Source organism: Haemaphysalis longicornis, unplaced genomic scaffold (genome assembly GCF_048455015.1).
Source record: "Haemaphysalis longicornis isolate Haplotype H1 unplaced genomic scaffold, Haemaphysalis longicornis Haplotype H1 scaffold_7, whole genome shotgun sequence".
In the NCBI taxonomy this organism is placed as follows: Eukaryota; Metazoa; Arthropoda; class Arachnida; order Ixodida; family Ixodidae; genus Haemaphysalis; species Haemaphysalis longicornis.
Window position 1 is genome coordinate 96,963,177 of NW_027526422.1, and position 60,948 is coordinate 97,024,124.

The 60,948-nt window shown below is 48.0% G+C and overlaps 1 protein-coding gene across 1 annotated transcript; it reads right to left on the minus strand.

Moving 5' to 3' along the window:
- Positions 1–31,255: 31,255 nt before the first annotated feature.
- LOC144144657 (uncharacterized) lies at positions 31,256–50,962 on the minus strand. The gene is made up of 6 exons (XM_077676185.1): positions 50,789–50,962; positions 44,781–44,887; positions 41,221–41,283; positions 35,959–36,018; positions 33,440–33,496; positions 31,256–31,511 (listed from the first exon to the last, which is right to left on the minus strand). The coding sequence occupies exons 1-6, from the start codon at positions 50,877–50,879 to the stop codon at positions 31,410–31,412; spliced, it is 480 nt and encodes a 159-aa protein (XP_077532311.1). The 5' UTR covers positions 50,880–50,962; the 3' UTR covers positions 31,256–31,409.
- Between the last annotated feature and the right edge of the window lie 9,986 nt (positions 50,963–60,948).

Genomic DNA, 60,948 nt, shown 5'->3' on the forward strand with positions numbered 1-60,948 from the left:
CTATCTTGCCTTGGTATTACATGCCCTGCCCACGTCCATTTCTTCTACTTAATTTCTACTAATATGTCCTTAACACGCGTTTGTTCCCTGGACCACTCCGCTCTCTTCTTGTCCCATAATGTTACACCTATCATCTTCCGTTGCATTGCTCGCTGAGTCGTCCTCAATTCAAGTTGAACGCTCTTAGTACCCCTCCAAGTTTCTGCCCCGTAGGTGAGTTCCGGTAAGATGCAGCTTTCATACACTTTCTTCTTCAGGGACAATGGTAGGCTGCCAATGGTAGGCTAATTATACTTAGCCCCATCTAACGTAGCGCGCCGCTCCTACACGGCAAATGTTTCGCACGCTGCCTCCCATTGCCGCCGGTTGCGATAGGCAGGTTGCTATCTATAAAGCCGGTCGGGCAATAGAGGTAGCCGTCTGATTGACAACGAAAAGGGGTTGTGGCGTGCTTGCGAGAGCAGCCTATCAGACGACAGTTGCACTCGCGGGATAGTTCTGTGCATGCTAACTACTCTCGCTTGTTTCGGCCCTTTCGAACGGGATAAGGCGCTTGTGCATGCTAACTACTCTCGCTTGTTTCGGCCCTTTCGAACGGGATAAGGCGCTGACCCCCCCTCTTCCCCCCTCCCCCCCCCCCCAACCCCTCCGTCAACGCTCCTGCGATATATTAAAAACAAACTGCTCGCATGGCAACGCAGTGAAACATCCCCCTCGCGAGGGGCACGATCAAATGCCGAGCATTTCCGGGGGCGCACGACGTTAAGTAGTTTGCGTTACGTTAATGTTGTTGCACTTGTGGCAACTGCTGACGAGAGAGCGCTCGTCAGCAGTAATTTGAATGAGTCAACGATATAAGGCGCGTTCGCAGCGTCCCATTCTGTGTCGGCTTTGTGGCGCAGTGGGCAGAGCACTATGTACATTGCGTTCCTCCCGCAGGGTCGAGGGATCCAAACCTGGCGCCGAATAGTATTTTCTTTTATATAGTATAGGGGGAGGGGTGCGGACAACGACGGTGCGGACTACGACGGGACAACGCGGGGGACATCGTGAGTTACTGAAATGCTCTGCATTTAAAATCACTGGCTGTTCAAAGCTGGAAAGAACAACCGGCGGCACACTGAATTACAATTGCGCGGCAAAACTAATAGTCAGGAGTCACTGAAGAAACCTTTCGTCCTTCAGTCAGTTCACCTATTCACTCCTTTTCCTGACGGCGACAATGGCCTTCACAGCTTCGGTGATCTTCCCAGGAACTGATCGAAATCAGTACTGAGGCTATGTATTTCACCTGAAGGATGCGCTTGCATGTTAATTGTATTTAACCAGATTTTATCCTATATGCCTCAAGAAACCACAAATCACGCGTTAGGCGGCGTTGCTATAGCTCATATGCTTGTGTAACACAAACTATACTTGAGAACAACGATTCGCTAACATTCGTGTGCAGTGAGCCTAATGAAATTGCAAATCGATTGTCTTGAGGTCGAACCACAGGAAGTTACGACGTTCAATTGAATTTTCCTGCAAACAAATTAACTTTCATATCCAATGTCATAGTTATGAAGAAATTAAGTACCAGACAACCTTTCTTGTAATGATATCCTTGTTCGTAGTTTGAATGTGTGCAAGCTGTTGAGTTCTAAGTCTTATTTGTCTATCCTTCTGGAAGTTGCTGTAGGGAACGCTCGTTACGGTGCGGTATTAGGTTTGAATGCAAGAATTTTATGGCTTCTAGTGCCGGTTTCTCTCGCCTAGAAGCTATCCGGCTGGCGCTCTAGTCTATCACAAAGCGCATGTGACAGACACTGTTCCCTACCAGTGGCACTGATGCCGCGCCCAAACTATCATCTCAAAGAAACCTCGAACACGTTTGAGGCAACACACAGGAACACGACTGATGGGGGCATTGTTCTTTCACTTAATTACAGAAAGTGGGTTGCTTGCTCACCATCACCGTCATTGCTATCACCACCACCATCGCCGTTGTCATCATCATCATCATCATTAGCCCATGCAAGTCTACTACTGAGGACGGTGGTTTCTCCCATAGACCACCCGCTCCAGTCCTGCGCTGCCCTAGTCCATTCTTTGCCACCGAATTGTCTTCATTCATTTCTTCACCTAACTAACTCAGTTCCGCTATTTCTAGTACCGTCCCTCGCCAGCCAATCTGTTATTTTGACGATCCACCTGTTGTCATGATTCCTCACTATATGTTCAGCCAAAGTTCATTTTCTTCCAATTTCAACTCCAACCGGAGTTTGTTTCCTGATCGAGGCCGCTAGTTTTCTGAACGTTTGTATCAAAAACAGATTAAAAACAGTTTAACAACGCTACATTTAAGTTAAAAAAACTGCATCGACAACATGCGAGGTGACTGCAGCAAACAACACGGGTGCAGTCACGTGCAATAGGGAAGAGTAGCACACGGGACGGGGCCCACCTAAAAAAATAAAAAATAAAACGTCTGCCAGCAACTACACCATAGAGCGTTACAGTTGTCATTTGTTTAAGATACGCTAAACACGTATGCACGTACATGTGTGTTTAGCGCTTGCGCGTAATTACGCACGCACACATGCACACACACAAGCGCCCCCGTGGCAACGCACGCACTACCCGCGCGGATTTCACCAAACCAAATAAGGCTTCGAATTCAAAACCAACCCTCGGGATGAATCAGCTATAATATTAATCCTCATTTCTTGAAAAATATTTAGCCCCTACAAATCCACTGTATTTTGCAGTGCCAGTGTACATAGTTTTACAACTTACCCTTGTCAAAAAGTTGATGTTGACTTTGTAAAGCTGAAGCAAGTCGAACACGCAGTCCAGTAAAACTTTTGCTGTCGGAGGGAGCACTCTCATCATCGTCGACACAGCTGCGAGGGGATATGAACCCGTTCATGAGTCAAATGAAAAGGCTTGTCAACAAGCTTAATGAAAAAATAATCACAAACACTATGGCTGTGCAAACCAAGGTGTGTGGTGCGCGAACACCATACATTCATGCTTATAAAGCGTACACCAATACCCCACAGCAAGCAGGTTATACTCTGTGGGTACATAATTGTTTCAGAGACTTCAAGGTACGCCCACGCGACGCCATATTCAGTTATAAGATAGGTACGAGCCCACCACTTCCACTGTGGTGCAAAACGTTCATTCGGCGCGTGGATATGCCGCTCCCCGCCTCTAAACCGACCGAAGAAATATCAATACCTGTTATTTACTAAAGGTAAATGCGCAATTGAGCGGGGGAGAGAGAGAGAAAAAACTTTATTGTACAAGGCAGTTAAGAGGGCGGGGTGGCCGGTGGCTTGAGCCTGGCGGCGACAGCGGTGGCTCGGTTCACCAGGGAGATTTGGATCCCCGGATCCGAGCTACCCAGCGCCCCCTCCCACTGCTCGTCACACGCTATGGAGGGGAAGGGATCATTAGGACATGCCCACATGGAGTGCGACACGGTGGCCAGAGCACCGCACGAAGGGCAGTTGGGGGAGGGAAATAGTGAAGGGTGAATATGGTGCAGCACTGCACGACATGGAAGAGTGTCGGTCTGCAAGAGCCGCCACGTGCGTTCCTGGGAGTTATTAAGACTGACATGAGCGGGCGGAAACGCGCGGCGGGAGAGACGGTAGTGTAAGACCAAGTCGTGATAGCTGAGGAGGCTATCTCGAGCCGATCTGGCACCGTGGGAGGGGACAAGGCTGGGGCCCGCTCGGATAGTGAGTTCTCGAACAGTAGCGTGGGCCGCCTCGTTACCCCCCACACCGGTGTGGGCTGGGGTCCAGATCAGTTCTATGGGGGTGGTGGGTGGATTTTTGGAGAGAATTTGGAGGGCCTGCGGGGTTATTAGACCCCGGCCGAAATTTTGGACGGCCGTCTTCGAATCAGAGATTACGATTGCGGGGGCTGGCCGTTGAGTTAAGGCTAGTGCAATTGCCGTCTCTTCCGCCGTCGCGGGACAGGTGGTACGGATGGAGAGGGAGGTGACAGGGGGGGCATTTGGTCGGTCGACTACTGCCACTGCGTATGCGGCGTGGTGTCGATAATCCGCCGCGTCGACATAAAGTATGCCTGGATTTATTGGGAAGCGCCGGCACAGCTGTCGTGCTCTATGCTCCCTGCGACCCTTGTGATGAATGGGGTGCATATTGCGCGGTATGGGGCGGACTATGAGACACGCGTGCGTATCACGCGGAATGGGGAGTCTCTTATCAGTAATTAGAGGGGCGTGCAGCTTCAGACGATCTAGTATGTGCCTTCCGGTGGAGGTGGCCGAAAGCCTCCGCAGTTGATTAATATGATGTGCTTCCACGAGTTCCTCCGCGGTATTATAAACCCCCAGACGTTCGAGTCGAGCAGTGGATGCGTGCATGGGCACTTGTAACGCCGCCTTATAAGCTTTTCTAATGAGGCAATCAATTTTCTGCAGTTCGGTTTTTGTTACATTAAGATAAGGGAGTGAGTAGGTGATGCGGCTTATCACGAAAGCTTGTACCAGCTGGAGTCTTTCTGTCTCCTTAAGTCCTTTGTTACGGGTGGTTATTCGTCGAATTAGGCCGATAGTTTGGTTTACATGCGATGTAATTTGCGATATAAATTGAGTGTTTGATCTGTTACGCTGTATGAAAAGACCAAGAATTTTAACACTTTCTACTGTTGGAACGGTGTTGGTCCCAATCTGAATTTTTATGTCCGGTGGGGCTTTCGATTTACGCTTCGCGGGTAGAAGAAGGAGCTGAGATTTCTGAGGTGAACAGCTGAGTCCTGCCGCACCCGCCTCCTCGACAACCACCTGTGCACCTGCTTGTAGGGCTTCTTCTATGAGGGCATCGCTACCACTCGGTGCCCAGAGTGTAATGTCATCCGCGTACAGGCTAAAGTGAAGGTGCGGGATTCTTTCCAACCTCTTGGGGATGTTGAGGAGGGCGAGATTAAACAAAAGCGGAGACAGTACGGCGCCCTGCGGAGTGCCAACTGAGGGGAGTTCAACAACGTTTGATGTGACGTCTCCGACCTGAATAATTGCAGTGCGAGACGTGAGGAAGTCCCTGACGTAGTTGTAAGTACGTTCTCCAGGGGAGGCTGTTGCCAGCCCTTGCAAGATTGCCTTGTGTGATACCCGGTCAAATGCCTTCGTGAGGTCTAGGGCAAGTACAGCGGCCGTGTCCATTTTTGACGGAGGGGTAATTACTTCCCGGGATAGTTGAAGAAGAATATCCTGAGTGGACAATCCTGATCTAAAGCCAATCATGGAGTGAGGAAGAAAATTAGTAGAGTTGAGATAATTCGTAAGGCGAACATGGATAATGTGCTCTAGAACTTTTCCAATGCATGAAGTGAGGGAGATGGGCCGAAGATGTTCAATATTGAGCGGCTTCCCCGGTTTAGGTATCAGTGCAATTTTTGCGTGCTTCCAGGACTGGGGTAGAACGCCGAGTTTCCAAAAATGGTTATAGTATTTTGTAAGGGTTGAAATAGATTGGTCGTCTAGATTACGGAGCATCTTATTTGTGATGCCGTCTGGTCCTGGGGCCGACCCTGGGCGAATGTGGAGGAGGGCGGCTCGTACCTCCGCCAGCGGCGTTGTATGCTTTTGAATGCTTCCCACATGTGCTGTAGCCGGGAATCTACTACACCCGAAGGAATTTCTGGGTCTAAGCGAGTGCTTACAAGCCGGGCATCGGAGATGATTCTGTCTACCCAGTCCTGGAAGTTGTCGGTGCTAACTTCTTGCGAGGTGTTATCAGCACGGACGTTGCGGAATTCATTCCAATTAGTGAAATAGGTTTGTCTGGTTCGCGGCGGAATGGTAACGTCAAGGAAGATATCCGTTTGAATAATTAAGTGATCGCTGCCCAGTGATGAATCAGTGCAGGTCCAATGGCAGCGCTTGATTTTGTGAGTGAGAGTGAGGTCTGGGGAGGAGTCTTTTTGTACGCTATTGCCAATTCTGGTGGGGATCGAGGAATCTGACTCAATAACAAGCCTGTGTGCTTGTATTTGTTCCCATAGCAGGCGACCCTTCTTTGTACAATGAGAGTATCCCCAAGCAGTATGAGGGGCATTGAAGTCCCCGGCTATGATCAGCATGTGATTCTGGGCTGCCTGCTTAGCGAGAGAAAATAAGTGACCAAATTTGTGCCCAGTATCTTTGGGGCTGCTGTATACGTTAAGTATATATATCTTAAGTGCATCTCGTTTAGGGGGAAATAAGACGACAAGATCATGTGCGATATCAACGCTATCGAATTGAGATCTTTGAGCTGGCACATTTCGTTGAACCAAGACCGCCGTTTTTGGATTGGTTATACATTGGAACGCCTTGTAACCCGGAAGCTTAACTGCAGTGCCTGTTTCCTGTAAGACAATAACTACAGGGGGTAACTTCGTAGACTGAATGAGCATCTGCAGATTGGGGCGTTTCCTGCGGTACCCTCTGCAATTCCACTGCCAGACTCGGAGCATCTCCTTATTGTTGCTCATACGTGGTGTCATAAGGGGGCTGGTTCACCGCAGGAGGGGCCGTGGGAGCGTTAATACGGGCAAAAATTTCTCTCATGAAATTGTGCAGTTCTGTTCGTAGTTCTTCAATGTTGGCCTGAACAACGGAGAGATTGCCTTGCAGAGCTTGATAAAAGTTGGAGTATTCTGCCTTTTGCTCCAGGAGCGCCTGCTTACATGAGTCTTCTATAGCGGTAAGGTGCTTGCCCACCAATTCCTCTCTGTCCGACAAGGCGGGAGCGGACTGGGAGTCGTCTGAAACTGCCTTACGCTTGGGGGGTGGGGGATTGGGAGAGGGAGAAGGAGCTTCTTCCATGTGAGCAGTAATTCTCTGTTTCAGAGATTGGTTTTCCTGCCTGAGTGCTGCGTTCTCCTGGCGAAGGAGAGTCATTTCCGCCCTAATGGCGTTAAGCTCTTTAAGGATGTCATGGGAGGGAGGGAGGGGCGGGAGCGGGTGTGACGAGCCAGGGTGGGAGGCGCTAGGGTAGCTCACCTGTTTTCCGTAGTTCAGTTCGGGTTTTGACAAGGTGACCCGGCGGCGGGGCGAGAAGGAGTTGGCACCAGTTGTTTTGGGTCCCGCGTCGTTGGCCTGGCTGGTGGGATTATCCTTTGGTTTGTCTTGCGATCGCGGGAATTCGGCGTCCTTTTCAGGGGTCCTGTTGATGTTGTGGCCTTCAGTCACGATCTGGGCAAATGTTGGTTGTCGTCTGCGCGGTTGGAATCGTTTAGGGCAATCCGCAGTCCCAGTGACATGAGGGCCCTCACAGACGATGCACCTGGGAGAACAGAGGTGGGCTTCAGCAGGGTTCACTGTGCCGCAGCTGGAGCAGCGGGAACGAGCTTGAGCGTTCGAATTCGGGCACACATCTGGTCTGTGTCCGGCCTGCCAACATGCTGTGCAGGCCTCTGTCTTCCTCCGAAACGGCTTGCAGCGATAGGTAGTCGCCCTGTAGCGGATCCAATAGGGCACGTGCATGCCGTCGAAGAGAATTTGGACCATATTGGAAGAGTTCAACCTTTTGGCGTCCAGTATTTTAAGATCCGGGTTGTAGTTGCAAATGCTGTTCATGATCTGCTCTGGAGTATCGTCCTCGGGAATATTGAAGATTACACCGACAACGGTGTTGGCTGGTGCCGAGACGTGAGCTGCAATTTCATACTGCTGTCCACGGAGCGTGAGGGAGTTGATGTTGGCGTACATTTTCGCTCGTTCCTCTGATGGGGTGCTGATGATGACGTAGTTGGCGACCTGGTTAATTCTTATCTGGTCATCTCGGTTAGGGGCTAATCCAGCTTGAGCCTGGATGACGTCAGCTAGCGTTGCTTGTGCGACAGACGTTAACGCTAATCCGCCTCGTGGGCGTAAGATGATTTTGACGTCGGAGGCTGGCAGTGGGGAAGCAGGTGGCTGGCGCTTCGGAGGGCGCCGGCGGCCTTGTTGTGCTGCGTGCATTGGACCTGGAGTATTCATCATGCTTGTGGAGGCTTGTTCCGCGGCGTGCAAGACTTGTTGGCGGTGCCGGATGGTGGCCCAGCCAGGCTTCTGAAACTCAGCGGGGTCCATCTCTTCACCTTCGACGACGTTTTCCATGCTGGGGAATTGAGCGGCGTCGCTGCGCCGCAGCAGGTAGAGTGGAACGCCGCCGCTGCGGCTCAAGCGAGCTAGATGGAATCGCGAGGCCGAAGTAGGCCTAGCGCGGTCGGCGGCGTGGTCGCACTTTCAGATGGTTGTAACTGTCCGGTGGGCACTCCGATGTCCAAGATATTGGGTCCCAGGAATCCGTGTGACACAGCGATCCTCGTGGTACCAATCTTGAGAGCGGGGGTGTCAATATACCAAAGAAACGAGGGACTAAAGACGGAGCCGGTGTGAAGGGCATCCGCCGAGGACAGCTCGTGCGCACGAGCTCTTGAGCGGGGGAAACATTTTGCAATAAAAAAGTACTGGTTTTGGAAAAATTATTAGCATCGCTTGGGCTCAGACCTGGGGTGTTTGTATTAAAACCCACGACTCTACCCGCAAACTAATCAGGAAAAATAGCGCCTCTTTTTGGGAATTCTATAAAAGAATAAATGGAGTTTTCCAAGCCAAGTAGTACATGGCGCTAGGTGTACGCAGGAAATACCGGGCTTGTACTCACCAGAGAATTAAGTCTCGCACACGCAACATTCCGTTCCCATGCAGGCCCGACATTTCCTGCATACTTCTAGCGCCGTTGACTAATCCAACTTAAAACAGTCGCGCCATTCGTTTCCCCGCAGTGGAGCCCCGGTAATCGTTGGAATCGGTGTGTGAGGTGTACAGTCCACACAGAACACAAATGAGCTTGAATGGGAGTTTTTTTGGGTGAAAAAAAAAAAAACTGCCACCTCCCCTCGCGGGAACCCTTGTGTAGATGCGACGCATAGGCGGAGCGGCGAAGGGACCGCGTTTAATAGCGCGCATAACGTTGAGGGGACTGCGTAAGCCGGTCCCAGTCGATGACGACGTTGGCGTACTTGTAAAGCGGCGTGGACTCTAGGTGTTTGAGCCAAGCGTGGATGTTGCTTCGCCGGATAACGGCACACCGGTTATATGCGCAGCGCGCCCGAAGGAGAGGAAACCGCGGAAGAGAGTACTGCACATGCGCCGGCCCCAGCGCGTCTGCCGCGGCTATGACGCAACACAATCCACTTTATTCCAATCCAATCCAATCCAATCCAAATCCAATCCAACCCAACCCAAGCCAAGCCAAGCCAAGCCAAGCCAATCGAATCCAATCCAATGCCCCTCGCGAGAGAGTGTTCGCTATCGGAGAGGAGAGGGGGTGAGCGGCGGAGAGCGCAGCTGGCGCGGCGAGGAGAATGGGGGAGGGGTGGACAACGCCGACAACAACGACGACGACGCCGGAGGGACAAGGCAAGTGAATCAGATGCTCTGCATCTAATACGCGTTTGAAACTCTCACGGCAGGAGGCTTACACCCACGTTCGGTAGTATGATGGCGGAAAAACTACCAGTTCATTCCGGTGGCCAGGAGCCGTCGTAAGTAGGCGCATTTACCACGATTGTACCTCCCCCTAAAACGTACTATTTGGCTGTGAATACTACGTTTGTCATGAGAGTATAAAAACTCCCACGCCTCCTCGTTCTCCTCCTCTTCCTTCACCCCTCTCTCCTCTACGCCTCCTAACAAAATGGGTGCCAGTTCGCGTGGTGTGTCGTGTGAGCTCTAGCGTCGTCGAAATTTTTTGTCAATGCGAACTTGAGGCTACGAGGTGCTTTCGCCAACCGACGCTCATTATGAACATTGTGGAAGCGGGATCCGGACAGTTTATCGAACGCCGTTTTACGTTTGATCGAACGCCGTTTTATCGAAGGCGTTTTATCGAACGCCGTTATTCCGAACGCCGTTTTATCGACGGACGTTTTATCGAACCCGTTTTATCGAAAGTGTTTTTTTTTCGGCCTTTTCTTGTAACAAAATTTGCAGTACGTTTTTTTTAGTTTCCTCCCCGCTGTGTAATTTGCAAATCTTGTCTCCGAAGCGAACCTGTCTAACATAATTTGTAGTCTTTGCACTAGTTGTCTTTTATTTCCAGCGAGCTTTCTTTTTGTTTTTGTGATGCGCGAAATTTGTCTCCACATTTTTTTTGTTCTCTTAATTGCGCAGGTGGTACTGCCATAACGAATCCCCTTGTGTCTTTAGGCCCCACCTGACCTGAAGCATATCACAGCATTGTGGCGTATAGGCTAGAATGCCTCGAACGATATCGTACTTCTTTGTATACACCGCTTCCGTGTCGACACACAATCTAATTATTTCGCCCCGTATGTTCTATTTCAGTAAGGCACTTCTTGGAGCTTGTGAGCCTAATGTCAAAAACCTCACTGGAACGCCAGCAAAAGTCTTTCCCGAATTGTGCCTTCCTAATTCTTAATGGGCACTGAGTTCAGTTGCTAAGTGGTTAACAAGCCTTGCCCTACTGTTCTCGATGCCTTGTTTAGAACAAACTAGAAAAAAGTTAGTTACAAAATTTGTCACCATTTTACAGGTTGGTTTGTTTTCACCTTTCCCCGCCCCGTTGCACCCCATTATGTCTGGGGTTTTTAGCCCATTCTCTTTTACCTTTTTATCATAAGGCATAAAAAAACATTAAGATCAAAATAGTAAACACCAAAAAGAGAGAAATCGTGAAGGTCTACTCAACAGAGTGCCATCACCCGATTACCTGGAAATAAAAAAGTAAAATTGAAAAAATTGACAACGAGTAAACAAAATCTAATATGCCTCGTGCGATTAGCTGAACGAAGCACACAAAAACCAACAAAATGCCCTGTTTGGTCCGGCGTGTTCCTCCAAGGCCACCAACGAAACCTAAGGTTGGTGAATGGAAGGAGGGGCGTAAGAGTGCCGACACATAAGAAAGAAATTATACGAAACCCTGTATTTTTTGTTGCTAGAGCATGATCAGCAGATGCTATGACGACCTGTCCTACTTGACGAGTTCGCCTATGACGAGTTGGCCGTGACGAGTTCTCTTAGACTCTACCACCTCTATTGGGGCCCCACTTAATTTCACTGTCGCAACCCCCCATCCTCCCCCTGTTCCATTTATATAGCAGTTATCTTTCCGAAGTTCTTGGCACGATATTTCTCCTTATACAAACAATGTGACCACATGGTGCGAGTAGCAGTCATGCGCAAACCACGTGAAAAATTGGGGAAGGACAATACTGGATCACGTAATGATTAACCATTACGCAGGGCATTTGGCAACACCAATTTAAATACACCGATACTGTACATTTAAAGAACATTGCGCACGGGGTTGCTATAATAGTTACTACTATAGTTGTCAATTCTGTAATATAAACAAGGGGAACATACATGCGCTTGAGTGCAATCAAGGAAGACACTAAAATTAAAAAAATTGAATAAAACAAAGGTGATCAAAAACACAGGAAAGAAACGTCAACATATATAGGCAAATTTTTATATGCAATGCACCGCACAGACAGTGCAGAATGAAACTAACTGCAGGTTAGGTTAACGCGATGGCCAGTTAAACAAACGAAACACCGAAAATTGCAATCAAAGCCGCAAAACCTAACCGTCTATAAAACGGACGTAGGTGCTTCGATAAAACGGCATTCGATAAAATGGCGTTCGATAAAACGGGCATTTTTTCGATAAAACGGCGTTCGATAAACTGTCTGGGAACCTGTGGAAACAGCCTGGAAAAATGTGTGACGTACTGCAACGTCTCCTCCGAGTGAACGACCTTCCCGCTGACGGAGCGCGCCAGCGAACTAGCGCGAGGCCTAAATGTAGTGGCCGCCGACGGAGGGTGGCTCGTCGTTGAAAACAATGTGAATCCGCCTCTACGAGCCGGTTCAAAGTAAGCATTGCACGTTTTTTTTTATGGTAACAAAGATTTTGGGTGACTTGTGACCCCTCCATTGTCAAATTAAACTGAGCGTTTCCCGCGTCACTTTACCGGCGATTCTCCGCCGGTCAAATCGAGCGTAGTGCGTGAGAGAAGGCGCCATGCCCGGAACGTCATTGGGGAGGCTGAAGGGTGTGACAGCAATGCCAAAGTCACCAGTCTCGGCTTTTTTCTGGGCGCGGGTCCCGAGCAGAATGAAAAGTTTCCGAACATTGAACAGCGATGAAAAAGTAAGCTAGCAATGGCCAAGTGATTTTGTTACGCTGTACGCGTGGCTTCCTGCGATACATTTGTGGTGCACGCTGGGCTCTCTTGCACATCTCACACTCTGTACGCGTGGCTCATCATTTGCGGGATAAGCTGAGGTTGGCCGAGCGAGCGCCGCAGAGCCGATTTTCTTGTGAAGTAGGAGCAGTGGACGACCGCAGTGGGCACCTGCCGGCCACATTGGCCTCACTGGGCTGGACGAGGGCACTGACCTTCACTAGTAGAGATCAGTGGACGCGCGGCGCCGTGGGGGGGAGGGAGGACGACGAAAGGAGCTCTCTATGCGCTAGGCGGGTGCAAACTGCACCAGCAGGTGCCATTTGCAGGAGCATTCTGTAGGGTTGGCGGACGTCGGTTTTGTTTGGCAGTGCAGGGAACCATTTCATTTAGCGGACGCGTCACAACGACGAGAACCTTTTCGCAAACTTAGTGTGAAGGGGGGGGGGGGGGTAAAACCGTTAACATAACATTACACAAAGGGAAAAGAGGGCGATGGAAAAGCATTTTCAGAAGTTGATCGCTACAAGGGTTGTATTCCGTTTCGGACAACACGTCTTCTTGATCTCCGTGATCTTGACCACCTGGCCAGTGGATGGGTCTGGGATTAAAGTGCAAATTTGCATTCAGACACTGTAGAACTTCGAGCACATAGAGATGGATGCCGCGTCATTACTCTTTCTTTTTTTGTTATCGACTGTAGAACACGCCCTTGGAAGTGTTGAAGTAGGTTTAAGGAACTCTGTTATTTCTGTAATGCCGGTACTTCCGTGGCTTCGTGGGAAACATGCTAAGAGGCGGCGGCGAAGTCAGTGTTTGTGGAGCAAGTGCAAGCGAACAGCGCAACTATGAATGCCTGGTGGGCTTCACTGATTGCAAATAGCTGACTTTTTTTTCGTTAAGAGACCTGTAGCAGTTAAAGTTCTTAGCAAGATACCTTGTATTCCCGATGTACGTGTCTTATTGATTGAGCGTTTTAATATTGTGGGGTATTTGTGTGTTTAAAAGCATGCTTTTAAGTGTGCAATGCTATGCAATTAATTCTCTGTTAGAAGAAACCAGACCTTTCACGTTTTGCTATTGAACTGTTCAAAAAAAAAAAAAAACTAGTAATTACGCTCAAAGTGGTTACTCAACGCTCCTAAAATAAAATAAATATGACCTATGAGCCTTATAACAGCTCCAAAATACAGTCGCAAATTCCACCACAGCTATTCAATAAAGCACCTCAAAACAGCAAAAATACTCCGCATGCTGTTTAACAGCACTCCCGACACGCGTCCCCGAAAACTCCTAGTGGGAGAAAATAATATACCCCCAATGCTCACCTTCAAAACTCCCACTTTAGTGGCAGTAAAACCTTACTAACATATACTACTATACAAACTGCAGAAATACTGGGAGTATGGCAATATTCCCATTGGAAGGAGTATTGGATACTCCACTTGGGATTGATATATGCAACAGTCTATTTACTCCCATTTCGGCTTATTTGTGTTCTGTGTGTAGGAAGCGTGTTTGTCCGGGTCTGCCTTAGTACGCCGGATTCCCAGCGCGTGAGAAGTTTTTGCGGCGTTGGGTGCTTCTGTCTGTTTTGACGGGCTGTCCGGAGGAGATCTATGGTGTCAACTGGTTTTTCATGTCCGGGTTCCTCCCTATGTTCCTTTGAATGTGACAGCGCATGCTCACGTGCCCGTTGGTTTAACGCTCGGGCGAGTGAGTGCGCGCTCTCTTTCCTGGCATGCCTTCTCGCCCAGGTACCCAGATGCCCTTCTAGCACTTCTGACGTGCAGCGCGGACCTTGTTAAGTAGGTTGCGGAATTTCTGTGTATTCGGTTGCAAAGAAGTTGTCGGCATGCGGCCTCTGTGTCGGTGTAGAACCTGCACTGTGAGATGCATGGGTAATTTTTGCATACCAATTGCAGAAGTAGCCTGTAAAGACGTAGCAAGTGCGCTTCGACTAAATGTCCTTTTTTGTTGGGGATGCAAACAAGGTGACGTCCGTGACGCCGGTTCACGTTAAGTCTACCGTTACGAGCTATAACGTCCTCCATTGCACCCGAAGTTGGTTGTACAAGAAGATTGGCGTCGCTTGGATAGTTGTTAGGCATCAGCGCTAATGTCTCTACCTGATGTCAAGCGCAAATATATAATCCCAACAAGGGCGACCTGCAAAATCTGTCAGCCATAGCACCCGAACCAACGTAAAAGAAAGGTGGTGTGGTGATTATGATGTTTATGACTATCATTGCGCTTTCATTCGTCGACAGCTTGGTAGACAGCTTACGAAGCAGTCTAATTAGACGTCGAAAGGAACAAGAATAGGAACACTACAGCGGTAACCAAAGTAGAACAAGTCGTCGTAGCAGACGTGTTAAGAAACCAATGCCGCTGGTTTCGTAACGACATTTTAGCTTTATTAACATAAACATTACGTTGATTTAAAGACTAAACAAAAGCATCTTCCTCGCAAGTAAATTACACGAGATATTTCAAATAACAAGTTAGTTTGTCACAAAATTAATGCGCGAAAATGCGGCGCTGGCGTCACTTTTCAGTTCAGACATCATTGTTGCTGACTTTGATGCTGTCTCTGCGAAGCCGTCCTTGTTTCTGGATTCGTTCGACTTTGAACGAGACCTAAAGGGGCTATGCAGACAAAATACAAGTTTGTTTTATTCTAAAGATTTTCTGTTTTAAAGTGCCCCCAGTGCTTGTGCGGAAGCAAAAAATTTACGCTAAAATTTTGATTCTCCTGCCAAATCGTGTGTTTTCGTGACGTCTGCAATGGCATTACGAGAACCGCTCTGCAGCCGATTGCGGAACCTTGTGTACTATTAGTCAACCTAGATGGTGCCAGCATACCGCGGCGGCCGTTTTCTGTCTTTGCTTTGTCTTTGACCATATTTGTACCTGGCTTGTTTTTGATAAGGTAAAAATAATCGCTTCGTGAAACATAGCCTTCGATCGACAAATATGGTCACGTAAGGCGCAGGATTCCGTTCTGGTGTGGTTGCAAGTCCGCCACTTCCTGTACGCATTCGGCGCCACCTTCTGGTTCACTTGAAACACTCATTCTATTGTTTTACGCGACTGCTTTGAGAACCTATTGTGCGCCCTCAGTAGCCTAATGAGTAGATTCTCGGGTTTTGGCGCAAAAAGCGTCGTTTCCAGCCCAGCAAATCAAATTTTCTCTCCGGAGCAGTCATTTATATTTTTGCTGTAAAATGCTCTCTGTTGGCTCCTCACCGCTTTTCTTTGGGTAAAAAATGATGGTTTGGTATCTTAGGGTATTTTTACGGGCGCAGCGTAGCATATCAACATGGTTAATTAACGTCCTGCATCCCACTGGAAGTGCCAAGCTTGTACCTATCTTAGAACGGGATGTCCAATACACGGTGGCATCAAATATACCGGCAGATCCGCACGTCGACGTGATACCACGGCTTTCGCAGTCACGGCATAATGAGTGCTTAGGGTTCCGCAATTTTCATTTTCTTTAGTTTGTTACTTCTTTTTGTAGCCTGGCGTTGCAAACTTTGCAACGTGATGTCACCCCAAACACCAACGCAAGCGGTTCCCGCTCAAGTTGCGAATAGTTTCTTTTTGCATTAGACAGCCTTCACGAGTAGAGAGAGAGAGATAGAGAGAGAGAAGAAGAAGCTTTAATGAGCAAAAATAAATTGTGGGGTGGCTTCCTAGTCCGGAAGTCCATGGGCTGTCTTGGCTCTGTCCACTCGGTCAACCAAGATCATCTGGTCGTCGAGGCTCGAGCTGGACAACATGCTCTCGCACTGCTCACGGGAAGGGTTGGGAATGGGGGGATGGTCGGGGTTTCGGTCGCACTCCCAGACGATGTGGTAGAGGGTGCCTGAATTGCCTGGCACTACTCGATCACGAGTAGAACCCACTCGGCTTGTAGATGCTTCTAACCCTATGAGAGAGCACCACTCCTATGTCACGCGGTGAAGCATCGCACACGGGGTGCAGTGGCTTCGTGGGATCGAAATACGTTAGAGTCTTTTCTAGCTGCAGTGCTAGCTTCGATTTGTCAAAGGCCTCCTGCTGTTTCGGTCCACCTACACAGTGGAAATCCTTGGTTAGCAGGTTATAGAGTGGAGTGAGCAAGCTACACATGTTAGGAACGAACTTGCTGTAGTACGTCAGAAGACCGAGGTAAGAACGAAATTCGCTTATGTTCTTGGGACTCAGCGCAATCATTACAGCTTCCAGTCTATTCTGCAGGGCTTGTAGCCCTTCGCTGCTTAACCTGTGATCAAGATATCAAACCTCGGGTCTCCGAAAGGTGGATTTGCTTTTTCGGAGCTTCACGCAAAAATGGGTTTGCAATTACGGGAAGTTGAAGTTCGAAGGACGATAAAACACTGCCTTTGCAGTTGTCTCCTCTAAAGCAAGACGCCGTCGTAGAGGGCAAGATCGTCGGGCCAGTACGGCGCAAGTACAGCTGAGGTAGTGTGGACCTCGTCATGGACACAGGCACCGGCTCACCACTTTGCGTGTTATGCTGGGACGCCCACAACAAGCATCTAGCTAGCCGGCCACCACTCGAGGAATAAAATTGGAAGCGGTCGGGCTACTTGGCACCAGTTGCAGTTGCCATTAAGCTTGCCCTTCCTGTTTCGTACGGTGACAAGATCGTTACTCCACCAGTGACCGCCATTCGTCAATCAGGGCCATGTTTATGCAGTGCAAAACCTCATTCAGAAGCTAAACAACTTGGGCGTTCCCGTCTTCAGCTTGTAAAGTTCAGCAAGTCACGAGGAAGGTGTTAATTTAGAGGCCATCTTGACGGACTACAGCGATGTGTATTAGGCTTATTAGGCTTATTAGGCTTATTCGAATTAGGCTTATTCGAATTACCCGAATTAGGCTTATTCAAGGCACCACCCGCCGACCTGTATGTAAAGGAGGGTGTGGTGCCAACGGTCTTTAAAGGAACATTGCAATACCTTTTTCAACTTCTTTCGGAAACATAAATGCTTGCATACCGCGGCCACTAACACATCCACAACTTATATTATGGGGTCACAAAATACCTCAGCAAAAAATTACTGATCTATGCCCATCAGATCACTTCGGAATGTGCTTAAAAGATTTTTCTCTCTTTCCCCGTGTTCGAACTCTGTAATCACGTAATTATAGCGGCGTAGCCGCTACTGGCCGGCTTTCCTTCTGTTGACGAAATGAACGCTTGCGACAGTCACAACAAGAAAGCTACAAAAGCAAAGCCGAAACGGAAGGCGGATCTGCTGCAACTAGTAAATCACGCGATGCCGCTCCGTGCTGGCGATAACTGTAGCTTTTGCAGCGCTTCAAGATGTGAATCAAAGAGTGAAGCGCTTACAGGAATTGTTGCAAAGGTCTTTTAAAGGACTGTGACAACCGCAAAAAGCGTGCGCTGCGACAACAGCGAAATGCCGGCATCTGCGCTGTGACAACAGCGCACATACTATTTTTTGCTCTAATCGCATGCTGGGCCCCGTCTTTAGCCAGGTTTGCATATTTGGTCACGATGATTGGTCATGCTGGAGTGTTGTGGTGAATCCCACCTAAGGCGACTTTAAAGAGTGATAATAACTGCACAAAAAAATCAATTTCTACTGCGAATCGAGTGTATTTGAGCTCACAGAACGAACGTATTTTTCGATTTAATAAATCTCGCGAACGATGTCCTGTCAAAATGCTGTTTCAAACAAGCACTTTGGGTCTTAGGTTGAGCATTAGTAGGAAAATACTTGTCATGACACTTATTAGCTGCTATCTGACAACGGAGCTTCTCAAACCTTTTCCGCGAAACAGGCGGTTCCACGAGGACCTGTTCTCTTTCTGCTTTCACTTATTCACCTCATAACTCAAATAAGTAGTGAAATGTACGTGAATACTTTTGAAAAATGCGATCTTTGCGTTATTCCATAAATTAAGTAACAATGTAAACCAGGATAGCCCGAAGGAATCTTCGGACTTTCCTGGTATCTAACCTGGGGGATGCCTGAACTTATTGATCCGGGTGGTGCCAGATGCAGAGAAAAAAGCAAGGAAACTCAGCAGGCATACTTCATTGGACGCTATTCGTGTAGGGTCTCAACGAGCTCTCTTTGTTACCCTGCAACTCTACACACATATCAGGCACTTCGTTGGTCTAATGGCTGCCACATTGCTTTCAACAATAATATGTTATTCCTGGCACAATACGGCATAAAATATGGCAAAATATTGTGGCATACGAAGTTTGGCGGCGATATTGCCAACTTTCCAAAAAAGGTTGCAGGGGAGAAAAAACACATTACAAGCGATAGGCTCTTTTGCAGCAAGCTGCCATCGAATACACACTTAAAAGAAGTGTCTAACCTGGGGGATGCCTGCACATATTGATGCGGGCGGTGCCAGATGCAGGGAAAAAAGCAAGGAAAATCAGCAGGCATACTTCTTTAGACGCCATTCCTGTAGGGCCTCAACGAGCATCACTTTGTTGCACTGCAACTCTACACGCACACGCTTTAGTCAGCTGGGATATGAGCAGACGCAGAATCTGTGTTTCTCGGTCAAGGGAAATGTTGGAGCACAGGGGCACTATTGACCTCCATGTGTACTTTGAGCCAGATGCGGGATGCTATCAGCAGAACCTTTCGATTTCGTTCCATTTCAAAAAAAAAAACATATGCGATGTATCACGCACAGACGGGCTTGAGGGCAAAACAGTAAAAAATACATCATCAGTAAAAAGGACTTCAGCCGGTGAGGAATTAGCCAAATAGTCGTATTTACATATCCGGAGCATTTCTTTGTGGACTCAACGAAAAGACCCGCCTGTCCTCCTGTAGCGCTTCATGTGTATCACTTTCTCCACCCGAGACACTGCGTCCCACTATCTCCGCCCAACACTCTCTAAGAACAAAAAAGGTTCATAGGCTAGTGATTGGAAGCTGCATGGGTCGCTTGAGCTTAAATGTATGCATTTAACCTATACCATTTGCTTTTTGCTGCGTGGGGAATCATACACAGACATAACGACAGTGCGAGGCCGTTATATGGTCCAGCAGACAAAAGTACATAAAAATCAGGACGAACACAAATACATCAAAGAACTGGCCAACATACACAAGCGTTCAAAACAAGGATCCAGTGAGGGTGTTGGTCTAAAGAACTATACCACTATATGAAAGCTTCACTATTTCTTTGAAGTGCGACTTTTGTTAGCCTGGTTCGGAAGGTCTATTGCATAGCAGTCGACAGTGCCACAGACCATACAGATTAAAGCAGACATGTCTTACGCGGTGGTTCCGAGGACAGCCAAACTGCGGAAATTAGACTGAGAATGGCGTGGTATATATATCGCTTGTTAGCCACCTTTGAAAAATAATTCGAAGAAGTCAGCATCCTTGCAGTCTACAAAACAGTGATCTATAGTCTGTTGGCGCAAACAGAGGAGGCAGTTTGTCGCCCGAGCTAAAAGAACGCAACGATCTTACATCCATATTTTAACATGAATCGTGCCAGTGTGTACTGTCAATAAAAACGTTTTTACACCCAAGGGAACACACATTTTTTTCTGTTGATTAAGAACGGCTTGGTATTGGTACAGGAGGTATGATGTGCAATATAATATAAAGGAATGAGAAAAATCGTTGACAGAAAGGCATCAAAAACAGGCTGGGGCGAATCATTCAAGACTTACTCAAGACCTAACCGAAGTTGTAAGCAGCGGATAGTGTCAAGCACATCCTTAAGAAAAATTCGAGGGCTTCTGGGTGATCCTGCAGACATCTATGACGCAATTATGTGAGGAACAAAATGTGTGCGACATCTTTGCAAATCGATGTTATTAAACGGGGGGGGGGGTAACACCTAAATACCTCAAGTAACAATTGCATTGATTTTCACAACACAATCGGGTGTCGTTCACGCTTTCTAAGCCAGAAGCCCCAGCTCTTGTCACAACTTTCAGGGCGGCACCTCAAACCTCCCGAAGTTCCTGCGTAATGGCAACAGCATTCTCCCCGCTTTCCTTGTCAGTGCAAAATCAAGCAACGCCATCGGCGTACGCTGGAATTAACATCTAGATTGACGATAACGTAAATGCACGCACAATATTGTCCTGTAGTATACGCGGCCATATTGGTTTCAGGTGCCAGCAAAACAGAAAAGATGACGGACATACTGTACAGACCGATGAGAAGGTGCACTGAATGAAATAACCGATTGTCGACAACCACGCTATAGTAGAGCCATTTCTCGAAAGGGACGCAGTACAGTATTGCGCTTATCGTGTTTCGATGCTAGAGCAACTCTGTAACCATACCACGCTGCAACCATAGCAATCACGCCATAACAATGCCACATCAATAACAACCAGTCACCACGACGAAGCAATTGCCAATTGCAATTTCCAATGGCAACAGCATTCTCCACGCTTTAATTTCATTAATAGCAAAGGCTTCCCATCATTTGGCTTAACCTAGGCGGCCAACAATTATTGTAATTTTGTTGGGTCCCTTGTTCTCCACCAGAGGTGAGCAATCAGTGTCTCATCTATGGGTGACCCGTCGTTCACATGAGCTGTGGGTCATGTGAACGACAGGTTGGCCAGTGGCCAGTAACCTGTGATGTGCAAGTAACTACTGATCCACCCAGACCTTTTGAGCCAGAGAAACGAAATCGCATTTCCGAGAGATAATGAAGCTTGTATAAAGTGTGTATAGTTCTTTAGACCAACCACCTGACTGGCTCTTTTTTAAAGCAAAGCTTTTTACCTCTACCCCCCAAGGGTTCTTTCGCGACCGTTGGTGTCACCAGAAAACTCCAGCGAACAAATAAAAGAATTTACTGGCATTGCCGTGAATCGAACCTGGAACTACTAGACTAACAAAGCGAGAGCCCGTTGCCTTACCGATTTACCTACGAGCCCACGCGAAGACGGCGACGACAGGTGGTGTACGCACCAAGCACATCTGCGGGTTTACCCCCTGCGTTCTCGCTGAATGCCACGTGAAAGCGTCACGTGACCGCTCACACCCGTCCAGCGGCCCTGTGCGCACCTTGCTCATGTGCTAAGAGTAACAAAAATTAAAGGAAGCTCACACCAATACATGACATCGCACTTCTAGTACGCCAATGTGCTAAAGCCTGTGGCCTCCAGTGTTCACGTAAACAAGCACAGCTCCTTCTCGTCCGCCCTCATGCCAAACCAAGGCATACATTCAAATACTCCTTGATGGCCAGGCCATCACTCCAAGCCTCAGCATCAAGATCCTGGGCCTACATCTCGAGGCTAAAACCAAGAGTGACGTCTCCTTGCAGCGCCTCAAAAACAGCATTAATCAAATCATACACATGATCAGGCGAGTTGCAACCAAGAAGCGAGTCTTAAAGTGTCCTCTCGATAGTTACTTACGTGAACCCCCTGTCTTCTCGACAAGGAAGACATAGAGATGCTTTATATAATGATTAGAAAAGGGGTCGAGCAGGTCATTGGTTTTCTCATGAGTGCGTACACACAGAGGCTGCTTAGCACGGGGCTCCACAACACGGTGGAAGAGCTGATAGAAGGCCATCTTTCTAACCAGAAGGTCTGACTCAGAACTGCGATGGGTAACCGCATGCTTCACCAGATTGGCTGGGCAGCCCAGAATGTCACTCCGATTGACGTATTCCCAGACTCTTGGAGACTAAAACTAGAGATGCTCCCTTTGCTATGAATATGAACCCCTCACATGACGAGGGTCACCGAAAAGCACGGGCTCAAGCGCTAAACACCACCCTCGGTGGGGATCATGCAGTTACCTACACAGACGCCTCCAAACATCGTTGGCAGTAATACGCCATAATCGTGGCTACCTCCAGGACCAACCTCCTTGCATGTACCTCGCTTAGGACCCAAGAAATGGCGGCAGCAGAAGAGGCAGCAATCACCTTGGCTCTCGCTCAACCAGGGGTTCAGACGGTAGTCATCGATTCCCAGCAAGCCTACTGGAATTACCAGTAGGGTTGGGTGTCCTGACTTGCACTGCGGGTGCTAAAAAGCCACTCCCCAAACGGTTCCATTCAGCTCATCTGGACACCCCCTCACGCTTCAATGGAGGGCAACAAATGGAGGGCAACGGCAGCAGAAGAGGCAGCAATCACCTTGGCTCTCGCTCAACCAGGGGTTCAGACGGTAGTCATCGATTCCCAGCAAGCCTACTGGAATTACCAGTAGGGTTGGGTGTCCTGACTTGCACTGCGGGTGCTAAAAAGCCACTCCCCAAACGGTTCCATTCAGCTCATCTGGACACCCCCTCACGCTTCAATGGAGGGCAACAAAAACGCCCACCAACAAGCCTGCGCTTTTACCTCTCGTGCTATGGAGCTGCACGAGGGAGCTTGTCACGTTCAGGGAGATAACCCACCATTATCGCCTTCTGAGACAGACCATACCTTCGCCTTACCCTGACCTTTCCAGAGAACAACAAACCGGCTCACACAAACCGGGCTCCTTCCCACAGCCTACGCGTCTTCACTTAATGTATCCGAATCGCTACGACGCTGAATGTAAATTTTGCTCAGAAGTAGGAACACTCCGCCCCGTAATCGGGGTGTGCGACTTTTGCCCTGAGCACCCTCCTCTCTTTCCGTCAACTACCCAACAAGAGCAATGGGAGATGCTGCTGTCCAGGCCCTCTCTACCTACCCCGCTTGAGCGGGTGGACAGAACACAGGCCGCGCGGACTTCTTATGGACCCCACACAAGAAGGAATTACTCCCCAGGGCTGCACTCTGGGCAATTCAGAAATCTGAACAGAAATATTTCTTCCTCCTCCTCCTTCTCTGCCGCAAATCCAGTCGCCTCCGTCCGCGGCGCAGACGGAGAAGACAGACCGTCTAACACCGGGTTGGAGCCTACTTTAATTTTATAAAAAAACGCTCCACTCTTGTGCTACACCAATACAACTCAACTAAACACCGTTCATGCTTCCTGCATTGATTTAACCTTAGCAAGAATATCTCTTTGAATTAATAAATGGTGTGGTTAAGTGCATTTCACTTCTCTCTGGTTTTGCTATTTATAGAGCGATGTGAGTGAATTTAAGTGACCTCGCATTGGTAATCGTTATGGGTGCCGTTTACAGCTTTGCTTTCCAACCACATTCACGGGGTGGATTGGCGCGATTTTTTTTGTTACATCACGAACAGGCTGCATCACGTGAAACGGGAGTGGGGGCGGTAGAGAAGGAGCAATAGACAAGAACGAGTAGGAGACAGAGAGGACGGCGATGAAAAAAGGAGCGAAACGTGTGTTGGGAGCGGAAACACCAGGTTGAGGATTTCACCATAAGAGCTTGAGAGGAAGGCGGGAGTGGAGAAGAAAACGTGCGGCCGGAGAAGCAATGGAGATGATGGGGAGGTAGGATAGACAAGTGGTGGAATAGAAGTACAGGCGAGAGAGAAAGGTTAGTGGCAGCAAAGGGTAGGAGATGGAAGGAGGAAAAAGATGACCGATATTAGGTGGGAGAGTGAACAAAAAATTATTATAATCAACAGAAAGAGGTTGGGCCCTTAGTCAATGGGCCGTGTTCTGAGTCCCTCCTCCAATCCATTTGCCCCCTCCACTCGAATGAGTGGAGGATTTCGCAATGCTTATGCATGGGCAAATCGAGTTCAAGGATCTCTTACACTGCAGGCTCGAGTGGAGGAAGGACTCAGAATACCAGGGAAGGACTCTGCGAGATTTCCCCAATGCGACGGCTCTTTGTCTTCGAGATCGGAGATGGATAACAGAGGAAAAGAGGTGAAGACAAAAGGGTTCAAGAAACTAAAATATCCAAGAAACTCAATCTGGTAGATAACTAGGACGCGGGCCGCACAGGGCGAGTTTCAGGAGGCGTAGGTTGTTGGAAGGCACCAAGTGTTCCGCAGTAGCCTGTTCTATGGGTGGCGTAAAGGGCACTCCGACGTTAGCCTGTGCTAAGGTGATCGGGTCCTCGTCACGGACAGAGCGTGTGCCAACCCAAGGCGAAGCTGTCGGACCAATGCCCCACCCCTACAGGCCAATCCGCGAAAAGGTTCTCTACCACGCGGGGCATGAGCGCGTGCGCGGTGCGCCGAAGACATTTCGTTGCACTGGCGAGGTGAATAGTCAATGCGGAAAAAGCACGGTGAATGGCATATTTCCCACGTGTGAGGTTGCACCGAAATGACAAATACAGTGGGACATGAAAGAAGGACGACGGTGAAGGCACACACGACAAACGGCAGGGGGTGGGGTAGAGGGGAGGGAGGCTGCTGCTCTGGCGCTATGCAACGCGAACGGGGCAGGAGTAAGTACCCGGTATATCCTCAATTGCGAGGACAAGAGCATTAGCTGTAAGAGTCTAGCGAAGCTCTCAGGCAGCAGCTGACAAATCAGTGCAGATGGTAGCCGTACACTGTTGAAGTCTGGCAAACAAATGCAGTTGTGTGTACACGAAGATTTCTCCATGCGAGGAGGTCTTGGCGGGTGGATGACCCCTTTTCTTTCGTTATGTAGATGTAATTGATATGTTTGGGAGCGGTGTTCGGACAGTGCAGAACAATATGAAGGACAGTATCGGGTGCGCTGGCGTGAACAAACGTCAGCGTAGACAAAGTTCTGGCAAAGTACTGGTTGAGAGTCTTTGGAGCACCAACCGTTCGGACATGAAGGCAGACAAGCCGGGTATCTGATATTTGGTACAATTCGTGTTGGTCGTACAGCTGCGTTGCAGGTGCGTTTGTCATGTACGCCGCAGAGAAGCAGCATCTGGGTCGAGGGCGTATTTGTAGAGGTGGCTTGAGAATGCTAATGTATTAATGAATCAAAGATATTTATTTGTGCTGCCTGTGAAAAAAAATGAATGGGAGTGACGGCTGCTAGACCATTTGTGTAACACATTGCCACATGTCTTACTGATTCATGATGCTCACAGTCTGACCATTTGAGAAGGTTAAATTGAGCTTGAACAACTATCTTCTTTTAACAAGACCGAGCATTCCCGAAGTCTATATAGTGTGGGTGCCAGGCCAAGAACTGCCCGCGCTTATATTCACCTGGCTGTTTCTCTCATGGGGCCGTCACCACCTCTTCCACCTAACCACGACCTCTCTTGCGCTAGACAGACATCTTGGCCGACTACCGACACAAACGGCGAATTTTCCCATTCCACAGCATCAACTCACAAGAGATAAAGGAACAACGTTCAAACGAATACAAACTAACACATATCTACACCGGGCCCTTATTCATGCCATTTATCCAACAGACTATCAAGCCACCAGCAACTACTGCCCAGTGCCCGGTACCCTATACCATCAGGTGTGGGAGTGCCAGGAAACACCGGACCTGCAACCAATCCCCATCCCCTCCATACAACACTAGACGGCGCGGTTGACCAGCAAGGACCGAGCGTTCCAACTTGAACTGGTAGAAGGAACCCGTGCAGCCAGCTGCAGCCAGTGGATCCCGGACTAGGCATCCCCTCCACCGGGTGGGTGCCCTAACAATTACACTTGTTGGTGTCAATAAACATTTTATTTATTCATCATTCATTCAATGGCTTGAACATTCTTTCGGTGCATCTTGGGGGCCGCTCCACGCCATTAACCACGTGAACGTTTTACATTCCAAGCAGCAATCAGAACTTGTAGAATGAGTGACCTCTATCCCGTTACCCTTAAATATATGAGCCATAACGCCCCGGAGAAACAAATTGGCCAAAGTAGAATTGCCAAATCTGTTTTGAGTTTGTTTAAATTTTCTAAACCCATAAGTAAAAACGCTGCCGGTGGCGCCTCGTCATTCAGAAGAAGCAATCATTAATATTTCCCACAAACCTCCGAAATAACGATGACAGTGGCTCCAAAAAACTGTTAGAATTGCAGCTGAGACATACTAAGCGTAGTTTTAGTCCTTTGTCTCCGTAGCAAGAGAGTCGGTGCACATTCAGAATGCTTTCGGTACCAGCTAATTTCGGCAGCAGAAAATATCGTCTTCCAATATTTACTGTTCCTCGTCTCGCCGACTGCTGAAGGGGTCAGCGACGTGTCAGCTGGTACAACGGCGCTCAGCAAACACAAAGGATGCGTGAAATCCTGGTCCGTTTTTTTTATACTATTGACATATGTGATGGTTTTTCACGATTTTTTTTTTCTCTAAACCAAACAGTTCTTGTGAGGAGCCTATATGATCAGTTGTCCACATGCAGAACGAAAGAGCGGCGAGGTCTGCACATGGGCATTAAACACCAAAAAGAAGTCACAACGAGGAAAATTTCATTTGTCTGGTCCTAGTCTCCATGACTTCTGTTTAAAGAATTATTGGGGCGTGAGAGTTACCCATGGCTTCTCGAGGTCTTTGCGACAAGACAGTTTTTAAGGTTCGATTTTGGTTATCTCTTAATGCATTTATCAATTATCAGGCACCCAAATCACACCCCTTATGAATATAATGTCAGATGTGAAATTGCAACACATCACTCAGTACCTTTGTGAGTGACAACATAGAAACCAAGTTCAGCACCGAACATGTTAAAGCGATAGCCTTGCTGAAATACACGTCGTATTCGACTGCAAGTGGCAAACCATTCCTGCTACTTCGCGGTACCTTAGTGCACAAAAATCACAGGCCCAAGTAATCCTGCGTATGTCCTACGCATTCAAGATGCTCGCTTCAGCAGTCGTTAGTATTTCTGGTTCGTAACAGCACGTATTCACCACGGAGGCATTGCTGCTGGCAAGGTGAGTCGTCTCATGTGATGGAAATTCTTCGTTGTCACTCCATGGAAACAGAGATTACCCTTATCCTGTCATCATTGTGATGTCACTACAGGTAAGCCAGTTTAAAAGAAGTTGACAAAAATTCGCATTTTTTGTTACATGCAGGTTTCTGGTTAAGGCTCGTGTAAATGAATCAGAAACGAATCAATAATGCTAGACATCAGTGACTGTGAGCTCATCCTTGAACTTAGTCACTATACGGCCCTCCGTAGAAGCGAAGTCACTTACCCCCCTATTAACTAACGTAACTTTAGTATTAATTTTGTCTTTTGACACTTTTGGGCGAGTTAATTCGTTTCAAGGACCAAACTTATGGTGGAAGAACTCCTTTTCGCGAAGGAGTTGATGGTCTTTTCTGCACTCAAAATCGCTGAAAGGGTGCTTGCTGGGGATACTGTACCTGGCGGTGACGTTCTTCATTCTCGCCGGCGGAGACGGCATTGAAACTTAAGAGCTTGTTTTGAAATGACAAAACTTTTTTTTTGTTTTCAGGCAGCAAAGCTGAATACCGACGAACTTGCACAACAGATAGTAGTGGAGACGCGGGACTACACGGCGACAGGCAGGCCTAGCACCTAACCGACACTGCTCTAACAAATGCAGACTCCCGGTAGTTCACGGTGCGGGCAAAATTCGCTCAGTTACAGTAGCCGACGGAGTTTTCTGGACCTGGAGGGAAACGAAAAATAGTCCGAATAAAATAGCAGTCCAAAAAATTGACGAGTCGCAAAAACGAACTTCACTTCATGTAGGACTAAAAAAGTTGCGGACGGTTCCTTGCCTTAAATGCCTCCTTCATGTGAGAACGTCTGCTTGCATCTCCGCAAGCGTCACGTTTTCTTCATAAACATTGGACAATAACGCAAAAGCGTTGGAAATGTCTTGCGTTGAAGGTTGCAGGCGGTCAGGAGTGTCGGGCCACGTATGACCCGTTTCCGGCTCTCGAAATTGCATCCGCCGCAGAATACAGCAAAATTATAACCCCCAAGAACAGTTTGTTACTCCGGTGGGATTCGAGTCAATCCCCATCCAATCGAAAGCTAGCCACGTGGCTTACTATTTAAAATGACGTGGCACCATCGTTCTGTCGCGAAAAACTTTTTTTATCCGGAAAATCGAACTTTCGGCTTAATTTTGTGAGAAATATTCGTTGCTCATATACATTAAGCGTATGGGAGAACTGGTGGTTCCTCGCGAGAGTTCTCAATATCCAGAAAGTCCGAATTTTTAGAGTCCGAATTTTTAGAGTCCGAAAAAACCGTCGGCTACTGTAGTGCATTTTTTAGCCGATTTTCTTCTAAAAAGTGCCAAAAACAGTGACTCATCAGCGTAGCGAATTTTTCATATCAAGGTTAACAGAAATAAAAGTCGAAAACAGATGGGCTTCAATGGGGCTGGCAATTGGGAACTGAAAAACTTCGCTAAATCCAGGAATTCCTTACGAAGAGGTTCGTTACATCCAGGTTTAACTGTCGCAACACTGACGTGTCGATGTCACGCGTCACATGTGGCGAGTCCCATGTTGTATATCAAGCTTGTTGTTGCCGAACACAGAAGTTCTAAGTTTTTGCGTCAGAAATGGCTGTCACCAACAGTCCGCGGACATCGACTGGCACCATTGCAGATGGTAGAAGTAGCGCAGACCATCATGACTCGCACTGGCAGAGAAAGCTGTAGGGGACAAAGAAGTTGTGCGAATATCGTGCATATGAACAAGTAGGGCAGAACAGGGCCATGTCTTTTCTTGCTTTTTCAGAGATGGTAGCACCATTAGGCCAGTGGCGATTTGACGCGCAATATGGAATAATTTCTTACACAAAAGTCACAGCACAGCGCGGACTCTGTATATCAAGCATGCTCCCTGCAACTGGAACATACAGTTTTGTTCTTGCGGGGGGCGGAAGGGGGGGGGGGCGGGGGGGGGCGCGCGGGCAATAAGGTGCGACGTCGCGAGTCCGGAAACCGCATAGGGACAAGATAGCGAAAGCTTAGCTAAAAGCGGTCTGACAGGTGCTGCAGTTTCCTGATAGTCCTTGGTCCACCGATTCCGAAAAGGTAGATGAAATGGCATTCGGTATACAATGATTATTCGAGGACAAGAGTTTATGTGGAGCTGTTGAGAAACAGGCATTCGCTACAATGATTCTTCGAGGAAAATATGTTACGTGGTACGTCATTTTTTTGTCTCTTAAAAATAGAAAAACCAGCGTGGGCATATGTCATCTGCACATATGGGTGATCCGGTCCGGGGATCGTATAGGCGTTTTCTACTCAGCGGAGCCAAGTGACACATGGCGCCACCTAGGAGAATGTTTCAAGCCATACCCACGTGCTTTATGTTATATATATATATATATATATATATATATATATATATATATATATATATATATGTGTGTGTGTGTGTGTGTGTTCGCTGCTGGGACGAATAAACGTGTTGCTTGCTTGCTTCCTCCAATTGTGGATCTTTGAGGAAATGCGCGGCGTTAGACGGCTTTCCCATTGTCGCTATTTTTTATTCGTATTTGGAACATTTCCCGGGTGTTTTCTTTTTTAGTTTATTCGTTTTTTTGGAGGAGATGTATAGGATGGATATTTTTTTATTTTGTCAGAATGTTTTTGTAAGACTTTCATTCTTTCTATTCGTCTATTTTTTGTTTTTTGGAATTCGCGCCGACCAATTATCTGCATTTACGCTACTATAGCGATCAAACGTGTTACATCCGCCAATTCCGCATTTTTGTTGAAATCCAGGACGTTAGACGGTTTGCCTGTTCTCGCTATCTTTTTATTCGAATTTCCAGAGTTCTTTTCGGGCTTCTGTAGGTTAGCCTTCGTTTTTTGTAGGAGATGACTAGGGTGCATATTTTTTTATTTCGTCAGTTGAGTTTTGCTACATTTTCAATTTCCTATTGTTCTTATTTTATAGTTTGTAAAGATTTGTTCCACCTTTTATAACCATTTACGACAATCTAAAGACTAAACGTGTTACTTCCGCCAATTCTGCATTTTGTTGTGCAAATGCAGGGCGTTGCGCAGTCGTGGCTCGGAGTGGAGCGTAGGGGGGACTCGACAAAGAATTCTCCGCATTAATAGCACCATTCGACGGTACGCTGTATACAGATTAACAACATTAAGCAGCACGCAAGTCTCTGCTACTAACACCTAGGGCTAAGTTGCAAACGTTCTGTGAAGTTTTCCGGCACGGCAGATGGCCGGGATACCCGTGAGGGTGCAGGTGTGGACTCCAGAGCGGCTCCGTTCCTTCTTCACGCTACAACTGTTGCGTCTTGGCGGCCGGCGGTGTCCACATGATCGACGGCGGGCTGTGCACATGATCGATACACGGTCTTGAAGCGTTTTTGTTTCAGATGTTCACTGGGTCCTCTCCTGTCAGCTCACAAGGAAAGAGGGCGTTCTGTGACCTTTAACAGCATCTCAGAGGACATGTACCGTGTTTGTTCTTTTATTGTATTGTTTTGAAAGACCACCTTCTCACTAGGGCTGCCCAAGCGCGTGCATTTTGGTCTGCACATCACTCGATTCAACCGCCTACCTAAAACTCAGCTCAAATAACGCTCGAATACCAAGAATATGTAGTTAAGACCGTTCCAGACTAATAAAATGGAACACAGGGCTCGTAGGTGTCTTTATTCATTCATTCATCGCCAAAGGGAACTCGGGTATATTTGCGGCTAGCAATATGTATACAACCGAGAGTACCAGTGTTCTTTTAATCAGGGACACAGACTGGATTCATTTCACGATAGCAAATGCGGAAAGCGCGTGACAAACGGTGTCCAAGAGAGGTGACACGTACGCGCCATTTTGTTCCCAGGTATGTCTACGCCCGGCACTCGCGGTGTGATGCCGAACGTTACAGTTAAACGTGATGATTATCTGCGCGGCGCACCTAATCGAACCTAAGGTACCCAACGGCCTTTATTTACGGCAACAATGCTTTCAGCTGGTCTTGGAAAACATTTTTAACATTACAAAATGATTGGTCTTCGAAAAAAGATCGCTAGTACAGAAGGGCACCGAACTCTCGCCGCTAGCGTCAGAACGGGCTACTCTAGAGCTAGGCCAGGTGGCCAAAGAGAGGGTATCTTTTGGCGGTTGCTCAAAGGATAGCGGGAGTGTTCAAAGCAGGTCAGTAAATGGCGCTCGGCGTGCATCTACGTCCAGACACTTCGATTGAAAGCTGGTACCATTTTATAAAAAAACTGCACAAATACACATCAAACACCATTTTGGCATGTTCTTTTATTATCAACTTCCTATCATCACTTGTCATGGTGCTAATTGAGTGGCTGTGATAGTGATATCATGTTTGCTTCTTTGCAAAGCTCAGCACTGCATGTCTTAGTCGGAACTTTAGCCAGTTTATTATTGACACATGTTAGCAACATTTTTTTATCTAATGTCTGTCCTCAAGACTTCATAAATCCAGTGCATAATGGCATTCGTCACGTTAGCATCGTCCCAGTTCAAGCCTTGGAACCCTTGGATACAAGCCTGAAAACCAAGGAAGCCATCAGAGTAGTCTGAGCTCCCCGTAAAAATATAGGTCATTAGTCAACGTGCGAAAAATAGACAGTGATAAATAGCCCCCGCCTTAGCTGTGCTTAACAACACTAATCAGCCCAAGAAAGGAATGGAGAGAAAACAATGCTGAAGAAGCCTAGTGGGTAAGTTTGTTCCTCAGGGTTGCCTTAATTTGATTTTTTCTGAGAATTATTGTTGTGTAGTAATAAGATTTATCAGTGTGCATTTATGCGCGTTTTAATTCTGAAAGCTTTTTAATAATTACGACATTACCTTTTTCACAGCTCTCGTTACCTTGTTAAGCGAGAAATATTTGATTCAGAGAACGCACGAGCGCACTGAAGTTGCGAAGTGATAGCCTATGCAGAGCTTGCAAAGCAGAGTATATTTTGATGTATGCGGTGAGCAAAATCACTGCCTAGACAAACACATATACAGAACACAGAACACGTCAGTCCTTGCTCGTTCATATAATTTATGGTGAATTCGTAGCTGGCCAACAGCGTGGTGCCGGATTCGAATCCTTGACTCGGACGAATTTCTCTTCAACCGCAAAATTTCTGATAAGGTTGTGTAGATTTCTCTTCTACCGTTACGGCTTCATTACTAAGAGGAGGGGGTTGTGAAATTTAACTTCGCAAAAAATTGCTCCACCTCAATGATTTCCCTTTAAACTGGTGGGTTGCCTGTTAGGAGAAATAAACTCCTAATCTCCGGCATAGCTGGTGCGTATAAATAGCGAGCTTTAACGGGTTCTGCAATATATCCAGTGTGTCGCGAGTGTGAATTTGCATTTTCTGTTTGTTTGCAGTGCAGTTCTCACACTTTCACGTTGTCACCAGTAGAGTTTGTCAACTTGCAGTGCGTGTGTTAACTGAGCACATGGGTCGTGTTTTTCAAGCGTGAAAGAACGACATGGCAGGAGGGATCAGGGGTATGCACAGCGATTGACTAAGGCATTCGGACAGTGCGCAACTGGACCTCGAAGGTGTCTGACATGTGGGACGAAGCACACACACACCCCACAATACACCATACCCTGTGCAGGCACTGGTGCAGTCCAGCTACACTCTACCGTATGGTTTGGGCATGCCAGTCAGACCCAGACGTTGATTCAATCCATAATACAACTCACAAGCAGTGGGAGAGAGAGATTGCCTTCTCAGACCTGAGTAAGAAGCGTTGGCTCGCTGAAAGGGCGTAGACGACGGGCCGCACCAATGGAGTCTTCGACTGAGGACCGCACCTACTAACCAGGTCGACTTTTTTGGCGATAATATTGTCACGTGTTTTTTAACACTGGCGCCGAGAGACGACTGTCAGGGCGAAGAAGTGGTTGAGTGCGCGTGCTCTCTCATCATCGTCATCCAGAGCTCTGGCGCTCGCGCTTGGAACTGTGTGCTCGAGCTCTCCCAAAAAGGCTCCGGCTGCTTGTACTGACCTGGTCGTCACCTTCAAGGACCCCGGCTCAGCAACTGCGTGTTTATAGTACGCGACAATATGTCCATTGCCATGAAAATACCATGGTATACAGATACGCACTCGTCTCTCGGAGGAAGGCAAGAAAGGAGCTCTAGTGGGGTCCCCAGAGCCGCCGCTGGAGGTCGGGGGTTCTTCCAGGTGGAGGGCTGTGCCGCTGGGCCGCTGTGCCTCTAAGGTGTCGACCTCTCACTGAGTCTAGCCGCCAAATAAAGTTGTTATCCTCCTCCTCCTCCTCTTCCTCCTCCTTCCAGTAAAGATGTGCCGTACGGGGACATAGTGCATTTCTTGGGAACTGCGGCCGAGTGCTAGGACTCCGGTATTATTTTTGTTTGCGAACTGAAAGCCTATAACTGAGAAACCAGGCCACAAATAGCCCATTCCCCAAGCATCCATATTAGATATACGCTGATGCTTACCATCAATTTTTGGACAATCTCTATTCCTTCGGCGCCGTTTGATGACTCAAACGAAGGCTGTAAAAGAGAGAAACATTAAAAAAAGCATGGCACTTGGTCGACGCCAAATCAGTGCAATTATCAGGGAGCACTCAAGCTTCTGGGTTTTATTCCGTAGTGCCTATTCGAACACCTACTGTATGCCAGCATAGTTTCACTTTCATCTCCCTGTCTTAATTCAACACCAACAAATTTGCCCGATGCTGCAGCCAAGGATGGCATGCATTAAAAATTGGTGTGTTTCCGCTCTCATAACGACAATTCCGGGGATACCAATAGCAATATTGACACCTTCGTACAAATGCTCAAATTCACTACGACAAAGGTTGCCAAGTGGATTCCTGTTCCACGCGCCAGTGCTGGTGTAAACGGTGAGTATGCACTGCTGCGCGCCATTCGACGTCGTGCTGAGGGCGTTTTCTCCGCTCCGGAAAGCTAGAAGAATACCGCACCGCACAGAGAACGTTAATGCGAATGCGTAGGAAACTGAAGTCTATAGGCAAACTTAGGTGGAAATCACTTGTTGAATGTTGTAATACCGAAGTTGCCAGCCTTGCTTTTCCCACAGCTGCACGTAACCAACTAGGCTGATGACATTTGCAAACGGTGCAGCGGCGCTTGTTACTTGTCGATTTAAGCTGACCTCCAAGCCGGCATTGACGGAATTGAGAAGTTTCTGCGTGCACGAGAGATTGATGTCTCTGCTGCAAAATCAGCCATTCTTTCATTCATGCGAAAGAATCTGTGTGGAATACGGCTTACTATTGGCGGTCAGGAGACCCCTCCAGAAAAATGTCACGAATTCATTGGTATACACATTGACACATCATTCACATGGTGCCGACATATTGATTATTTGCCAGAAAGGACATCACGTTTAGTTCACGTTTTGCATTACCTTTCAGGCAGCCGATGTGGTTGTTCATCCGATTCAATGCTTCGACTGCATGCTGCCCTTGTCCGCCCGGACGTAGAATATTGTATACTTGTTCTTTATGGTCTGTCAAACTGTCAAGAGCAGCGACTGCAAGCATTGGTAACTAAAGGTCTCTGCCTCGGCGTGCCCAGGCCGACGTCGGGAAATATGGTTCTCGCGGAACCAAGAGAGCCACCTGTACACGCTTTGCGAAGTCAGGAGGTGCGCGGCCATTACTTGCGTCTGTCTCGGCAGCACGAGTAGTACCCTTAGTAGGACTCGATGGAGGGATGAACTAGGAACATTTGGAATGAAAGAATGGACTATATGTGCCCACGATAGCAGTGGCCGGAAAACTAGGGGAGGCCGTCGTCTGGCAGTGGACACGAAGATGGACTGAATGGCGATGATGGCCTGGATATCTGAAACGAGGTAGTTTCGGGTGCAGATGGCTGGCATGTTTCTTTATAATTTTATTTGTTACTTTTTTTTGTTTTGTTTATTATCGCACGAGTGTTCGTCTTTTTTTCATTCGCAGAATATATATATCAGGGGTGAAGCCCCTTAGCCTCTCATGTCGTCGTAGCAAAATATAGTCACGGCACTAAAGCACAAGGACACTCGTTTTTCAACGCCTCGCGCTGGAACGCGTACTAAAAGACCACACCGGGACTCCCGGTTTCCAAAGCATCGCGATAGAACACTTCGGGTATTGAAGACAGGAGACTTACAGCAAGGCTGTATACCTCGACCCCCCAAACGGTTTCATCTCCGTGGCCAAAACTGCCAAGGCAACCAGAGAACACTTATAGACTGCAGTCTTCGCCCCTCCCCACGTTTCACGTTAGTGGAGACGGCCGGTATTTTTTCCTATATATCGCGCATACACCTATGCCACGTGTTGCGAGGTCTCGCAGTTTAATGTGCTATGTTTTCGGTAATCAATACTTGCCTGTGTTGTGCGCAGCTGCGGACTTAAAACGCGGAGGAATATTCGGCGACTTAAATTCATTGCATGTTGTCGTTACGAAAATCTTTCATTGTTTATCTACACCGGACGGTACCGTCAAGTAATCTCTGTGAAACACGAATAATATCTGTAAGGCTGCTAATCAAGATGTCCAAGCGAGCGAGTTTGGTTTGTATTGTCGCTTCAATAACACTAAAAATTGTTACAAGAAATGTATAGTCCAAGCTTTGTCTCGGCTTTGTTTGCTACTGTACCTTAAAGTACTGTAGATTTTTGAAATTTACCCAATTTTAAGCTCTTAAACGAGTACTTCTCTGTTTTAAATAAATTCGCTCCATGAAGCGCTCCTGAAACAAAATATCTGCTGATTCTTGCTTGCTTTGAAGAGAAAGATGTGCAGTCAAAACCCACCCTAACATGATCGTTCCTCTTACATGATAGAATGCACGCTGGAATTAGTTATGATCAGCACACGGTTATTACGTAAGCTTAAATTAAAGCGAAACAAAGTATTTTAAACACATGGCAGAGCCTATTTGACAAATCTTTTGGCGGCAAATGCACTAAGAGCAAAGATGTATCGAAAGTACTCACGAAAAGAACCATGAGGTTCTTGACCATGCATTCGGCGGCAATTTCCCTCCTTTTCTTTACCTGAGGGGAGAAATCAGACGACTTGGTCAAAAATGACGCATCCCTGATTAAACTCCCGTGAATTAGCCCGAGTCTGTCTACCAGTCTCCTCATTGTGTTTTCTTGCATGGTGACGGAGACGGAAAATCGTTAGCCTGGTAACATTAGTCATCGACTAGATTAACTTTGTGCAAAATATGTGACGTGTCATTACTACAGAACTGCTTAAGTGGTAGCTCTGCAAGCACCATCTCAGAAATTTGCATAAATAACGTTTTTGCAACCTGTATTTGACGCTTTGTTGCATGTGGAAAACTAAAATATGGTTGTGCCACTAGTGACATGCAACGTACAAGCTTAAAGAACAAAATCGCAATGTGTATTGGCTCCATATTCCCCCCTGCTCAGGAATGCTTGAAGTACTTGTTTTCTTGCTGTCGCACAGACATAGCAGCTTACTTGTTTGCCGATCTCCTGACCCACTGCAAGATGTCGCGAGCTTTGTTCCAATTATTCTCTCTGTGTTACGTCGTGAACACAAAGCTGCCGTCGAATACGTTTTGCCGTCAGCCAAATTTGTGCCCCTCACGTTTGATATGCATCTGTTTCTGAACAAACGCAGTCATTAAATTCTGGCAGTTCAAGCGCCATAGTCACTCATTTGGTATCCGCTACATTGTGCCAGAAGTAGAGATTGTTCATAGTGAAAATGCCACATATATAGAAAAAATGAACTAAACGAATTGGCCAGTGATTGAGCTTCCCTTTACAGCGAATTTAAAGTGCAGCTCAGCTGTCGCCATTGCAGGAAGGGATTGGTGGGCAAAGGAGTTTCACTGCTGTAGTGGGAGGTGGGGTCTGAAAATGATACCCCAGGAAAGACACACCCGCACATTGATGGCATAGCATTCTATACCACTGCCTAGCTTGCGCTTCTGCTTCAGCTGCGCACACCCCTAAATCCTGGTGCGTGGCCTGAGTAACAGCAGCGTCTATTTGGGCTGCGCCTTTCGCATTAGTCGCCGCAGACGCTATCGCAGAGCGGCACCGCTAGCACGCACCTTCCCCCCTGTTCAGACGCTCGGGTGGTTCTTCTACCTTGATGATGTTGCGGGTGCACCTTTCGTGATATGGGAGAACCACGGATGCACGAACGAGTGCTGTAATCCGAGAAGCATTTGCTGCCGTGTTGAGAGGCGAAAGGGGTGCGCAGGAACTTTAGAATTGTGCGGCCAGTCTCGCTGCACGAGAGCCCGTGCAGCTGCGCCGTTCTTTGTGCTTCTACTAGCTCTCCCACCTCAAGAGCAATGAGACGCCACCTTCCTTAGCTCTCACGCTAAGGCCCCCGAACTCATGGCCGCCATCTAACGCAAAAGTCAAGGTGACTTTCTCCTTCTCGCCCCTTCCTTCTACCAGTTTGGGCTTAAATAAAGTTCTCTCTCTCTCTCTCTCCGTCGCCCTGGTGCACCCCTCTTTCGTTTTCTCCTCCTTTTCCCGCTATCTTCTCTTCCTCCACTTCTTTCCCTACCTTACCGCCTCTTCTTTCGCTTTCCTGGCCGTGGATCTAGGCTAAACTGCGCATGCAGGCGCTGCACGGTTACCATTGGTTTAGTGTTTCTACTTTCACAAGTGGTCGAGAGCTACTAGTTTTTACATTTTCTTATAATACCGGCAACTGTACTCAAAGCGCATAATGCATAAAATGTGAAATAAGAACGTGTATCTACGCAGCGCATCTATGTCATAAAAAAAGAATTCTGTGTAGCTTAGCAAAGTTCAGTAAGGGCGTACATTTTTGCGGATGTTTGACATCGCAGACTTCAGAAAAATAGATTGAGAAAATGAAAAAGATGCAAGGAATAGCCAGACGTTTCCCATCTTCCGAAACGGGAAATGGCAAGGTTTTCTTAACGGAGCATATCTTAGGAACCCGCATTACAAATACTATCTGAAGCGCTTGCTGATATTGCCCACTCCTGACCACTCTTTTATAGTCAAGAAATTGATGTATTTTCCCCGCTGCGCACTGACGTTTCTTGTTCTGTATGATTAATTTAAAGCAAGGCGTTCTTGTTATTCCGTCAGCATTTCTCGCGAGCACGCGGAAAGAGATGGAAATTAGAGATTAGGCGAAAATAGCCGGACGCGCTATGTGTGACGCGACACCGAGCTGGGTGACACGGTCTGCCAACCAAACTTAACAGTACTGCATTGAGGTCATGCTTACACTAGCAACCCCGCCAGAACACTCAGGAAACGGGTTATTTTTCATAAATGAGTCTTACCGAATTATAGTGGTCAAAGGTGAATTGCTCAGCAGGGGGCAGAAGGACACTTGCCGGATATTCATCAGTCTTCACACATTAGGCCTTCCGGTGCACGTGTAATGAATTAATAAGTCGCTTCATCCCCTTAATGACAAATGGCTGTGATTTAGTAGTAATGTATTAGTAAATCAGTTCATCCTTTTTATTACCGGTTTTTCATGCCAGCAGTATGCGGATTTGTACAAAGTAGGAGCGCATGGACCAAGGACACCGTCGAGCAAGCCGAATGGATCTTTCGCAGGATCTTTATTCTCGCATGCGCTTGCAGGCGCCGCCATTTCTTTTGGGGGCTCACTCTTATCGGAGTGGATGCATGTGACGCATGCGGTGGGCATACTGGCAAGCTCCGAACATATTCTGGTTGCCATCCGGTGACCGCTTCGAAAACGCAAAGTCATCAGACGGCCAATCGCCGGAATTTAGAAATTTCGTCAATCGCGAGCCCAAACCGAGGCCTCAAAAAAGCTCCGCTATGAGCAAGCCTCACAGCAATCACCATTGGCACACTCCTGTGATAAGCAATATTTCACAACAGCGTCACCGCCAAACGTAAGAGCCACCAATTGTGGTTTTCGGGTTTGCCACTACAGGTGCTTTTGTTGTCGGGGAAAAGGTCCATTTCGTTACCAGCACCGACACCTCCCTGCTGATGAGCAGCTCGGGAAACTGCGTGTTAGGGCTCTTGCATTGTCAAGCCACATTGAATTCACAGTGGCCAGTATTTTATTTCTAAGCGCTTACTTTTTTCGCCGAGATAAATAGGATGCGCAATGCGTAGCACGAGTTCATTCCTATAGTAATTACCTAATCTGACATCTTTTTAAACTTTGTTAATGAAAAGTGTCCTATATCGCCCATATACGCCCCTTGCTAAGTATCATTGCGCTTGTGTTCGATTGGTCTTATTCGTATTAATCTATGGTGTGCGATTCCGGCCTACTCTGTACTATGGCCCCAAATTCAATATTTGGGATGGAAAGCTGGGCCAGTTGGTTTGAGGATGCCTTCAACTGAGGTTTTTACTAAACACACATACACGGTATACGTCGTCGGCGAATGCACCAGGAAGAAAAAAAAGAGAGATTATTCATCTACACTTGCTTGAGGTAATCATAGGTTCAACACACTTCTTTCTGGACAATGCCACAGAAGGGGTGCTGACACACGCGTCGATTTCGAGGTTAATACGATATGCCTCGTAGATTTCTCGCTCGAATTGGCGGCTTGATCTGCGGCAAACATACGTAAAGCGTAGCGTTCATCCTGTGGTATTCTTCCTTCTATATTCCGTCCTTAACGTTGGTACAATGTACCCAGCTTTTATATTTTCGCAGCGAAGCTGTTAACCTCTAGTTGGGCGGAAAATTTTCTGTCGTAAACAAAACCCACTGGCAGGGCCTAGCCGTTCAGGCATATAGCATAGAGCTCAGTATTAATGACAAGGCGCCTAGGAACAATGAGACCACCCCCCTCCAAACATGTGCTCCTGGTAAAGACTATGCTTGCAGATTATGTTTGAAGGCTGGGTAGGACTATTGTCACTAAAAAGAGCAGTTCTTGCCCAATACGCCGTGCGAATGCGTCAGACTTGTCAGGATCCAGGATTTGCCGCCAGAAAAGCCGAGCGGAAGCGACAAGCCCGCCGAGATGGCGAGAAACATTTCATACCCTCTGCCATCAGAATTTGTAGTGGTTTACAACAGCTTCACTGGACATCTATTTTGCCGGGCATGATGCCGACCATGGTTTGTTTTTACTTTCTACAGCTCTCACAGTAGAAAGAAACGGATGTGTTTTCACAGTATCTAATTGTAAAAAATTTATTTCAGGATCATTTATCTGCAGGAAAATGTTGGTGATCGCGACACAACTGCAATAATCTTTATTTCTTAAACCCTGATTATATGCTAATCATAACGGGCATACTTGTGTTATCTCATTAAACATGTCCCCAATTTAGTCATGTCAAGCATCCGCATATCAGTTACTCTAGACAGGAAGAGGACCACAAATGCAGATGGAGGGGAAGTGACACAGACAAAAAGCTGTAAAAACCATGACATGGAAGTTTTCGGGGGCATTCACAATTAACATGAACGCTAATTTTAGACACCATAATTTGAGACGTTTCTCTTGTGCTTCCTGTCCTCCAGACAATCTTCCCACCTCATATCCTGCAATTTTCACCTACTTCCCGCCCTCATGCGAACAGTGCCATATGATCTGGGCGCGGCCACTCGACCCCACGGAGAAGGCCAGCGGTCGAGATTTGGGCATGCACACACCACCCCCCTCCCTTTATCCTCTCCCTTTCCCTGCCCTCCCCCAAGCAGTCGGCCGGCATTACGGCCTGCCCAGACCCAACGGACTACTTTAGCAGGCCAGCACGGCCAGCCTGGCCGCTGCAGCCCAGGAATTCCTGAACCAGGGAGCCCTCTTGTAGCCGTCATCGAGGAAATAAGACGATACTAGTCTATTTTCACCTCAACGAAGTCGCTGATGGGTGCATGCAAACTGTAGCGCGATCATTGCTCAGTCTGGGCGTATATATTGTACATAGATTATTTTCCGCTGGCGCACGTGGCATCATTCAACGGTTATCACTTCTAATGTGATTTGTGTTACTTTATGGTTTATTAAGGCAGTCCCTACACCTTTTTATATCTCCAAAGTTTGGAGACGCGAGCTCCTGTTTTGGTTGGGGTTAACCTCTCCAATAAATCAATATTTTTGTCTCTCCCTCTCTTCCTCTCTCTCGCTGTCTCTCTGACTTACTCAGAAGAGTTGATACTTAGGTTGGTACAGAACTTGGAATAAAAGTAACATTGAGTCAGACGAGACAGACAGACAAGAAGAATAAGATCGCTCTTCCTGCTCCTCCCGCCATAGTACTCACATCTTTCATGCCTTTCACGTCCTTGTAGCACTCGGTGTGGTACTCGCAGATAGTGGTCACTACCTGTCGGAGAAGAACAAAAATGAGAATCAGTTACTCAAGAACGAATATGCAATAAAGGGTGTCTTGAAAACTGGCGCACGCGTTCTAGCGGGGTATCAGTGTCTTTAGCAGTAACGTTCTCCCCAAACCGCGGCACTGTGCGTGTTATGCTCTGTTTTAGTCAACTTAATGTTGATGCTTCACAGTACAGGTTCTGTTAAAATAGCCTTGCCGTCAACTCATGAACTCTCAAGTCATAATTAGCGGCCTCAAACAGCACCAGGAAGTCGTCAGCGTTTTGCTGCTTTCGTTTACCGCCAGTGAAGCTACACGGGGCGCTCCTATGCGGTTTGGCCACAGCTCGATCCCGTGCTCCAATTACTTCTGAGGGCACCCGTACGGCTGTTTTCTGGAATAAATTTAAATCCCGTCTGTCTAACGATGACGATGGTTGAAACGTGAAGCTTTCTTGCGTGCGAAAATAACATGGCTCCGTTATAGTATTGAGCTGGGCGTGTTCCTGTAAGTTGGGTATTGGTATAAGACGAGGAAGTGCCATGATGGTGTGCATGGCTTCTCCGTTTATAGTTTCAAGTTGCGCGCATTGTTGCATGGTAAGTCTGTGAAATTGTGCCTGGTAAAAACCAGCGTGATGAAGGAAGGAAGCTCAAACGTTTGTATACCCTAATGGCCGCAGCGCTTCATTCGAATTTTTGTGATGAGTGTCCAGTCTCCTCAACCTTAGACGATCTGCCACCGTGGCGGTACACGACAATGACAACCAATAAGACGACGAAGCTTCGTCGCCGTGACCAGGCAGCGCCAACCTCCGATAGCGCAGTCCCTGAAGGTCACTGTGTACTGTACACAGACGGAGCTCTTCTACCGGACGGAGGACGGACAGCTTTCGTCAGTGCCACGTACACGGAAATTAAAGGCTCGCGCTGTTACACTGCCGACACTCGGGATCCGCTACTGGAGCTCCAGGCTGTACATGACGCAGTCAATGATGCAAGTGCCCTCCATAACATCACGCAGCTGCAAATACACACAGCCTTGCTCAGTGCTGTGAAGTATATGAAGCAAGTAAAGAAGACACCTCTGATGTGCCAGCAGATTCACAGCCTCAACGAAACATCAGAGCTAACGATCCGTGTACATTGGTTACAGGGGCATGGTCAGAATATGCTGAACCAGTTAGCGGATCATCTTTCCCACTCTTCTTCCCTTCCCCCCCCCCCACCCCGAATCCTCCCCTAGCCCCCTTCCTCGCGATCCGCACTCCCGTCTTATAGCCCGGAAATGCCTTCTGAGAAGGGACACACGTGCCCGAATTCCCCCGTGTGTCTTCTCCCTGCCCCCTAATCTTTCCCGGGTAGAGGAAGTTTCTCTCAGGAGGCTTCGGGCTGGGGTGGCCCTCACACCTTCAGTCCCTTGGACTTGGGGGCACTCACAAGACGACCCAGGAACGTGTACCAAGTGTCCGTCTCCGGCGGTTGAAGCTGACGCCAAGCATCTTTTGTGGACGTGCGCGGGAACAAGGACAGCTCGAGACGATGCGCTCAGAAAGTTTGGTCTCCGGTGGGATAAACCGGATGACTACAACCGGTGGGTGCAGGAAGATAACTACTGCAGGACTCTGATGAACTTTCTGCGCGCCACTGGACTGCATGCATACCTGTTGACTCGAAGACCTGTTGGTTTCGTGACCGTCTATGCTTTTGGCAGCCCCTCTTTTTCTACTTCCTTCTCTTTCTCTTGCTTTCCTACTTTCTTTTCTCTTCCCATCTTTAAACCTGCTCTCATATGCATCGCGTCAGAACCACGAAGTTAAAAAAAAGGAAAATCACATGGCGAAGTGCCAAAGAAGCTGACTCCTTCCCCCCCCCCCTCCCCCCCTTCCCCCTCCCCCTCCTCCCCCCCCTCCCCCGCCGCACCCATTGTCGCAGTTCAAAGTGAAGCGTTCAAATTGGTTTTAAAAACAAACTCCTGTGACCGTGTTGAAATTGTGCAATCGAATACACGTAGGCTGCATAACGCGAGAGACCCAGGTTAGATTCCGACCACGGGAAGCGTTTTTTTTTTTCTCGTGTCGTTTTCGTCATCTTCACCATCAAGTGCCTTCCCATTTCGGAAAGTTGGCTTTCCTGCAGCAAGGTATACATAACGACACCACCATCGGGGAGAGCAAGAAAGCTTCGCTTTAAATGTTCAGTTGCTAGCCAGCGAAGTGTTTTTTTTTTCTCTTTTTAGGTTTTGTCTTCGTTTGCGCTATTCTAACAATGAATGCCGACCAAGTCACCCAGTTTGCCCAGTCTGTCCAATTTGCCCCATTTGCCCAATTTACATCATGTTGTCGGTGGCGGTGGTATTCCTCCGGTTCTTTCTAGCAGTATACCAAACTCGCCCGGTAAACCTTGCAGTAGGCGGCTGGCTCGACTTGGGCTGTCTTGTCGACTTGCAGAAGGCGTAGGGAGCATAAAGAGTGCGTACCCTCCGCCTTCCAGATCTCACCTAGACAAGGGCGACGCAGGTTTCTTCAAGGAACAAATTTTATTCGAGCGGACTTTTACTCCGCTAAGAACTCAACCATTGCAAAAGCAGCGACGAAGCAGTCAATTACGTGATTTGCACAGGAGAGTGTCCGCGAATTTAATGCAGCAGCGTCTGCACGTCGAGCATTTATCTTTCGTAGAAAACATCTATGGAACAGTCGAACTAGATGGAAGCGGTTTACGATTATTCTAGTCTAGTGACGATAGGGCGAAGCACTCTACCAAAATGAGACAGCCACTGCGGCATATAAAGCAATAAACTGCTCCACCGAGTAAGAACAGACTCAGCCCGTACACCAGCTTGGCTACATAAAATCAACATTGTTTCGTCCCCTTTGTGCCCCTCGTGCAGTGTGACTGGTGACATTGATCACTTCATTATAAACTGCTCCAAAACCAACCCTGAGCGGACGAACTTTTTTCGTGATCTCCAGAAGTTAGGAGTGCCCCATGCTACATCGGAGGACATTATTTTTCCTAGGGACCACTGGATTGTGCGAAGAGAGGTGTCTCATCTCCTACTCGGATTCTTGCAGTCCACAGGACTAAGTGAGGTGTGGTGACATTGCGTGTCTGTTATTTTAGGACTAATTGATGTGTTATGACTTTGAGAGATTGGATATGGTATTGGGGACGATTAGGCAGAGCAATTGCCGGCAGCTATGCAAGGCTAAGTGCGCCTTATTCAACAATACTTACTACTACTACTACTAATAAACGAAAAAGCAGGAAACACGCGCTTCACTTCGAAATCACATAAGACGGCATCGCGTGACCAAACACTGGCGACAAAACAAAAAAGTAAACGAAGCAGAAGGCGTAGTTCGCGCCACTATTTTAATGCTGCCCAGAAGACCTCCATATGTTTTGAGGCTGCTGGTATGGTTTACTTAGAAATGCGCTTGATATTCCCGCGGGAACGAAGCTTATCACATTGCTAACGTACTGTTATCCATGACTTACCCGAGTGAGGTAGATGACGTTAGCTTTATATAACAAGATAACGTCGGCCACGCAGTCAAGCAGTATCTTGGCTGTCGGTCTAAGCACCTTCATCATCAGGGCGGGGGCTGCAAGAGAGCACGGTTGATGGTTAGTTATGGTAAACAAACTATGGTTTCAGCCTCTCCGTTCACTAACAACTCAACGCCCTCTTGTACCTCACCAGCAAATATCGAATTTACCAAATATCTATTAGCAAGCATTAAAGCGTTCGTCGCTTGCCAAGGGAGAGTATGGAGGTCCGCTGTGATTGCCCAGCAACACTATAGGCGATCACGGCATCGCACGACTTTTCTCGGCTTGGCACCAGTTCGTCTGATTATCTCTCCTTGCACCTCGGATGCCTGACCCCTTGTTCTTGTTATAGCATGCTACCGCTCTATGCGTAGTTCGCGCGAAGCAAGAAGAGACGAAAGTTTTTTTTTCACTGCGTGATGATATGCTCAGGTCTACCTTTCACCGTAGTGCCTCACAACTTCCACCGGCTTCGGCGTCCAGGTGCAGGACACATCACACCAGCGCATTTAATTGGCATTCTGTATGTGTAGGAAATTCCGTGGCTGAAACCATTTAAGGTATGAAAACCCTCCACCGTTCGGCCATCCCTCAGGACACACACAGCCATATAAGTGGATTAAATCACTTACATATGAGAATTTTGTTGAACATAAATTGATCAGCGTCAATCAACCAATAAACTCAATAAGCTATAACCTATACTGATGCTGAAATCCGCAGCCCCGCTGTGCGGCTATGCGTAAACATTTTCGGCTGTTCCGAATTACTTCTGCTGTGGCCGCCTGTAAGCACTTTCTTGGGTTTGTACGTGATCCATTCCTCTGTAACCAGCGGGGCTCAATAAACTGGAGGCACTTTCTCTCCGTCTTCGTGGCACGCGCAGCACTCTCTTCTTCGTCGTGACGTAGCCAGGAGTCCACAGCCAAACGGACACACCACATATCACGTTTTCGGTTTCACCATTCAAACGTGATCTCCTGAGCGTTGTTAAATGATGCACCTCCTGATGGTGGTACAGCAAAACATCTCGTAACCGACTGGTATGAGTGATCCGGCCTGGAAGAAGATAGGTTACTGATTAAAAGATGTAGGTCTATTGGAGAAGTTCGGCAGGCATGACACGAAGAAGAAAAGACGGAACACAAAGCGGGTATCCAAGCGTATCTATTTCTTGATACCGATGTCCTGTACCAGATTTATCGGAGGAGAAACCGTAGCGCCAGCCATGGTTCAACTACTGAGGCTTGGCCCTGTTGCAACTTATTAAGTGGCCCTGAAAGGCGTTTTGAGCACACTAAATTGACTAGCGCAATCGTTAGATTGGGTCGTCAACATCATCTGTGCCAAGTATTACTCTTTTACGCGCAGCGGAAAGCTCATATTTTTGTTGCAAAGTTTGTCGCTTCTTTTTCACCCTTCCCTTCGTGTTTTTGGACGCCGCCATCTTCACATGTCTACGTCATCAATTCCCAGATGTTCGTCATGAGCTAGACATCCTGCTATTGGGAGGCTTTTTCACGCACTTCCGGCAAAGAGATGAGTCGTCTGCTCAGCGTCGGCTCGCCGGCTGATCTTCCAGCGGAGTGCCGGAGTGCTTGGACATTGTACGACAAACGAAACAAGTGTAAACAAACGCTTAACCGTTTGTATTGAATGCAACAGGGCCATAACACGACATGGATATTCTCTTACTTGAGTACGTTCCATAAAGAAAGCGTTGAAGCCCCGTGGCACTTCTTTCTTGCAATCGCAGAGAACGCCCTGAGCCGAAGGCCCGGGTTTGACGCATACATTTTATTCAACTTCCAAACAATCCAGAGATGCGTTTCGAACGAACACAACGTCACAACATGCGTTGCAAGTCCAAACCGCGATTGACAGACGATGGGTTGCCTCCTCCTGCCCCTCGTAAATTCGGCACTCACCTCGCGCGCGGTTTGCGGGGACGAACCGCAAGTCACTTAACTCTGGCGCACAAGCCGAGATGGCTTTTAGCCACGCACACTGCACATACCCCATGCGAAGTTGAGTCGTACGCCGCCTGAGAAAGATAATCCAGACCATGGGAAGCACTATCCACCCGCAGAAGCACAACGTCGCATTTCATCGCGAAACAAAGGCGTCCACAACACACACACCATCGCCTCCTGTAATGCCAAACGCATCTCGCACTTCCAAATGGGAGTTAGTAGTATGCCTGCAGTGTCCATACGCCGCGAGGTGGGGCCCCAAGCTGAACCGGGATCACGCAACCGTAACTGACTTCCAGAGCGGTTTGTGCCTTGTTGCCAGGGCAACCGATGTTTGATATTGTCAAAGAAATGGTGCTCGCTCCAGCGCTAGAAAGCTCAGAGCCGCGGCGGAGTATGTTTTGCCAACGTTGCCGCTCTCCACCACGCGTCGCCCCAAGCTGAACTGGCGTTTTGTGCACGGGTTATGTATCGGTTTAAAATGTCTTTTTCACATGCCGCCGGCAGGAATTACACCGCCACAAAAGAAGACCCGGCACCAGCGGGGCCACATCTGATACGGCGCTTTTTGGATAAACAGTGCGCTGTGCATCCAAGGGAGCGAGCGCAGGATCCTCCCCGTGCGGCTGCGAGTTCGCCGCCGATGAAACGTCGCGTGCCGCCGATAGCAAAGTTCTGCAGCAACGTACACCGCGAAAGGGCAAGGCCAGGCCGCCGCACACATGGGACCAGATTTTTCGTTCGCTTTTCCAGCCTTGAGCGGAGTGCGGGCTTCATGGTGTCAACAAAGCTTGCCCGTAGCAGACGGCAGTGTGAGCAGCGCAATAGCGGAAGTACGTCACCGCGGAGGAGCGCAGCATCATGGGAGGGAAGGCTCGCTCGCCGTCAACAGCGGAGAGTAAGTTGAAAGGAGGAGGAAACGCGGCGCGACGATAATGCGCGGTTTTTGATTTACGATTTCTCAGCTAATACTCACCGCTTCAACAAAATTCTTGCGGGAGGAGATTGCTAATACATTGCTTTATTTGGTTACACGTACATCCACGCATCGGCGGAAGGTATTTCAGGACCCCTTTAACAAGAAATAAAATCCATCTCGCTGTTTGCCGGGAACCTTTTCGTTGGAATGAAGCGTGGCCTGTATGTATCGCCGACATGTCGTTTGTCAGTCGAATGGTAAGAGACAGAAGAGCGTAGAAAAGACAAACATAGGTACAAAAGTACACACGCCAACAAGGAGAAAGCGTCGATACGCAGGAGAATATTACGCTATTATTCTTTGAGAAAGGCCTACTGCGCCGATATTATCCGTATTACTTTGTATCCGTATAAGCACATAATTTACGAGGAGGAGTTCTATCGCTGTTTTGGAGTGCCGGTTAAGGCCGATTCACACGGCGGATGAAATCCCTGATTCGTACCGCGGAATGCGTACCACGTGATACGACGTCACCGATTCGTCACCCTAGCGAACGGATCGCGGACGACGGGGGCTGTCAATGCGAGGCTTACTTTGCATTCGCTATTCTGGCGGGGGAATACAGCAAAATAGTGCGCTTTGGCGCGCACAAGGCAGGATAGCCTAGCAAGCATGCCTCTCTGCTCGTAACAGCGGGGGTCGTATGGTGATCGCCAGTTGATCGAGATCGCGTGCGTGTTTCGGCGCGGTTGCACGGCGGTACAGTTTTTTCGCGCTAGAGGCATTTGACTTGTCAGCCACAAGGCCGAGTGGGCGACACACTGATAGCAGCGTTCGTCAAGTGCCCGCAACAACGTCGTGAGCTACGTCGGAGAGCCGAGAAAAGTATAGCGGTTGAAGCGACAGCAAAGGAAGCAGGAGTTCAGGAAACGTAGGGCCATAAAGCGTGGGTGCTATATTTTTCCTGCATATGTGCGTTCTCGTTCATCACGTACGTGATCTTATGCGGCTCTCATTCTGTGACCAACGCTACGACCATCGCCACGCAACGACGCTTTCTGTCGGCGTCCGTATTTTCCGCTACCCTTAACCACTCGAACGTGTTGCGGCTTTCGCCGCACGCAGGCGGTACACGCGTTGAGAGTATCCGCGCTGTTGGCTGCTCACTTTATCTTCCCGCGGACCGTCTGCTGACGTCATGAGACGCCACCAGTCCAGCTGCGGACATGTCCGTAATGTGAATCCCCCTTTAACGAAACCTCCCCTTAGCCCAGAATATGGGTATGCTTATGGACAAATGCGGGAATGGTTCGAATGTATGAAACTTCGGTTTTAGATTTTTGCTATCAATTTTCTACCTTCTCTCATGACCACGCACAACTTCAATGGTAAGCTCTATTAAAGCATTGCGAGTGCGAAGTAGAATGTTTCAAACTTTGCGTGAGCAGTGAGCCCTGCGAATATTTTCTTCCGACAATGGCCGCGTTCTGAAATCCCTAATGCAAGAACTGACAGCACAAAGCTTTTGATCACACTCGTGGGACAGTGTAATTTCTTTTCCGTCCCTGAGGACGAGATACCTACCTCAAAGTAGACCTCCTCCTAAAAGAGACGTAATGGCGGTCATGACATTGAGAGGACACGCATCAAAAGCTTTCAGTTTAAGTCTTTCATCGCATTGTTGTACAAAATTGGAGCGGAATGAACTAGAAATCACTGACTAGTTCTGGTATCTTTCTTACTTTCTTTCTTTCTTTATTTCTTTCTTTCCTTCTTTCTTTCTTTCTTTCTTTTTCCTTCTTTTTTTCATTCTTTCTTTCGTTCTAGCCTTCTTTTTTTCAATAATTACTTTTTTTTCTTTTTCCGGAAAACCGAGCACAAATTGGTCTATAATCACTCTGCTCGCAAAATATAAATGCTGTGTATTGTGACTCTTTAACCTGTGAATGTGAGTGCAAGGAAAGATATCAGAATTGCATACGTTCCTACGGTTGCTGTATGGAAGTGTTAGTATCGGGAACTTCCAGGCAACATCTGCATTCAGGCTTTCAGGCGTGAGACGCGATAGCGTTACTTCCTCATTGAGGGAGCGCCACGGAGCGGAGCTGCTGCATTCATCCTCCATGCTCTCCAAGCACTACACGTCAGCTGAGAGAGCGAGATTATCAGAAATAATTTTAGACGCCGAGCACACGCAAAAACAATGACTAATAGGCGCAAGCACAAAGAGGGGGAGAGATAACGATGGTAAACCCGCACGCCGCCTCTTTTCCGAACTCCAATTATCGCGGCGTTCGAATGCAACTTCAGGGAAGCGCTAGCTTCCGCTGAACAGACAAAATCTTCTAAGCTAGATTTTGCAAGGAGTAATGGTGTATAGAGGAGCATAGAACGCTTTATTGGTACGTAAGTAATGCTGTTGAAATTCGTGTTCAAATAAAGCAGGCCTCACTGAATTATTTTATTATAAGCGGAGTGCTTATGACCACGGACGTCTTACTCCGTCGTTGTGCTACGGCACCTCCAACTCCTAATATTCAATTATTACAGCCAAAGTACCTCGCTGAAGTGGAGCGGTTAAAATTGTTCAAAGACCCGAATTGCAGAACTTGCAAAAGCCCACATGAACATCGATGGTCCTCGCGTTGTTAAAAATTATTACGAAACCAAACCACCTCATTCGTTCTGCTGGCACGTGGAGCCGTTCTTATGTTTGTGGGGGGCATCATTCACAACTTCAATTGAAACTGAGCAGGAGAGAAGCCGAAGATGTCCACAAGGTCACCCTTTCGCTCTACACTAGTATAGCGAGCTTAAATGGGCGCACACGTCCTTGAACAACCACTTTGCAGAAGCAAACAGTCCTAACGTCGAGAATTCAAGCACTTTTAACCCAGGTTGTGCACTCAAGTCGACAGGGAAACACGTAAGAACGTACTAAACACTTGAAAATCAGTTACTATTTACGAGGAGACGTGCAGAGTGTAATGCTCGTTCGCAGATTCCAAAATAGAATAAAATCTTTTTCGATTAACGCATCCGTCGACCTTCCCGTAATTTACCTGGTGGCGTCAGGCACACGTTGGCCGCATACGCGACAGGCACCCGCAACAAGAGCAGTGTGGTCACGAGGGTGCGAAGCCTCGAGTCCATGATGGACGCGTTAGCGAGCTCTCTCAATCTGTCCAACAAGCGGAAGAACTCTGCGAGTGAGTCGCTAGCACTGTTGAACCAACTGGTGCCTAAGCGGGTGGACTATTGAGCGCCCCTTTTTTGCCCCGTTCTCTTAGAGCAGGTGCGATATCATCCGCGAGCTAGAAGTGTCACCGAAAGATCATTTGTACTTGCCATCTTTTTTGTTCCTTTCCCAAAAGAACTTCGCACGTGTTATTTCAGCGTGAAAAAGAACAGCTGCGAAAAGTAATTAGTTTGCTCACTGGGATTTCTACTAGGCATGTATACGGGTGGCAGCAGTGCGAAATGGACCTGGAGAGGACACAAAAACAAATTCCTTGGGGCACCCAACAAATTCCTTGGGGCGAAAGCCCGGCGATACTTAATAACAACGTCTTTGGTGCTATATCGCATTTGCATTTCTTTCTTCCCTTCCGCTTCGTTTTCTTTCTTTCTCATGGTATTTATTTCAACTATATTGTCACGTTGTCTTGGAGGAACAGAAAGTTTATTGGAGCGAACTTGTGCTCTCCTAACAAATCGAAAAGTACACAGGCAGCGAAGCAGCAGTCAACAAAGTGACGTGCGTCGGCGAGCGTCGGAGGGTCGAATTAAAGCCGCGGCGTCTGCTTTTATCTTTCGCCGCGAGTGTTTCTCTAACCGTCGATTTACATCCAGAACCAACGCCGCCTGTATTAACATTGCCTGACGCGTCGCGCGCTTTTCAATGGGAAGGGTAGGGACGCTTAGTTCAGGCACTGATCCACTATGTGGCGCGTTCCGGCGGACATCTCGCCTTACGTCACTGCTCGCGAGTCGCGAACGCTGCACCCACTTCTACGACGTGTGTCTGTCAGCTTGCCTGTTGGGCTTCAAGGGCCGTTGCGCTTACATCTTAGCCGCGACGGGGCGCTAGTTCTGTGGCGCACTGGGGATCTCGTTCAACGTGTCGCTCGCTTCATACTTGCTGCATTTTTCGAAAGATAAAGACGGAGGCGAACTGAAATAGTGTAAGAACATACTGATTGTCGGGTAGACATATAGCTAACAGAAAAACGATATTTTCTGCTGGGGCAGCCATTACTTTACTGATATGTTTTTCTGGAGTATTTAGAGAAGAAATTGCGTGCGCGTTTTTTGTTCAGGTGCTCACTTCTACGATTACTTTCCAATAATATCACGTGCTTGTAAACTTCAGAAAATTATAGGAAACAAAAGGATAAGCAACTGGGATCCCGCCACGCTCTCCGGGCGCTTCTACAGTACAGTCCTCAATTTTAGAAGTGCGTACCGATGCGGAGTGCGAACAGCGGGGTCAAAACAATACTAAATGCGGAGGGGATAGAGGTGGGATGCCTCACTCAGAAAATTTCAGGGCCTGTGATCCGAGTAGATAATCGCGCAAAGCCGGCATCAGCCTGCTGCAGTGCAAGGGATTTTGTTTCGTGACAAAGGAAGTTTTATCAGTGACAGACCAAGAGAGACAGGCGTGGTGAAAAACAAGAAGGCGTAGGAGCGCCGCCTCGGGAACGCTAAAAAAACTTTCCACTATTTTGCATAGTTTCCGAGAAGCGGCGCTGGCTGGCGGACACGAAAGCACACTGGAAGGCTACGGAGCGGGGAAGGGTAAGAGAGAGCAACAGGAGAGTGGCTGTTTGGCCATTTTTCGCTCACGCGTTAGGCACTGTTTATACAGGCGGCGTTGCCAGAACAAAGAAGATTATTCTAGGCTGTTCACGTTAGTTCGGACTGCTCTCCCTATCAGAAGAGATAACACAGCCGGCATAGAAAGAAAGAATGGAACGCGCGCTTCCCTTGGCACACAGATAACACAGACCGGCGCAGCCGGGTGGTAAAAGCAAAACATAAACAAACCGAATGCATGGTTCGCGGCATTACCCCCCCCCCCCCTCTATGAGTGCATCGACCCGATGCTACCATAAGGAACAGTCCGAACAAACAGTCCGAACAAATAAAAATTAAAAGTCTGTCATCGTGCGTAGAAAGGTTTTAAGCGAACCACGTGGACGACTTCGGGTCGCGTGCGTCGTCGTGATGTGCCGGAATCAACATCGGGGATCAATTGTATACGTTTTGCCAGTTTCCTTATTTCTTTGATATCGCTCTTATTTTTTAATTTCTCAAAATTTCGTCCGACCAATTACATAAATTTACGTTATTATAACGATTACATTTGGAACTTTCACTAAATCTTTATTATTACGGAAATGTAGGGCGTTACGCCGTTGGCCATTTTCTGTAATCATTTTATAGTTTTCGTATTTTTTAGTTTTTCTAAACTTCCTGTCAGCAGTTATCTCGGTTTACGCTATTCTAGCGATTACGGGTGGAACTTCCGCGATATGTGCATTTTTGTGGAAATGCAGGGCGTTACGTGGTCCTGGCTGTGGGGGTACTCGGCAAAGAATGCTATGTATTTAAGTGTCCGGCACGTCCTACAACACCGCTCTTTCTCCGTACGCATCAACGGTGGAAGTTTCGGCTCCTTTACACCAGTGCGCGGTGTGCCACAAGGGTCTGTTCTGTCTCCGCTACTTTTTAACAGTCTATCCAGACCTTCCAAGACAAGCCGAGTGCCTCCAGCAAGGGTTAACAAACTGCCAGAAATGGTGCGAGTATGTGAGCCTGACCCTCTCTCAAGAGAAGGCTGCTGCACTTAGAGTCGCCAGCGCTTGGGGCCGTCGCTTCCTTGCAGTATCGCCGATCGTCCTACAACTTAACGGTACAGCCATTCCATTTTCTGACACCTTCGGGTTCTGGGCTTAGAGATATCGGCCTCAGGGTCGGCAGCTCAGTTGATATGATCTGCTCGACAGAAAGCCGGACAACTGCTCCACCTTCTTCGCCGCATATCCCAGAATTCTGGCAGGTCCTTCTGGACGATGGCCCGTCTCCTAGTGCGTTCTGTACTACATCCAAGGCTCGTGTACCAGGCACAGTTCCAGCACATGACGCAAGGGGACTGGGACCGGCTGGAGGCTATTACCAGGGCCGCCATGCGCACTATTACTGGACTCCCCCGCCTAACACCAATTCCACAGCTCCAAGCAGAAGCCCAGCTAAACACACTTGATGAACTCATTCATTAGCGTCGTTCCGCACGCCTGCTGAAACGTGGACTGGTTCCAGAGGCAGCAGCTCTCGCCGCGTACATCGGCCAGCCGCCGAATACGATGCCAGCCTTTTCCGCCGCAAGGCCGCCTTGGCTGTTTCATCAGGTGACGAACAACAAGCCTCTGAGAAGGCTACACGCCCGCACCTCGGGCCTTCAACAGCCTCCAGATGCCGTCCTTCATATCCATGACTGGGCGCCTGAGACGCAACCGCTGGTTGTCCAGGCTTTTGTGGACGCCGGGGCATACGACTGCTTCGTCACCACGGCCTTGATGTGTCCCTCCTACCCTGCCCTAAATCAAGCTGCGCGTACGAGTCACTCCGTGCACTCCCAAGCCTGCTAGCAGAACTTACTGCCATTAGGGATGGCCTGCAGGCGCTTGCATCGACTTTGACTACTGGGGACAAGCTGGAACTTTCCACGGACTCAACGGCAGCGATTCGGGATTTGTGTCGCGTTGCGCGTTGCACAAGCCTGGCCGTACGCATTCACGAGATTATGGACACTTATCTATGCCCTGTCCGCGTTTCACGGATTCGCCGGGACACGCTTCCTGCCCACGCTAAGGCAGATCGCGCCTGCCACCGAAGATACCTCCCACGGCCCCTACCACTACTTGGAATATCTACCGTAGAATAACTGCTGGTGGAAAAAGAGAAACTCCGCCGCGCCACGCGTGCTTTACTTCCACCGCGTGGAACCGACCTCCCCAGTGGGCTCGCTCGCTGGGAGGGGGTCTTGCTGCGGAGGCTTCGAGTTGGCGTGGCGTTATCCCCAGCAGTTACTCACGCTTGGCCTGCCCGATACCACGCCCCGTTTGCGGGCACCTGCCCCTTCTGTGTGACTCCTGCGCCAGAAGCTGACGTTGAACACCTGTTGTGGACTTGTTCAGGTCTTAGAAACGCCAGAATCCAACACCTCCGAAGCACAGAGCTCCATCCTAGGAGACCCCCCGATCTTAAGAGTTGAATATGGGGAACCCAGTACGGTCTCTGCTTGGCTTTCTGCGCGCAACTGGTGCAATGTTGTATCTATAAACCTCCCTGTTATGCTGTAGGGCAATCTATCGCATTTAAATAAAGTAAAGATGCCTGCTGGATTTTGTAGAAGTAATGCTCTGTGTACGCTATACTCAAGCGCAGTGTATTATACTACCTCGCGCTCGCTAAGCCCAGGTGGCATCCTCATTCCTGAAGGTGCATTTAGGATGAATCAGATGAAGACATGAGTATTCTTGTCTTGAGTCTGTCGAGATAGACATCTGAGCTTTTATCGCTTGATGAGGCGAGTATTGCCGCATCGTTTCTCGTAAATTGGATCGGCAGAGCATGAATACAGAGACTCTGGTCAGATGACGTGGCTTTGCCAGCTGCGATGTCGCTTTCAATTCCGCAGTTGGCGAGAAGACACTGCAGTTTCACGCTGTGCCCCCTTTTTATTGCTTGTAGGCGCAAAAGGTTGATTTCCAAGGCCAGCGGTTCTTTCGGTAGCGATTTGAATCTCTCGAGTGCTGACCAGAAGCCTGTAAAAAGAACCCATTTGTTTCCTTTCTGCTCTAGAGCATACTTCACAGCTGCGCGCAGTCCAGACAGCTCATTAACTCTACTCAGATAGGTAATGCAAATAGTTACGTAAGGTACTCACTTATCAGCTCATCAACCACGTCTCGAAGCCGTCTATCAGCCTCCGTCTTCGAGAACCTGACCGTCACGTCCTGAGCCTGCTACCAAATCAACCAGAGCCCGGACGATTGGATTCCTGATCGCTACCGGACTTCGCGGAAGCGGAAACGTCTTCCTCCTGCACTGCGTCCCTTCGCACCCTATTAAAAGCAGTGCGACACAACAGGGCATTGCAGTTGGCTGAAGGCTCATATTGCATGTGTTCACGCATCTCGATGCCTTTGTAAGCACAGGGACGAGCTACTCAGGCATTCCTAAAGGGACCCAGCATCATATTTGTCGAGTTTTTTTACCAAATTTCAAATGCTTACAGTAAGTAGTCAGCAAACATATGCAGTACTTGGATTAAGGGGTTGCAAAGTCCCTCAGCGAAACTTTGCGCCTCTATGCACATCGGGTAACACAAAAACCTGCTCAAAACATTTTTCTCTCTTTCCGGCTGTCGGCGTTCTTAGACCACTGGAATTACGTCATTACGGTGCTGTAGCGGCCATTTGCCGGCTTTCCTTCAGTTGCAGTAATGAACGCACTCAATAGCCACGTTAAAAAGAAAGCCTCAAAAAAGAAAGCATTAACCGAAGGCGCACCTGCTGCGACGAGGAAACCACGAAGTGCCGCTCCGTGCTGGAGATAACTTTCGCTGTGCTTCCAGACGCCAAGGAAAGAAGGAAAGGGTTTATGGAAACTATTGCCGAATCCCTTTTAAGGTTTATCGGTGTATCTTCACTAATCTTTTCGGCTACAATATCCTCTACATGAGTTTGTTTCCTAATTTTACGCCGACCATCGAGCGGCAGCTGCTGCCGCCACATTCTCCGCTTTTCCACGTGGCCTTCCGCATATCTATGTGAGTTGCCTATAGAGGGAGGCACGCGTTGTTTCTGTTTGTTTTGGGAATTTGGGCGCTGTATCGTGGCAGCATACAAACTGTAAACAATTCCGACGGCGGGTATTTCGCCCAGTGAGACCTTTATTTCTTCCGCTTTAAACGGCGCTCGCGGTAGGCACGATATTTCGGCACGGCGTCAGGCGGCGACATAGAAGCGCCAGAACGCCACTGGCAGATCGAGAGGATTGATCGACCGGCAGCCGCCGCGTTTGGACCGGTGTTGTGCTTGAACAGGCGCAGCTGGGAAAAGGCGCACGTTAAAGCAGAATTCACGGCCATCTATCCGTAGAGTTGATTTATTACTGCCTCCATAGAACTGGCTTCGCGTTAAGCTACCGTCTATCTTCGATAACACCTCCGAGTCTGCCGAATGTTTTGGTGCATCTTCCACGGACCTTCCTTCGGCGCCCAACTATGGAAGCGCGCAAAAAACATGATTTGACAGCTCATTATATACTTGGGGTTACATATTCCCACGGAAAATCCAATAATTAGCCCCCCCCCCCCCCCCCTTCCAGCCTGGGTTGTTCATTTGCTAACTAGAAACATCTGGTTCCTGACCGATCAACCGACTGACACGTCATCACCAGATCCATACCGCTGAGCCTATGGAGTTGAAACTTGAAGTGCGGTTTTTTTCGTAACTTCTTGGCCAACTATGTCGTGATTTTCAGAAATGTTCCGAAGGACATTTCCAGCAGACAAAAAAGCGATTTAACATATGTTTAGATACTTCTTCAGGCCTTATGAATTTCACCCGGTCGCCTCATGTTGCCCAGCTCAAGGACAAGAGTACTTCATATGGCCGCGTATTTCGTATGCCCTCCACCAAGACTGGCGGTTGTTCAGTCAACTGTATTATCCGCCTATACGAAGCGCATTGCGTTCGCCTGATCCACAACAGCACCCCTGCTTTGGTCCCTCTATCAAAAGGATCTGTGAAAGTGCTAGGGTTTATGCAAGCACAAGACCTGCGGGTCTGCATTGATGTTCCAAAGACACCCATCGGAACGCCCATAGATCAGGCCGCTCTCACCACTCGCTCTAAGAACGCAGGAATCGCTTCCAGCGCGTGTGCGGATTGTGGAAAGACAGGGGGACCATCCTTAAGCGACAAAGTGTGCCAAAAAAGTGCGGGATGTTCTGCCGAAGGTTTACCTAGAGCCTGCTCCTCCTGAGCATACACCCTGGATGTTCCTTCCAATACCAGTCACGACTACTGTGCCTGGCATAACGAGCAAGGAGCATGTTCCTGCTCCCGCACTTACGTTCTTCGCTCTGCACTACATTTCACGGATATAGAAAGACCACACTCTTGTGTTCACTGATCGGTCGGTGTCATCCTCATCATACCCTATCGGTGTGTGGATACCGTCATCACGCACCACCGTCAGTGCCATGCTCAGTCACAAAACGTCAACTACGGCTACAGAACTGTAGCTCTGAGGGTGGTTTTCGTTCACATCATCAAGCAGCCCACACGAAAAAGGGCTATGATCACAGACACCAGGGCTGCACTTCAATGTCTAGCGTCATTTCCAAAAGACCAGCTTGTGTCTGACATACATGACCTGCATGTCCAATCTCTACAAGCGCACCATCACATAGGAGTCCAGTGTATTCCAGCCCATTGAAGGATAACTAGCAATGTGAAGGTGTACATTTCCGCGTGCATTGCGCATAATAATCGTGCATCGGCAATATCCATACTATTCTCAAGAAAAGATGCATCGGGCCTTGCATCTAGCGTGTCATGAAACATGCAGCGAGCAACTTGGGATGACGTATCACGTCAGTACGCGCCGCTATTTTTCATTGATCGAAACTGCAAATTCAAGTACCACCAGGACTCTCCAAGCAGGTAGAAGCAATTCTACATCGCATGCGGTTGAATGTCGCATACACACGCAACTTCCTCTATCAAATGAAACGAACTGCGTCGCCACTCTGCCCACTCTGTGATGTGGGAAAAACCCTCCAGCACCTGCTCTGTGAATGTGCTCGATTTAATGCACAAAGAGTGTCCCTCGCAATGCCTTGGGGCTGTCGCTTTCCTTGGACATTCAACTGAAGAAGGTTGTAGGACCGTGGGCATGTCCAAACGCGCTTTACGGCTACAAAAGCTCAAATAGAGTACCTGCAACGAACAGTTGTAGACCACTCTCTGAATTAATGACTCAACGTCTCCGTGCGAATCAAGTTCTCCAACATCATCGCTCTCGTCTTCATCACGTCCCCAACTGGCGCAGGAAGTTAGTCATTGCGCCAGGCTGACATCGCCAGACTTCATTAAATATCGTTCTCCCCCTCCCTCCCTCCCTCCCTCCCTCTCTCTCTCTCTCTCTCTCTCTCTCTCTCTCTCTCTCATTAGTGTTTTGTTTAGAGGCTATTTTTGCAGAATCTCTACAAAAAATTCGGACTTCTCAAAACTTAACTTCCAATAAAGAACAGCACCTATATGAAATGTTCCTCACATGGCCCTGAACACATCTTGCTTTCGCAAAGTTATCGAACTAGTTTTTGCGTACAGAGATTACATAAACGAATGCCTAAGAACTCATTTCAAGCTCTAAAAAATTTACCACCAGAAGGTTCCGTGAAGAATACCTAGATGAAATGCTTATGCTTTCTATGAATTCCTACACTAGCTCTTAGCAAGAAATATTAGGAATATTATCAAAGCCCTTTTCACATCTAACTATTACTCATGCATACTTATGAAACCTGCGTGTTTTAAGAATTTTTGGAAAGTATGAAGAAAATGACAATGAAATATGAGCACCTGGCTTCAACGTATTTTTATTGTTTCAACAACATCTCTTAGGTTCTCAGAGTTATGGAATTCGGCAGTAGGGCTACTCGATGCGGATGGTCTCGTTCTCACCGCGGATAATTCACGGGTAGTCCGAGGATTCCCTAAAGCGATAGAGGTGTATTGGAAAAACGAATTTCGGACTGCGTCTAGAACAGCCCGCAGTAAGTCGGAGACAATAAATCGTAGAGAAACGGTGTTTGTGGAAACGCCAACTGCCAGGAGATCTCGTCGAACAGTTTCCTCTAACAACGACATCCTGGCACCTTGGCGTTGTCTCTGGGGCTCCAGTTGCTTATCCCTTGAAGCTGCCTTCGCTTATTCATTTTCTTTAGACTTTGAGCCGACTAACCTGTACAAAGTACATTCTTTTCAAACACGCCTGCGGAACACAGCATTTGGCTTGAAGAATAATGCCTCAAAAATTTTCTTCGACCTAACCGACCATTTTGTTTTGTTTCGCTTTGTTTTCTGCTTTTTTTACGTGGCGGTAGAATTCATATTTCGAAGTTAGATAAAAGTTGCGAATAAGTGGCTAATCGCTATTTTTTTCTTCTTTATCAGTTAATTTCACCATTTGGAGTGTTAACTTTTGACCTGCAACTTTTGATCTAGAAGGCGTGAGACTACTGTATCGTGTGGCGTACCGCGACCTCGCACGAGGAATGGTTTTGCGGTGATATCTCATTTTTTTTATATTTTTCCTGCCGGAAAGGAAGTCCAACACGTATCTGTATCTGTGCCCCCCGCAGCCAAGTACAGTGAGGTTCTGCGGGGTCTCCGTGTGCCACACATTGTCAAGAGCACTCTTGAGGTTGAGTGCAAAGATGGCCGTTGGCGCATTGCTGGTAGCTGGTGTCGTCACTTCTTCCTTAAGATGAAGGAGGATATCTTGGTATCAGAGGTGAGGACGTAACCCCACCATCGTTTTTGAGAATGGGACCGAGTCTTGGAGACATAGTTGCAAACGGTTAAAAATTACGTGCTCGAGTAACTTTCCGACCCACGTTGTGAGGGATATTGGCGTTAAAATCTCAGTAGATGGTAGTCTCCCGCATTTTTGCACAAAGCGAAGCTCCGCCGTTTTCTATTCCTCTGGTAGTAAACCTTCGCACCATCCGCCTTGAAACTATGCCGTTAGTTCAAATTGTTGAATTGTCATCCATGTTGGTGAGCGCCTTGTTGATTACATCGTCCATGCCAGGGGCTGTATTGCGCTTGAGAATGTAAATGGCCGCCTTGACCGAGTAACTTGTTGTGTGCACCAGTGTAAGGTGGAACCACTTGGTTAGATTTATCAGGGAAATACCGGGTCTATAAGGCAGCAAGGATATGCTTGTCCCCACCGGGGCATGCGGGAATTATTCGAGCGAAGTTTTTGTGAAACTCCGTTTTACATTCCTCCGGAATAATGAGGTATAAACGCAATTTTTATGCCTAGCAAGTGCTGCGCGTACGCCTGAATGCTTCGTCAAAAGTTAGCGAGTTCTCTCGACATAATTTGTTGCCTATTCAGGTGCTTGTTTTGT

Bases quoted from the DNA above. Each gene is read 5' to 3' on its own strand.
- LOC144144657 (XM_077676185.1), bottom strand. From the start codon at position 50,879: ATGGACTCGAGGCTTCGCACCCTCGTGACCACACTGCTCTTGTTGCGG. The intron at 33,497-35,958 runs GTGAGTACTTTC...TCTCTTTTACAG, and splicing joins AGAACCTCATGGTTCTTTTC to CCTTCGTTTGAGTCATCAAA. The intron at 31,512-33,439 runs GTAAGCATCAGC...CTTGGTTTTCAG, and splicing joins AGATTGTCCAAAAATTGATG to GCTTGTATCCAAGGGTTCCA.